This window comes from Falco cherrug, chromosome 5, assembly GCF_023634085.1.
Source record: "Falco cherrug isolate bFalChe1 chromosome 5, bFalChe1.pri, whole genome shotgun sequence".
Taxonomy (NCBI): Eukaryota; Metazoa; Chordata; class Aves; order Falconiformes; family Falconidae; genus Falco; species Falco cherrug.
The window spans coordinates 73,953,356-74,021,436 of NC_073701.1; the positions used below are offsets into that span (position 1 = coordinate 73,953,356).

General features: G+C 40.1%; 1 protein-coding gene across 1 annotated transcript; it reads left to right on the forward strand.

Moving 5' to 3' along the window:
• Nucleotides 1–1,216: 1,216 nt before the first annotated feature.
• Nucleotides 1,217–27,949, forward strand: GNAT3 (G protein subunit alpha transducin 3). The gene is made up of 8 exons (XM_005443451.3): nucleotides 1,217–2,519; nucleotides 9,232–9,274; nucleotides 14,057–14,198; nucleotides 17,582–17,739; nucleotides 21,600–21,728; nucleotides 25,906–26,035; nucleotides 26,241–26,394; nucleotides 27,759–27,949. The coding sequence occupies exons 1-8, from the start codon at nucleotides 2,402–2,404 to the stop codon at nucleotides 27,947–27,949; spliced, it is 1,065 nt and encodes a 354-aa protein (XP_005443508.1). The 5' UTR covers nucleotides 1,217–2,401.
• The last annotated feature ends 40,132 nt before the right edge of the window (nucleotides 27,950–68,081 follow it).

A 68,081-nucleotide genomic window follows, 5' to 3' on the forward strand; every position in this document is an offset into this window, starting at 1 on the left:
GAGTTTGGAGGTAGAAGTGAGAAATAAAATAGATATTGTTAAGAGACATTGCATATTTAGAAAGTAATTGGTTTTACCTTTATTTCTATACACATTCTGTTTACAGCCTGCTTGTTTCAGACACCTACTTATTTAAAGCCAATTCCTGTATGTAGTCGTAATAGCAACAGAGAATGTTACAGGATGCACACTTGATTTTCTCCTGCTTTCACTCTAGGTAAAAATTATGTAAAGCCTTCATCTTGATTTCTTTACACATTTTCTTCCAGTATAACTGAATAGGACCTTGTTTACCATTACACTAAAAATTAAATGCAAAATTAATAAACTAGTATAAGCCTGGAACAACTCAGTAGTGAATTGGGCCCTTAACCTGGAGCTGATGTTCATTGCCATGATTTGTGATTTTATCAGTTAACTTGTAAATTCTGTTAGTGTTCGGAAATGCTGACTTACTTTTCAAATCCACTGAAATTCATAGGAGGACTGTACTTGCCTCGGGTTCTGATAAACAGACCCTTGGCACTGATACCACACCTCTGAAGCTGCTTATTTTCATTTGAAAAAAAAAAAACCCAACAGTTGTTTATGGTTGCATAACGATCTTATTACAGCCTATTTTAAAGAATAAACAAAGTAGGAATATAGGCTTAACAAAACAGAGCATTTTCTTGCAATGTAAACGTATATGCAAACATTCAGCTGTTAGTTACCAAGCACTGATTATTTATTCATTTCTGCCAAAGCAGTGCAGAGACTGAAAACATGGTTTCCTGCTCTGCCGACTGAGAAGCATATACTGAGAAAGCACGACTCCAGAGCTTTATTTCAGTTTCTGGTCTTAGTTTTCAATCTGAGAATACACTCCCTATTGAATGGGACGAGCAAAGCAAACAACATGTCTTTTCTCAGAAGGCAGCTTGCTCTGCCTCTAACGGCACAGAACTCCTTAGTACCACTGGTGACCATTATTCCTCTCGCTCCCACCTTCCCCATCCAGTACCAGTTGCCTTCCTGTTACACCTGGGGCCCACCTACTTCTGCTGTGGGAAAGCTTCTTTTCAGAAGGCTGGATGAGTTAAATGCTTTGCCTCTGGCCCTCTTCCTCACTTATCTTCTGACCTAAAAATACACCTAAGGTCACTTAAACTGATCTGTATGCTTATATTTATCTTAAACATTATTTTCAGGCTAAAAACTATGAGCTTACATACTGCAAATTCAGAGTGTTATTGACTATTACTAGTCAACAATTGTAAGATTGTAATATAATCCCATGTTTGTATGTATTATATAATTATAATACTTTATAAAGTAAGTATAATGTTAAAATGAATTATAGTCTTGCACACCAGTGAGATTTATTTTATTGAAATTCTTAATCAGAAGAGAAGGAACCAAAAAGAAAGTATTTTTGATCTTTTAGTCCTGACAGTCCTCTTACCCACTACCACAATATTACAGGGGAGTATATTTCCTCAAGATACTGCCGACACCACATGCCAAGTAATATTTCCACCCTGTTGCATAAAACACTTCTGTATTACTATTGCTATGTATGTTGTATTACTATGAAGAAACTAAAATGAAATTATTACGTTACAGAGAATCTGACCTGTGTCCTTTGTTACACGAAGAAGGCGTGGTACTTTCAGTCAAAACTGATAACTGCTAACAAAATCGTAGAAAAATGGAAGACTATCACGTTCATCAAGGAATGGCTGAGAAGAGTATCCCAAAGATGTTACAAATTGCAGTACAAAGTACCCATTACCATGAGAGGAAAATAAATGTACTTGCCATAATAGGAAAATGCAGCAAACATATGTATGTTAATTAATAATTCAACCCAAAATATGTCTTAACTATATGAATCCAAGTTCTGTCATATTTTAATAAAGAATATTTATATTTAGAGCTATAACCATGGAGAAAGATGAAAAATAAATTATGCAAATACTTCAAAGACATATAAACCTTTTTTTGTTCCAGGGCAGAAACATTGACTGACAAGCTGAAATTTTTTTCTTTGAGCACAGTTATTCCCAATTTTATTGTTTCAAGGCATTCTGCACATTTCTTTGAAGCATATGACAGCGAAACCTGTCCAAACAAGGACTGAGGTCTATCCGCACTGTGGTTTTGCTCTTGGATGGATCATTTTAATTCTATGACATCACAACAGTACGTTTTTATCTCCTGTATAAATCCTTGACTATAGCATCTCCAGACCATGTGACAGGTGAAAAGGAACTGTTTGATTTGAAGGCTGAACACAGAGGCTGAATGGGATTTTTAAATTTTCTTTAAGCACAGGCTGTTGTTCTCCTTCTGAATTAGATCAACCAGTCTGGCAAGAAGCAAATCAGTTGGACAAACAGAGGATTTTAAACATCTTGAGATGGGCAATGGATCCAGTTCTGAGAGCAAGGAGTCGGCCAGGAGATCCAGAGAACTGGAAAAGAAGCTCCAGGCAGATGCAGAGAGGGAAGCCAGGACAGTCAAACTACTACTTTTGGGTAAATACAATAGAAATTGCTCATAACGCTTCTCCATTGAAGGGTTATTTTGCTTTGGAATTACATTTCAGTACAGTGAATTTCCCACCTTTCACTGTTTTATTTGAAGACAATCCTGTAATACACGCACAAGTTATTTTCTGGTTGTAAATAATCACAAAGTCACAAGAAACAGGCTGGAAATAGCCATGTCACTGCATGTATTCAATTTTAAATATTACAAATACTTGCCTTTGAAAGGATTTGATAAATGAGAAACTACTGTTAGAATAAATGTTATGATGCTTACATACACAGAACGTAGCACAAACTTACCTTTTGTATTTCAAGGATCTATATGCATTTGTTTGCAGCAGGATTAAGTAAGATAACGGGTTACACAGAAAATCCGCAGTTGTCACAAGGTATTGATACTGTTTGTTTTCTAAAGTCTTGCACTTAATTTTTTACAGAAGCAGAAAGTGACTTAGGAGGACTTTTTTCAATGTATAAAAAATATATTATGGAGCGTAGAATGGAAGATAATGAAATGAGATGAACACAGATGAGTGTTCTCACAGACAACTGCTTCTAATGCACACTATGATGAATTTATTAACAGCCAGCATATTTTCTTGATATAGCTTTATTCTTCTCTCTTTTTTTCCATGGTACTGCATAGCCTACAAGAAATAATCAAGAGCACAATAACACTGCCACTGTCTTAATATTTTTATGCTGACAGTATGATGCCTATTATTGAAGTTTATATAGATTGATTACAAATGAACAGAAAAATAGTCTTTGATCATTGAAATGTTTCTATTTTTTCCTTCATTGTAACCACAATGCTTACAAATGCTTTTAAACTGCCATTTATTCAGACTTAGCTAGATCCCTTAGATAAAGTAAATCGGCTTAACTCTCTTGTTTTGTATTTTATGCAAAAAGTCTATTTATACCTGTTGAGAATCTATTACAATTAATAAAGAAATAAGAGAAAACCCACAACCATGCAGGTTCCTCAAATAATAATAGGAAAGTAGCTGTTTGATACAGTTTATGTACCATCAGTATTCAGATGGTTTACAAAGCTTTTCAGTCCAGCGGAGAATATGAGGATTTTCTGTGCCACCTTAATACAAAATATTGGCCCCACTGAGGCAAGCTTGAACCGGTCAGAAAACAGAATAACATTTTCATTTAAACTTCCACAAAGTTTCAATACTTTTTATACATTCTTACAAAAATGAATTGTTACACTGAGTTAGAACCAGGGTCCATCTACTCCAGCATCTTGTCTCTGATCTTACCCAACACTGATCCATAAGGATAATGTAAGAAATCCTTTCAGAGGAATTTATAGGATAAAGAGCAATATATAAGATAAAGAGGAATTTATAAGATAAACAGTTTAATGATATATTTTGATCTTCAAGTTTTCATGACTTTGCAGTAGTATTGGAGGCTGTCTTACACCAGGACACAAACTAAATTACCCCTCCAGGAACATAGGTATGTATTTAGTATTAGCAACTTCAGTTTTAAATGTTTCCTAATGTATATAATCAGTGTTCTTCTGACACTATTAATATCAGTCTCAAGATGCCTTTAGTAAAATACTTTGAGATTAATTGCAAGCCATGTGGAAAAGATTTCTATTTCATTCATTTCAAACCTGAACATATTTTGGATTCATCAACTACACAAGCAAACTTTACCTGAGACAAGATGATCATTAGAATCTGAAATACTTTCGCTTAAGTCTTCTTTATAGAATAAATTTCTACATTATCTTCCTTTACTCATGTCACACATGATAAAGATTCAAATTTGTCAGCAGATAACATTTCCTAAGTTTTTTTTTCTCTGGGGAACTATTACAACATATCACAAGGACTTGGTAAAACACATGTTGAGTGAGTAAAGAAAAGATTATAGACCTAACAGCTTGAATTTTCTTGTTCTTAAGAAAAAAAAAGGGGGGGGGGAATAAAACATGTGTCTGTTTTGAGCCTATTGCACAGCTAAAGTGAAAGTGTCTCTTGGACACCTGGAATCACAGCTGCTTAAGCAATGTGTATACAGGGCACCATATAGCACCCTCCATAGTCAACAGTGAAATGGACAGATAGAATATTAAATCTACTATGTTCAGATCTGTATCTGTTGTCTTTCCATACCTCTGGGTGATCTCTGAAATACTCAGATCTTACACTTCATAAGTCAAAGGCAGCTCGATTCAAGCGAACCAGCCTAGCCCTACCTTAGTCCTAGGTTTCTGTTCATTCAGACCATGTGTTGCCTTTGTATTACAGACCAGATATCACCATTGTCTCTTTTGTAGTAGGCTGATGGGCAGAAAATACTCAGGAAAAAATGGATATGTACATCATAAGTTTTTCATTATGCTCTTATTCTTAAAATGTAAAAAAAAAAAAAAAAAAAAAATCTGACCATTTCTTGAGATTATTTAATATCTCGTCTGGTCTCTCTGCATCCTCCAACTGGTGCCTTTACAAAACAGAAATTATATCCAGAAAACAAAGACACCACATTTATTTATGTTGAGTTCCATGATCTGGGCAAACACATTATCTGTGTTGAGGTGATAATTTAGAGTTTATATGACATGCACATAAAACCTGCACATATAAACTGGGGGAGGGGAAAAATTATGCCATTTTCTGATGTTCCTCACTAGTTGTCCAGGAGCCACCTGAGGGTTAAGTCTTCCGTGTTAGGTATTCCTATGTTTTCAAGGCCATCCACCCCTTCACCTTGTCCACAAATCTAGCCTATACATATTTATACTTCAAAAAAACCCAGATAGTTTCATGAGTCTGGAACAAACTCCAAGGTGAAAGTTTTATTTCCTTACTATCAGGGTCATATCTTGCCTACCACACCACATGCGGTTTATACACTTTGTAGGAAGACAGCTTGCAATTTATTTGTGTGCAAAGTACAGCACACATTTCAAACATGGCCAAAACAGCTGATGTTCACAGTGAACCTTTCCCAGAAACAAGAACTTCACTTCTGTTGAAATGATCATTAAAACTTTGAACTTATTAGTTTTCATTGTATTAATCCATAGCCTCATTGTCTACGGTTTTCAGTGGCAGGACAAATTCTGCCTTACTTGAGCTGATCATCCTCAAGTCACTTTACCAAGAAATACTCACTTTTAGGGCACAGGTCACTGAATTTAATATAAATATATGCTTCAGGGTGTCAAAAATTGAAGCTGTTTGTTCGTTTGTTTGTTTGTTTTAGGTTTAGTAGTAAATATTTTTATTCACTGACTATAAGAGGTCTCTGACAAGTAGTGTGAATATAAAAGTTTATAGTATACACACTTAAAACCAGTTCAATGAATCAGTACTGTTGTGCTGAAGTCAGGCTTGAGTTCCTGTTACTAACACCTCCACTGGAAGTAAAGACTTTGAGCACAAAGTCAGCCCAACAAACCTATCGATTGGAATACACAGACTTTCTTTTTTTTGGGGGGGGCCGGGGGGGGTGAGAATTTAATGAGGGTTAGATTATCAAGCATTGGAACAGGCTTCCCAGGGAAGTAGTTAAGTCACCATTCCTGGAGCTGTTTAAAAGACATGTAGATGTGGTGCTTAGGGACATGGTTTGGTGGTGGACTTGGCAGTGGTAGTTTAATAGTTGGACTCGATGATCTTAAAGGTCTTTTCCAGTCTAAACGACTATGATTCTATGATCTTAGATCTTTTCTCTACTTTCTTTCTCTCATTGAGAAAGTTTGTTGAGTTTGGTAAGAGGACCAGGAAGATACAATTTCCAGTCTAGTTCACAGTTTCTAGGGCTCTGAATGGCAGGCAGAGTTGTAAACCTTTTCTGATTTTAATTTGAAGATTTTATTTTCCTGCTTTTTGCAGGAAAATGCTTTTATGTCATGGTCACTGGCATTTGTGACAGGTTTCAAACAAAATATTTAGACAGTGTTGTGGGGGTTTTTTTTAATTTTTATTTTCTTACCTTTATTGCTAGAAACTTTCCTAAACCAAACCTTTACTTTCACATAAATAATAACAGTAAAGAGATATTAACTCTGAATCTGAGACACAAAAGCAGCTTAAAATATAAAAAAGAGACTTCTTCAATGGCTCAGCAGATGTTAATCTTGAAAGGGGCTTGTATTCTGTCCAGTTTCCACAACTATTCAAACAAATTCTACTTAGAAAAACAGTAACATCAAGTTACAGCTGAGGTCCTAGGTTCTGTTCTCCTTTGAATTTGAGAGATTCTCACCACCTTTCAAGGCACCTCCAGTTTTTTCTCTCTTTGGTCTCTGTGCCTTGGTGGCCTGCAGGGAAGGAGTAAGGTAGTCCCTGAGCACTGGAGCAATTCGTGTCAGGCTGCTGGGGGATGGCTCCTGTGCAGCTCGGTGCCTGCAACTGTGCCACATGGCACTTCGTTTTGCGTCCCCTCTGCAGCCCCAGTCTGGCCAGAAACAAAATGGACTTGGGACATGGCCAGGTGCAGTTTTAGATATCCAAAGCAAGAAGAAGGCAGGTTACAGTCTGCCAGAGTGCTGCGGGTACAGCACCTCGCTGAAGGTAGATGTGATATGCCCTGCAGCAGGATGAATGTGACCTCTGGGAAAAGCTGTGGGAGCAACCATCCATTGACCTTACCAGCACCGAGGACATCTTTCAGCTCCCAGGAGAAGGGCCAGAGCTTCAGGCACTGACCAAGATTTCTGTGCCTTTATCCATCTCAAGGAAACTCAGCATCCAAATAGAAACAGCAATCACAGGTAAATTTGAAAAAGCTATAGGATCTTAAATATGTGAAATTCAAAATACAGGCTATGGCATATTATCAGTGGTCTCTACCAGGCTGAGCTATAAATCTTCACAGTGAGAGAGTTTTTCAAAAGTCAGTTAAACTTTCCAAGCTTCAGGACAGGACCAAAGCTTGACCTAAGTTCTCACCTTTTATTCATAAATTCTGGGCTTCATTATAATTGCCCTTTTCACCGCCTCCTAAAGAGAAGCTACCTTCAGCTTCCCACGCAGGCATGTAAGGGTTATCATCATGCACTTTTGCCACTGTTTCTGCAAGTTGAAGGCTATTGTGGTGGGTGGAAACTCAGCCCTGTCCCTGCACTCCCGCCCTGGGGCCGGGCCCAAAGGAGCAGGCTGTACAAGAGGTGGAAGGAAGAAAGGAAGCAGGTGCAAGGTAAATTGTTTGTGACCCATTTCCTGGGGTGCAAATTCTGCTACAACTAACGTGATACTCCAGAGCGAACCCAAAGTCTGAAAGTCATCTGTTGTTTAGATAAAGGCATTAACTGGATCACAAATTAAAAATGAGCAGAGGTAGAAAAATGCACCCAAAAGATATAAATTACGCCTCCCACTCTATTTCAACTTTGCTTTTCAGATCTGGAACTGCGGTTCATTTCTATATTATATTTCCTGGCATTTTTCCATGTGGTGAATGTATGCCCTCTCAGCACAGACTGCTCTCTTCCCTACAAAAAGTGTGTAGCAAACACTACCTTGCCAACAGGACTTTACCAAGTTCTTCAGAAGGGCACTGGAGGGATAATAAATGATCTACAGCAAATTTGCATTTATTCCAAACTGTGGCAGATGGCAGCATCAGACCATTTTACATAGGCTCATTTTTTTCTTGCACTTTCCGCCGTTCACATAATGGATTTTAGAAAATGCTTTGCGTATGGCTTGCTGTCTGTTGTGATTCATTCAAGTAAATTAATCCCTGTCATTTAAATGTTATTAGCTTTACAAAATCTGTTTGGAAAGTCTGTAATTAGTTTGTTCCTCAGTTAAAATAGCTATGCCCCAGATTTTCTCTTTTGTCAAAAGTACTTGACATCGTCCAGTAAGGCAAATGATAAGCTGCAAAGAGAAAAGCAGTGATGAATCCTGTCCCATGGATTCACAGTCAAAGTTGAATCCTCTCTTCAGGTGCTTTCAAAATCCAGCTCATTTAGCAGTTCTTGCCAAGACTCATCACTCTGACAGAAGATGATAGTCACGCTGATTTCCAGTGGAGAAGGTCCCTCCCTGCCAGCTCTGAGGATTTCCTGCAGAATTGTTCCCAAGCTGGATCTGCTGCTTTGCTCTGCAGGCTCCCCACTTCCAGCCGCATTACTTCATAGGAGAAGACCACGGAGCAAAGGAACTAACAAAACACCAGTGTCAAGACATTCGCTCATGTGCTGCCTCTGCATCATGAGCTAGACCACATGCAAGTCTCCACATTGTTTTTCCAGTTGCTCACAGAGCTGGCTAAAGGGCATGGAACTGGCTGGTTTGGCTCACAAAAGGTCACAATACACATTAAATGAGCAGCTACAAATCATGTAATGAGTGAGACACTGTGAAGCTGTAGTTTGTTCATGTTTTTCTGCCCATCTGCCAGACATGAAATCAATATGACCCATATTTTATTTCCTTGCTAAATTAAGGAGTCTATATTTTTCTCTTAATTGACCAAATGTTCTTCTCAAATGTCCTTTTCCTTTCCAGAACTCATATTTTTACCAGGATTTAATCCTTGTTAGGTCTGAAGGGACACTAGGGAGGGTTATAGTTAGTACAATGGGGATCTAAAACCTCTGCATGTCTCTTCATAGATACAAAAATCTGTGTTCCATAGAGTTATTTTTAATACTTGCTGCTTATTCATCTATCAATCACATCATTTTAACATTCCCCTTCTGCAGGTGCTGGAGAGTCAGGAAAGAGCACTATCGTAAAGCAAATGAAGTAAGTATATGAATATTCATATCAGTTGTTGAATTTGGTATTTGCAGTATAAGCTATCTAGCTAATGTCTTATTACAATATTTATGCTTATTTGAATAAAATGCAAAGAAACATCATTCAAATCAAGTTCTTATTCAACCACATGAAGGAAAACACAAAGTGACTAACACACACAGCTGGACTGGTAATCAAATCTGTCTGATCAAATCATGCACTGGTCCGACTCCTTACTGAAGACCAGGGAAGTTTCTTCATTGGCTTTGGCAGGAGTCACAGTCCTGTAGTGAGAACATGGATGTATGAGACAACCAGCCATGGCGGATCCACCCAGCCTAGCATCCTGTCTCCTGCAGTAGCTAATGAAGGATGGCTGCACAAGATTGTCAGACCAGGCAAGCAAACACACAGTAACACTTGTGCTGGACAGTATTTGATGATCTGTGATTTAGGCACCATCCTGAACTGGAGATGGCACCTCTGTGTTCGGTAGCCCTCATTTAATTCATGACTATGTTTCTCTGGAATCTTTTTTGAACCAGTGTAAAATAATAACATCCACAATATTCTACAACATGTAGTTCCACAGTTCAATTGCATATGATGTGAATCATCTCCCTTTGTTCAATTTTATTTGGTTCTATTAATTTCATTCTATTTCACTGTACTGCAAGAGAAAATACTGAAGTACTCCCTCTGTAGGTCATTCTCGGTCTCCACAGACTTACTCCAGCTCCTGCCAGAGGCCAGAAAATTGTTCTCAGGTCTCCCGCAGGCCAGGTGAGAACATACTTAGCCACCAGCCTACGCAGTGGGCAGCTGCTACCTACCATCTAGCATGGGTAGGGACACTCATGACTTTTGCAAGGGAAGTATCACCCTAAAAAGCTTTCATACAATAATGAATCTGGGGAAAAAACAGGCTGTACAAGCTCAAATGCAGAAATCCCTGTTCAAATTTAGACTATCTGGATAGGAAGATCTTGTGTCTGCACCACAAATCTACTGCAAGAATAATTGCAGATATTTGTTCAAAGTACGCATGATGCCCCACAGATTGAACTCAGTAGCTCTATTTTGCCTGGCTACAGAGGACGGTCCAATTTGTGTGGTGTCCGTTTACAATTTACTATCACAATATTTTCACATATAGTAAAGCAGGCTAATGCTACATTCATTCAAGTTATTCTTTTAAGGGTAGCCAAAATACTAGTCATGTATCTGGCTTAAACAGATAATCCACCTGAGTTCAAGAGATTGTTCTTACACAGGCAGCAAAAGCCTTCCTTCACTGTGTAACCTGCTAAAATATTGCTGTTATATCTAGCCTTATTTTCATAGACAGTGTTCAGGTCGGCTCCCTAGACCTGTCCAAACACAGAAAAAAAATTACACAGGCACTGCAACTGTTTAGACGTGACTCCACTTTCTAAGCACCGATCTCTTGCCGTGTAAAAATCAAGCAGTTTTATGAAATCAGTAATACTATTCCAAATTTAAATTCTCCTATTTCATATCTTCACCAATGCATTTAAAAGTTATTTATTTATCTATATTTATTATATAATATATTAATTAATATTTATATTAATATATAAACATATAAATCTATATAATGCATATAAATTAAATATTATCTATTTAATTTAAAGAGTTAATTAAAAATATTACGTCCTAAAAGCAATTTTCTACTATTTAATCTGCTCATTTTGTAATAAGACAGATGCAGAACCATCCATAAATACTTTGCTAACTTTTTTGTTCCATTTAAATGATGGACAACTATTTCTGTTTTGAGTTCCAATCAGGAGGCCCACCCTATTCAGCAAACCATTGAAATGTATTGTGCTCAGAGCTTCCCCAGGTAGGAGCGGATTAAAGATGTTCCTCGGAGTTGAACACTTTAACAAGGCTGGTAACTTTTAACAGCAATGAGGAGGGGGCAGAAAGCTGCAAAGCTGAGAGCTATCTTTAAAGCCCTGTGCATTTATGAGCTATCAACCTGATCACAAATATTAATTATTTGACAGGAAAACTGTTCATGAAAATTACAATTTTTCATATAAAATGTCATCTTTCTGTCACAACCAAGGACTTTTTTAAAAGAGGTTTTTTAGTAAAAAAAAAAAAAACAGTTATTAATTTTTTCAATTAAGCATAGCATTTTCTAGAAAAGACTGATAGTTGCTTACAAAAGAAATAATTTTGCTGAAAATACAATTTTCCACTAAAATCAGGGTAATTTTACTCCTATTAATACAATTTGCTAATTCATAAACCTCATTCTTTCAAGAGTGAAGGTTTCAGTCGAAGATAAATCCTTCCACTGAGCTTTGCACAATATCATCCGGTGATCAAAATATAAATATGCTGCAAGGCCCTAAAAAGGCTACGATGGTTATGAGGCAGAACTAAAAAGGAAAACTAAATAAGCTTCTCTGGAGCTCTGTGCTTCTGACTAGATCATTTCCAATGTGTGATCTAAGCTTTTTAAAACCAGGTTGAATATTTCTATGCAGTGCTCTAAGTTAGCAGTACAAACATACCACAAATAATTCAGTGAATGAACAGCAGGAAACTATTTGGTAACCCATCATGCCTTCTGAGACTGAATCTGGTGAGAAGCCCTCCTTTCATGAAAAAAAAAAACCAAAACAAAAAACAAACAAAACCCAGGAGATTAACTTTTTTTGTCCAATAGAAATATAATTTAGATACGACTGGTAGCCTAACACCTCATGCCTTCAGCATCCTGCATTTATTTTTTAAAGGTTGTTTATTTTTTCAAGGAGGATCAGGGAACAAAATTTTCCAGTTGCTAACATTCTCCTTCTGGCCACACAAGATGTCAGCCTGTTCTACAATCCTTCCTTAAAAATTACAGATCTTCAATAAAAGCAGCAAAATTCACCACCGATTTAACAGGTTGGCAAACATGCCTTCTGCCAGACGATGTAATTATAATAATTAAGAAAAAATAATAATAAAAAACCCATTAAAAGCCTCAGACAAAACCAAGTTTTCTGCCTGTAATTACAGAATCTAGTCGTATTTCAGAATCTTATATTTTCTTCCTTCCTCTGTTCTTCAAAGGTAAAAAAATAATAATAAAAAAAATTACATTAAAATGTAAAATAGCTATTTGTGGACTGTGTTAGGGCCTTTCCTTCTTTCTCATCACAGATTTTTGCAGCCACAGGCAAAACACCCACCCTCCCCAGAAATCCAGTTATGGCCACCGCTGTGAGACACACAAAGTAGTTAAACCAAGTTCATGTGCTTCATGGGATTTGCATTTCTAGCTACTTCATTCCATGATTTATAGATAATCTGCTGCTTTCACAGGTAGTGAGGGTAAGAGTGAGAAGAATATGCCTCAGTACCGGTGTAAGGGTACCAGATGGCATAACACAGCTCCCCTTTGTCTTTCTCCCAATTTCAACAGGATTCCTGTAATTTGAATCTTGGATTCATGCTGAACACAGCATTAAAAACCCCAAAGCTTCAAAACAGAGTTTATGGATTTGCCCAGTCGAGAAGTGATTGGGGAAGCATTTAGAGAACCTTTTTTTCCTACAGATGCTACTCCTACAGACACAAGAATGCAACTTTCGAATTTTCTGACACCCATCAGTCAGAGAGATGTTAAGACACATTCAGTTGTGATACGGGCTTTGTGCATGTGTGTGTGAGAGTGAATTATTTTCTGAAAGGGCTGGCTTCTCTCCTTGAAGTGAAAGTCTCCCCAGGACACACACCTATGTGCATTCTGGGCTAACCTGTCAGGTCCTTTCATGTCATCCCTTTCTGCCTGTGTAGCCCTGTCCAGACTGTAACTATGGCAAGAGACATGGGGAAAAAAAAAAAAAAAACACCAACCTCAAACCCCAGAAACGATTTATTTAATAACCTGGCTTTCATCAATGAATGACTGAGATGGGGAAGAACAGAGTTTGGTGTCTCTTAATTGAGAATACGCTACACCAAAACAGGTGGCGTTTTTCACAGCTCATGGACAAAGGTGTCTCTAAGTCATAATACAATCTGCAAAGTGATCTTGGAGAACTTTAACCGCATGCCATTCCCTATCAAGGAGAATTATGAAATTATAATCCTTCTGTCAGGGTTAGGTTAATTGAATTTGACTGTTAAGGTTCATTGTCCTTTGGAATACAGGCCAAATCCTCTGGAGTAATATCTATGTCCCCAAAGCCTGTAGATAACAACAGTAACACCTTTCAATAACTAGAAATTGTAACTGATGTACAAAGAAGTATTAAAGATTTTTTTTGTTTTCTTGAGGCAGGATGTCACAGTGTAGAAATATTTCTGGAATAATTATTCCACTCTAGGTAAGATTCCAAATAAAAATGAGAATGATTACATGAGCAATGTGACAGCCCATGACTAATATTGTGCAGATGCCAACAATAAAATATTTGGGATCTAAGCAGCTATGCATACACAGGAATGGGCCTGGGTCTCGTTCTGGATTCATACATTATCTTATACTGATCCACAAGCCAAAAAACCAACATGTATTCACCAGACTGGGAAGCCAAAACCCAGCCTCATAAATTTTAACCTCACATAGTTGCAGGAACTGCTTTTTACCTGTTCCAGCAGAATAGGCAGATCAACCATTGATAAATGCTTTTCCATGGGCCAGATGGATTCAGTTCTTTCTCATGCTGACCACAAAAACATCTGATCCAACTTTTCATTGCTCTTTTTTTTTTTTTTAAATGCATCTCATAAACTTTTTGTTTTCTATTTTTGCACCAGGATTATCCATAAAGATGGTTTCACCTACCAGGAACGCATGGAGTACAGATCCATCATTTACAGTAATGCAGTGCAGTCTATCCTGTCTATCATGAAAGCAATGACTAAGTTAGGAATCAGTTATGAAAACCCAGCTAGAATTGTGAGTATGACACCCTTTCTCTTGAAATAAGCATCAGAATACATTTTTTTGTAGAGGCTGGTAGAACAAAGAGGGTTCAGTATTTGTTTTATGACAGTGAAAACTAAGCACTGCTTGACTTACATGTGACAAGATGTCCTTACTTATTTTTGTTTTCTCATGACTGATGCCTGAGGTCTAACCTTTGCATAAATAGTCATTTTGTTTGTTACAAAAGAAATGTTCAACTTGCAAAGACATAAAAAAAACCCCAACAACCTTTTCTTAGCTGCTTAGTCACTTACTTATTACTATTGAGAAATTAATAGATATTGCCCTTTTATGAACAAACCTTGGGGCTCAGCCATGTAAGGAAGGATTATCTAGAGATGCTGGGAATATTTCAGTTTGGTATTGCTCCTGGAGCAGAGCCCTCCCCGTTGCATGGATGCAGCACTGGTGTACTGGCACTGCCGAGAGCCTGACCTTCCTGGCATAGTTAGCAATCCTGTGCACAAGCACATACAGCAAAAGCCACAGTAAGATCTGCTATCTTCTGGCTACCACCCTGAATTTTCAGGGACAGAAGGAAAAACAACTTTTCTTCTCAGTGCAATGATTTAGTCTATTGCCTATAATTCAGACCTTGACGAGAATTTCTCAAATGCCTGTCAGAATATCAGCTGGTTGCAGTTTTAGCGAATTCTGCCTATCCCCTAGAGGTTTGCCTTAGAGGGAAATGCATTCACTTATCTGAAAGAGCTTTTCTTTTTCCAGAAGTCTACATTTCATTAAAATGACATGTGCTACTTTGACCCAAAAAACGATAAAACTTCAGACATTACTAAAGCTCATACAGTCCTTTGACGAAATATAAACTAAATGTTTTCTTCCTGTATACTTTTAAGAGTCCATGAATGCAAGTCATCCAAACAAACGTAACGGTGTCCAAATGCAGCACACAGCCAACAGGCCCCGTGTGAACGTGCTGTGACTTGGCCTGTCTCTCAATTGTAATAGACATGTGCACTGTGTGAGGACCCATCCACCAATCTACATGGCCCAAGACGGCCAAACCTGGCAGCACCTACCCACAGGCCCTGTGGCTGAGGCTCAGCCTCTGATATCCACTACGTGGGTCAGGCTCTGCCACCTGTAATTAAGTTATGTTCTGCCTGTGCCCCGGGACTTCAGTCTCTTTTCTCAGCCCTGCCAAACTTTAAACCTTCTGAGAGGTTTACACGTGTTCACTCATTGTCTGTCATCTATGCCACTTCTTTCATTACTTTCAAGGGATTTCACAGCCTGGGGAACTGGGAAGTGAAAACTTTTGTTAAATAGCTCAGTTAATTTCTTAGCATTACATATAACCAAATGCTGAAACTACAGGTTCTGTAAGTTTATCATTTCCAGCACAGTAAGCCTACTTTTATTGTCACTGGCAGAACAGGCCTCTAGGAATACAGTTGAATACACCTGTACAAACTATTTGCAGTGCCTGCCTTCTTTTCGCCCAGAAGCACATAAGACTAACCTGGTTCTGAGTTTTTAAAGAAAACAGAAATTTTGGTCACATTTATTTTCATCGGCAGTAAACATTGCCCTTTATTCCAAAAACAAACTTAGCTTACCTTTTCTGTAAAATCGTATGTCATTTAAAAACTTGAGTTGTTTTGATGTAAGCTTTGATTTCAGCTGGACTTTGTTCTTGCTGTGTTCTGGTCCCAATTTATCTGCTTAAAGTCACCCAAAAGCAACGGATTTACCCATATTTCAGGACTGCCTGCAAATACCTCATAGTGGTCCTGAAAGTGCCTCAGCACATAATTTTGAACATCTGTTCTGGGGAGAGAGGTATTTTTTTCTTCCTAAAGTGCCATTGCAATTTATTTTTAATATGAAAATCATCTGAAGTCTGTCTAAATGCCAGAGAGAAACAAAACATTATATAAATCAAGGTTATGATTAACTCAGTCTGCCGCTATCTTCCTTTTTTACGTAAGAATCAAAATCCATAGTTGCCACCTTTTGCATAATAATCTGTGAATGTTTACCATATACCTGGATGGGCTGAGCTCAAGGCTTCTCGTTATAGGCTATTCAACCAGCAAACCCAACAGTGCAGGAGGATAGCTATAATCATTAAATGATATGTGGCAGCTTGAAGGAAGGAACATTCCAACTCATATCTTGAAGCTGAACAAGTGTGTGCCCTGGAGAGCAGCCATGAAGACAAGGTGCACATGAGAAAGTGTGACTCAGTTCTGCTGATCCTGGCTCTGAGCAAGGATGAGGGTGTAGATGGAGCAAATTTAATGTAGAAGGGTAATTGCATGGCTGTCCTCCTTCGTCTTTCAAATTAAGGCCGTCCTTTAGTGGTTATTCCTTCCTTTTTCTTCTTTTTTTTTTTCATGCTAACTCAATTTCTCCAATAGTTTAGAAAACCTGCAGTGTTTTATTTTTGATCATTCTCGCACTTTTACAAAGTCTCCATAAATTGCAATTTCTATTGAAACATATAGTACATGCTTAAAACAAGTATTACAAATTACTGTGAAGATGTTTCATATTTTGGAATAAAAGATACTCCCTGCCAGAAGAGTGTCTGTCAGAATCCATTTATACTTTTGCAACTATTGACTGCAAGTCACTTCAGTTGTCTACTTATACAGCTAGGAAGGAATTATGTTCTATAATTATCCACTGCTCCAACAGTGTATCAAATGACCCTATTTTAATCATGCTCTTTATTTACATTACATTCCTGAGCTGTTAACCACTGAGAAGAAATATTTTTAATGCAATAGATTACTTGAAGTATTTTTGGATTGACAGCAAAAGGAAGAAATTACTGAATAATACTTTTAAAGTACTTAGGATTTATTACTCAGTTGGAGGTTTCTTTTTCCAAATAAAAGAACATATGGGAAATAGTTATATTCACTTTGCCACATTTCTCACTGTGGCCTACAGCTAGAAATTTTTTCTTCCAAATACATTCAAAAATATATTTAGCTATATATTTCTGCTTTGATGTAGTTATATTTAAGCTTTAAATATTCTTTTGAATTTAGTTTTTGGTACCCCACTACTCTGTCTTACAATAAAAGCCTTCCTACAAGTCAAAGCTTTTGTGAATACCTATGGTAAGATGAAACTGAGCACCTGAATGAACAATAAAAAGAGGAAAACTGTATCATGTTTTAAGTCTAACCTTGGCACTGACTAAAGGGAAGTGAGCCTGTAGATGGATGCTAACATGCAAAGGCGAGTACAGCTACCTGGAAAAATCAGTGAAAATGAGAAAATTTGCCCCTGCAACTCCTTGTAAACTAATCATGTCTTCAAGGAGGTGGAGGGGCACAGTGTGCTTGCACAATATTTACTGTAGATTTTCTCTTTAGGAAGACGAAAGGAAGCTGTGTGCCATGGCAACAGCTCTGGAGGATGGCGACATGTCTTCTGAATTGGTTGAACTCATCAAACAACTGTGGAGCGATGGTGGGACTCAGGCCTGCTTCGCAAGGGCAGCGGAGTACCAGCTCAACGACTCGGCAGCCTAGTAGGTGACCCCAGCTGCAGGCGCTGAGCAGCTGGCCATTACCGTTATGGACAGTGTAAGAGGGCTTGTGACAAGACATCTTCCTCACATGCAGAATAAATGGCCTACAAAAGTTATTACTCATTAGCCTGAAAAAGAATGAGGTGGTTTGTTAATGTTTATAATACATTAGAAATGTTTAACTGAAGGAAACAAGAGGAAACAAGGAACAAATTGTTCCTGTGAGCTTGTTTAAACTCTAAAAAAAAAGAGCCTATTCTTTTCATATTCTATTCATATTTCTATTCTTTTTTAATTCAAAGATTGGCATAATGAGAGAAAGGGTGAACTGAAACAGCTTAGGTTTTACCTAGAGTTCTACTTTGAATGTATACATTTCAAGCTGCTAAACGTAAGCCTGGAGAAAACTGTAAACACTTGCCTATAAACTAACCTGGCTGCACAGGTGGTGTCACCGCCCCAGCATCCAGCCGCTCTTGGCCGGTGGTGCCACAGCCGCCCCCCAGCCCCACGGCCCCCGCTCCCCTGCTGCGGCCCGGGAGCTGGCAGGCAGAGAAGCACAGGACCAGGGCTGTTCAGCTCCAGCTCCACAAAGGGTCACCATTCGGCCAGGGTACATCTCCTCAATTAGATGTAGTCAAGCTTAGGCTTTTCAGGAGTCCCTGGTTTGGTTGCTCCACTGGCTACACTGGTCCTGCTTTGCTGCTTTCTCCCTAAGCTCACACCAGGCCAGCAAGGGAGGCTCAGAGTTCTCCCAGCCTGCTTAAGTCTGACTCTAGACCTAGGGCAGAGGGTTGTCCCAGGTGAGGTCCACCTTCCGAGAGGCTGGAGGCTTCTCTGCTCCTGCAGCTTCTCCTGCAGGCTGAGGGCACCTGCAGGGTGATCCCCCCGGGCTGTGGGGTGTCCCTTGTCCCTCCCAGGCCAGGAGCTGGGCGAACTGCAGGCAGCAACAGCTCACTACCTGCAGAAAGCAGAAAGGATATACCCTGAAAATATTCAAAATTCTTCAGCTCTTTATATCTTCAAAACAAGAATGAAGACCTTCCTGCAAGATACTTAAAGGAAATATTGCCTTGCTGATCTGTGCCTGATAGGGAGGTGTTTTACGGCAGCCTTGTATTTCTATAGCAATGCTACAGAGCGGCGTGTGTTTTCCCAACACAGCCTCTCTGACCCAGCGCCACAAGCCTGTAACAAGTCAGTCATTATGATTAAAAAAAAACACTTCTTGAAATTAAAACAAACAAGCAAAAACCCCCAACAACAACAAGAAAAAAAAACCAAAACAGGGGAAAATACCTGCTTACCCGCTAACATTCTAAAGCATGTACACTATTCCTGGCAGCTTGGGTTTCATAGCCTAAATAGATGATAGTCTAAAGTAATTCCCTCTGAGTGTTATGGGTTGTGTCATGTTTCCACCTGCAAAAGTTTTCAGTATTTAAGGCAGCTAGTACATACTGTAAAAGAGCCAATAATCTATTTATTGCTACAGTTACATGAAAAACAACAGTGGTATGTTTTTCATCTGCTTGAACACTTCCGAAAATCCCACTAACGTTCTGTCTTCATCTGCTGGTACCTGATGCTTCTTGAAAATCTAGCCTTTCGCTCTGAACCATTAAAATCAACCTAATTTTTGCCCTTGATGCTGGGCTTCTAATGATCCCTTCAAAACTAGCTAGAGTCAATCAGCCATCTAATGCTATACTTCAATTTCTTTTAAAACCAAACCCCTGTTTCTCAGCTTCTGTGAATCAGTGTGGACAGAGTATTGATTTATACTGTGTAAACTCTGACTTTCTGAGTTACCTTCTCTTAGTCTTTTCATTATTAATTCATGCTAATGAAATTTGATCATTGCCTTTCCTCTGTGTGTTTTAATTGAGAAAAAAGAGATCTTTTGAATAATAGAAAATCCCCTGCATGACAAACTTCTTTTTTAGACTCACCTGGAATTAATCCTGTTTCAAGATGGAGTGATGGGTAAGGCAGGGGCAAAATCAGGGTTATAAATCATGATCTTAAAAGTCATTGTATAGTTACCAGTAGTTCATGGTGCTTCTTGCTTTCTCAGCCATTTGCCTCTCAGGCAATTGTCACCTAATTCAAGTTAAAGAAAGATCAAACATTTAGACTAACCTACTAGTTTGCATCCTCTCTTTTGCCAGTGGAGAGTCGGCCTGTAGTGTCCCCTTGGAGCTGCCTAAGACTCTAGGAAGAATCTGAAGGTGCCTCTCTTGCTGCATTAACTAGACAATTAACTTCATCTAAGTTTTTATACAATTACAATTGGCTGTGTTGAAATAGATTCAGGTATTTGTGACTAAGAAGTATCAGATATTTATAACGAATTTTATATACTAGTGTTTATTCTAGAGCTTACATGTTTTATGAATTGCAAAATGTCTTGTTTCTGCCTTCCACTAAGGTGAGCTGAGATGAGTTTGCCTCAGGTTCTACTCAGAGAACCAGAGATATATTGCATTTTTTTAAAAAAACAGGCTGTTTCCTAGACTCAAATGATGGGCAAACATTTAAATAATCAGATCAACTCCAGTGCTCCTTGTTATTTTAAAATAAGAAAATCTCATTTTCAAGCATTACTTACTAATCTCCATTTGGAAGATTCTAACCTTTTAAAAATCTTTTTAATTTAATTTTTTTTTTTTTATGGAAGTATTAAATATTGCAGACAAGGATGGTGAGCTGTGAGGTTTGTTTGGGTAGTTGTCTGGATAAAATGAACAGCAGAACTTCATGCTGGGCAGACTTTGTGTTAGAGAAGAACAAAAAAAAAAAAAAAAGCATGAAGCCTAATAAATATTAGAGAGACTGTGCTCTGTTTGTCAGAGACAAGAAGCTACAAATGGAAAGGTTCCAACTGGGATACCAAAAGCTTGAAAATTCTTCAATGACTTTATGTGGTTCCTTGCTTTTGGCTTTGTTCTTTATTTGAATATTAGTAGTTAAAAGGTAGGAATCTACCCAGACATCACCACTTCTTTTCCTTTTGTCAGTTCATAACCTCTTTACACAGACTCCTAGACCAGACAGTAAGATTCATAGGCTCTATCCAGCCATTTCAAGAAAGTTGCGTGCCCCTGGAAGAGACAGGAGAAGGGCTGGTGGTAGGACAAGAACAGGCTTCAAGGTCAGAGTTGGATTCCCATTTCATGCAGGTTTTATCTCTGTATGCCAGATGTAAAACCAGATAGCCTACTCTTTTCCAGGGGGTTGTGAGAGCACTAACCTAGGGGGTCCTCAGCTTCATTGAAGCTTCTGGTTTTGATTACAAAATCATTTTTTTGAAAAAAATTACCATGTACTTTCCTCTTGTAAACTGATAGGTCTACAGAGAAACAGCCCCTAAATGTGAATTCCTCCAAAATGTTATGTCTCCCCTTTCACGTAGGAAGGAAGATACTGTTACAACAGGTCTGATAGTATGTGATAACTTCTGGTCAATCTGCTTCTGAAAGACGCTTGCTTTCAGGACAGGTTCGTCCCCTGTGGTGGCAATTCCCACTTGCTGACAGCAAATGGACAAAACCCCTTTCCTGACAAGGTGGGCTTTTACCATCCCTGAGGAAAACGAGGATTTTCCTGAACTGAAAATTCTCAGAAAGATGTTTATTATATACACCTAAATTACACTTCTATATATAAGAAGAAAAAAAGAAAAAAAGAGAAAAAGAAAGCTTCTGGATTGTGGATCTAGGTTGTATAAAATCCAAGACTATGGTATTTAAATGTGTAATTTACATAAAATACTTAAAAGCAGCTCAATAGGAAGCGATTACATAATATTTGTTTTACCTGTTGAATTCACCAGTCACCATTTCCTTTACTCTCCTTAGTTACCTCAACGATTTGGATAGGTTATCAATGCCGGACTACGTGCCTAGTGAGCAAGACGTTTTGCACTCCCGAGTGAAAACAACTGGGATTATAGAGACTCAGTTTTCTTTCAAGGATTTGAATTTCAGGTACAAACCCCATATCTGACAGTTTTCTGTGGTTTTATCTTAAGGATTTTCTTTGAAAAGTAGTGACCTATTATATTATTGGTAATCCCGCTGTAATATACTTGAATTCACTCTTATTAAATATTTGAAAGAGCTGAAAAAGCAAGATACTTTAGTACCAGTGCTCCAGTTTTAAGCATATAATGGATCATTATTAAGTGATCTCAGAATATCAGGTTCTAAAAGGTCATTTTTACATATGTGTCTAAAAAGCATTATTTGTATCCTGCCATTTGAATAATCGTTTGAGACATTTATGAAATTTGCCTACTTTAATGTCCTTAACAGCATGCAAAACATTTGATGACTACTAATTTGAATGCACTCTCAACCTTTCACTCTCTTCTTTTGAGAACGGAAATAACTGCTCTTAACAATGGAATGCATTACAGTTGGCAAAAAAATAGTGATTTCTGTCCCATGGGAAATTTCAGTATTAGCATGCATGCTTTCATGCTCATTTAAGATAAAAAGCAAAATGTTAAAAAAAATCTTGAATATAATGTGTCTTGAGAAATTTGACTGAAAATAATTGACACTTCTAGATACTCAAGATTTTGTTATGCTTGGTGAACCAATTAAAAACATCTAATTCCACATGAAAATTTATTTGAACAAATTATGACAGTTTCAGTGTTCTATAATGCTTTTCTCTATGGATTGGATTCTATTTCATTCTTAATTTAAATGTTGAGGTGTATATTGAGGAATGTAGTCTATAGAAGAAATTGTCTGTACAGTTAGACAAGTGTATCCTCTAAAAGTGTAAAAGCACCAGGATTATAAATTTTACGTTTTTCATTGGCTTATTTTTTTTTTCTAATGTGGCAATTAACAGCCCCAAAACCACCTATGCTACCACACAGATGCTTTGACATAATAGAAATTACATATACAACATAAGACTCAGAAGTAGATGCCCTGCGAATAATTTATTATCTCCTATTAATACACTGGTCACACATTAAAATTAATCACTTATCCACAAACACTACAATGCGATGTCATAGACATCATCTTCTTTTTCTCTGATTAATGTATTTGCAGACAGCTTTGTACGTTGGAAATCTCAGCACCTTCAGTTACAGTCATAGTTTATGTAAGAAAATCAGGATGAAGAAAGAAAATCATCAGAGTGCAAACCCTCTTTGACATGAATGTTACCAGTCCTGATATTAGAATATCAGGATTAGCACCTAGGTCCAACTGAAATGCAGCACAACTGAGAATTGTTACCTAAGTGTCTGTAAACAAGAGGAAGGCTCCTAATGCCACCACAAACACAAAACCCACTGTGTTTAGCCTCTCTGCTACACATCACAGTAATGGTATGTGAGTAAATTCATTGGTGGTTTTAAGCACTTGAGTAACACCAGTTAAAATCACTACAAAATAGTCTTGAGGGTTTTGAGCTGCCATACGGATGCAAAGCAGCTATAAATCCCTCTTAACCAGTCAGTTACTGCTACTTTGTATTGCCAGAGCAACGCAAAACAGCTGGGGGATCCTGATGACTCTGCATTTTGATAAGTACCATAGAAACAACTATAAAGAGAGGAACACTTCCACATTCAGTGTGAGTTTTGGTTGAAATATACTTCAAAGAGGCTTCGGGTCACAAGCCATACATAGATTAAAAAAAACATGAGCAGATGCCTCAATCACTAAACACTTGTCCCTCTTCTGAACTGAATGAGGCAGAAAACATTTTGTATCTGTGCAGTAAAAGTCTAAATCCCAGTACTGCTCCAGGGAACTGAATTACAGTTGCACAGACAACAGTTCCTGTTATTTGCTGTCTTCTCAGTGGTTTCTTTGCTGGTTTAGTATAATTTAGCTTTCTTGAGCTCTTCAGTTTATTTCACTAACATTGGTTTTGATTTCCAGAGCTCACAACATAACTAAAATATTTTTAAAAGAAGGTCTGATCCTCATAGGTCCTCTCCTGCTGTTGTTTCCATTGATGTGCTAGTCGGAGTTTTACTAAAATCAGGCAAGCTTCAGTCTTCAGGTCTCACTATATATATCATTAGGACAAATATACAGCTAGCACCATATCTCTACCTAAGTTTTCCAAGAGCAGTGCTGGAAAAATATAAAGCTTTCAAGGCTAACTCTGACTGTCTTGGTAAACGAAAAAGATCATCTCAGAAATACATTTTCTACCAGTCACAGAGGGACTTCATTTCTACATGTGCTTATGTTAAGTTTTGGGCTGACATGAGAAGAGCTAAGTAAACTAAGGTTAGTACAACAAAAACTGCTCATAAGCATTGCCTCTGGCCTTGATCTTGCTCTATTTTAACTGACTTCTCATAAATATTCACAAGGACATGCTAAAAGTTTGCAGGCAGTGAATACAGATTTGTATGATGACGTATGCTTGCAAAACTTCACTGCAGATTAAATTTTGAAGCTTTTCCCCACCCCATAACCCTGATTTCAGTTACATACCACAAATCAAGGAAGACATATAATGGCAGGTGACTTTTGGGTGCTAATCACAACCAAAAGTCAAGGCCCTTTATTCATACTGACATCATTCTTCAGTAGGCATACTGAACCCAGTGAAGATATGCTTGGAAGAATGCCATTACTATTAAAACCTTGCTCCACAACAGCTTTCTGATTTCCTAATAATTCACATTTATGGACACCCAATGATCAGATAAAGAGACAAAATGTACTAGAATTTTTTTTTTCTCTAATTACTCCTCAGCTGCAGAAACAGTTCCAGCATTGGGAAGGGTTTCATTTCTTCTAAGCAGGATGAAAAATGATAAACAATAACTTTTGTTTCCACCAGCTGCAGTGCTGATGGTGAAGAAAACAGAGGATCAATATACTGCAAAAAATGCTGTTTCAGTAACGAATTATTCTTGCTCTGTTTATTACTGACATGATTTTTTTCATTCTGAATCCCAATATTTTCATTGCTATAAAAACTGAGTTGTGTTTCATTTTCAGATACTGAAGGAGATACATCCAGAGAGTAAGATCTAATGCATTTTCTTGAGGGAAGAGATAATGCAACAGGGGATTAGGTTTTACAGTTATAAGTTCAACAACAGGCAGCACAGGGAAAAGTTATTGTGCACACAAGTGAAAACAGAAAAATTAAGGGTAGGATAAATTTGATTTTTCACATGTTTTTCCTCTTTTCTAATGCACTTGAAAAATGTTCAAGTTTGGCACCTTTTATTTCAGAAAACTAGTGAAAAGAAAGCACTATCTATCCCTTGTCACTGAAGAACTGCAAATCTAAATGGAATTTTGAAAGCTAGTGCTAAGCAGAACAATGGCAGCTTTGACAACAGCTCCATCTCAGCTGGGCCCTAACTAGGGTCCTAACCAGATCCCAGCTCGGTATGCTCAGCTGGCTTTGGACTGCAATATAAAGTCCATAAAAATTCTGTATGATTCTACCCAAAGTAGTGATTTCTGGCAAAGACTGAAGGAAATTAATGCAGAGGAGGACAGCCCTACATTTTTTTCCTCTCGGCAAATAAAGGGATTCTTGCTCTCCATGAATTCCTTCTTAAACAGCAACTAATGAGATTGATAGGGCAAAGACCACATACACACAAACATGTGCTGCAAGTCCTTTAGCTAGCAAAGTGATCGCACCAGGGCAATGAATAGATGACTGTTTTATTCAATTAAACACAGCCAGTGGGTCAGCCTGTGACTGGGTTCCAGTCGCATGCCTTACGGATCAATGTGTCAGTTCACTACAAGCAAAACTATGAAGTAAAAAATGACTCTGGATTTGAGGGTCTTTTGTCGCTGTTTCGCGTACGAACTCTGTCCTGAACAAATCCTTGCCTGCAGAGCTTACTTCTGCACTGAGCTTTTACGTAAAGCCCCATTTCCTCAACGCAGAGTGCCACCTGAAAGTACTGAATCTATTTCCTATATGCAGGTATTTAAGCCTTTATGTTTCATTTTATGCCCACTACAAAGCCACAAATTATAAATAGTATGCTTTGACCTGCTGGGAATAGAAACAGACCAATATTTGGAAAAGCTAGATATTTGACTGTCATTCATCTCCAGTTGCACTCTGCACATTAACAGCACAACTATGTCTTTATTAGACAGTGCTTTACATTGTACTTATATTCTTTTTTCTCCAAAGGATGTTTGATGTGGGTGGACAGCGATCAGAGAGAAAAAAGTGGATTCATTGCTTTGAGGGAGTTACTTGCATCATATTCTGTGCTGCACTCAGTGCCTATGACATGGTTCTGGTGGAAGATAAAGAAGTGGTGAGTCAGAAGAGCCAAAAAACCCTTTTGCTGCTAAGTTTTAATGTACTCTCTGATGGCGTATCAGAACTATTCCTGTTCCCTGATAACCATTTAAAGGCTATTATGCTGTATTGGTTCTTGCCAGTAAAGAACATTACAGTAAAAACGACATATAGGGATGAGATTTGTCAGTCTCTCATGTTTACCTTTTGCATGTCAACAGAACAGAATGCATGAAAGCCTTCAGTTGTTCAACAGCATCTGCAACCACAAGTGCTTTGCAGCCACTTCCATTGTGCTGTTTCTAAATAAAAAAGACCTCTTTCAAGAGAAAATAAAAAAAGTTCATCTGAATATCTGCTTTCCTGAGTATAATGGTAAGTCTGGGGTTTTCAGAAGAAAATACATTTGGATGACTGGTGTAGGAAGTGCATTCAAGACTGAGACTTTGACTCAGGTCACCTATATATAAGCATTTAAAACCTAAACATCTTATCTAAGCTACTAGCCTTTCTCTCAAAAGAATGGTGGGGGACAGACATGGCCAGAACCCAATCAGTCCCACCTACTCATCATGCTTATCCTAGGGTGGGGTTATCTCTGGAGATGCTTATTTTTCTCCACTGGTGGTAGAGGAAGCTGAGAGAACTAAAAGTTTCAGATGGTTGAACGGTGGTGTCATGAACCCAGCCAGTATTTCAGTAAAAGTCAGTGGCTTATCACTCACACACACCATAATTGAATCCAAGTTTTCTGACATTATTTTGGAAACCCATTCCATAAAAGGAAGTTTGCCTCTTTCTGTATGCCACGGTGGTGTCTATGGGAAATAAGAAACAGCAGCTGTTCCCAGCTGATGCAAAAGAATATATGAGGCTATATCAGAAAGTGCCAGAAAACAAAACAAAATCTGTTGGTATTTTAGTATTGACCTAATGTATTTGGGGTAGGGAGTGTCCAGAATTAAACATATTTAAAGCAATATTATAATTATTATTATTATTAGAAAATGGGTTCTGTGCACTTCCTGAAAACCAGCTCTTTTGCTCTGTTGCTGAGGATGCATCAATACTGCAACCCAAAATTGCTCAGTGCTTCACTGGGATAATCAAACATTATGTGCCAGACTCAGTGGAGCTATGCCACTTTACACTGCCTGAGGCTTCAGACAGGATGGGAGCCAGCGAGGGCTCTCAGCAGCAGCCTGCCTCCAGGAGCCTCATCCTGCTTCAGACCCATAGCAAGTCCACCATGCCAGTGTCCACGCCTGCTGTTGTTCTAAGGGACTACTACTGAAAGGCAGAAAAGCTGTGTGAAGAAATTATGACTGAACATTCAAGCATCTAATTTTTTCCCTTTTTCTTTCTTCATTTCTTTACCGCTTCATTTTTTGTACGTCCCACCAGTTTCATCACCTGATTCCCTTTGAATTTAAGCTCCTTCCTTTTTTTCTTTTGTTTTTTGCACTTTCTGCTCTCTCGCTAAGGTCTTTAACTGTTTCATCCTGACTTACTCAGGAGCATTTCAATTCAGAAATATAGACTTCTGGTTAGACATTAAAATTTCAATTTAGGTGGGCAATTTAGATACAAAATTTTCATACTTAATGCATGAAGTTCATTCCCTTCAGACAAAAAGAAAGAAAAAAAGAAAGGAAAAAAAAAGAATTCTTGTTTCTTAGCAGCTGTGAGGAACCACCAGTTGAAGTGTCTTCTCTTCCTTTTACTGTTTTCTCCACCAGGATTAAATACATTTGAAGATGCTGGAAATTATATCAAGAAACAATTCCTAGACTTAAACATAAGGAAAGAAGATAAAGAGATATATTCTCACTTGACATGTGCCACAGACACCCAGAATGTCAAGTTTGTATTTGATGCAGTCACAGACATAATAATCAAAGAAAATCTGAAAGACTGTGGGCTTTTCTAGCAATTCAGCCCCTTGCTCATGGCCTGACTTCATCTCTCGTCACTTTCTTCATCCTGTGTGCTGACTGAAATAAGAACTCTAGGGAAGAAACAATATCAATTAGACCAGGGGTCCTCAAACTACGGCCCGCGGGCCGGAAACGGCCCCCCAGGGTCCTCAATCTGGCCCCCGATATTTACAGATCCCCCCGCCAGGGGCTGGAGGGGAAAAACCAAGCAGCCGCAGATGGCTGCCTGCCACTTCATCCCCACGCCGGCCCCCTGGTTAAAAAGTTTGAGGACACCTGAATTAAGCTTTTATTAGCTCTCAGTTGAAGCCTTGGGTATAGCCTGAGCATTGCAGACCAACACTGACTTTCTGCATGTCCTAAGAAGATTGAAAAAAATGTTCCTGCTCCACAGAGATGCCAGCTGCTGATAAATCCTACTGGAATAAAAAAGAAACTCCTATTTAATCAATATGAGTTGAAGAAAATCAGCACTTCTCAGGGGACTGGGGACGCCTCACTATCCTGTGTTTTCGAGTGATGGGAGAAAAGAAAGATAATATGTAACAAATAACTGACTTCTATTTATATTTCAAGCCTTAAGAAAGCTAAAGCGTTAAACAGCATCAATATATCACTTCAATTCAGTACTCTCTTGTTTTAATGTTACACACTAAAACTGACATACCATTAATTCAACAAAGGTAAACCCCCTGCACTTAACTGGTGTATCACAAAGAGCATTGCAAACCTAAATGTTTGATTATACTGTTTTGCTAGAAGAGCTGAGGAATACATACATAAAAACTGCACATGTATAAAATTGACAAATGCTGCTATCCAGTTTGGAAAAAGTAAAACACAGTAAGATGGAGGCAAGGTTTTTGAATTTTTAAGGGAGAAAAAAATGTTAGAGTAGCTGTCAGTTCCTGCTATAAAGGCAAGTTGAAACATTTGGGGTTTTTTAACAAATAAAGATAAGCCTTTTTTTTTTTTTAATAATAAGAATTAATAGTTCTGCTGTTGGACAGCTTCTCCAGTGCCCTGTGACTGCAACAGTCACTTCTACCAATGCAAAGCAGCTGTAAAACCACCAGTGCCTTTGGCAAAAACACATCCTTGGGACTTTGGCGCAGAGATCCATTCTCTGTGCAGAGAACTTGCTCATGAAGAGCCACTCCCCTTCAACTCCTCCTGATTTGCTATGACTGTAACTACACAAAACATTTAACCACGTTAAACAGATTGGGACTTCTAAATCTATCCAACTGAATTTTGAAATTTTGATCTTAGAAACACCGGTCACTTCTGAAATCTGACCACTGACAAAATGCTCCCTCCTCTTTTTTTTTCTTTTGTTTTTTTGTTTGTTTTTTTTTTTTTAAGACACTTCAATCTAACATTCACCATAGACTCGTCATGTTCTGGTTAATCTAGTTACTGAAAACACTAGAATCAGCATGGTCACTGCCCAACAGAGGCCTCCAAGTGGCCCGCACCAGCAAGGCCATCGGTGTGTTTAGGTCTGCCAGCATTAGTGGGAATGGAGAGCTAAAACACATTTTGCATTGTCTGGATTTCTGTTGCTGCTTGATCTGTAATGCTTCTCTTCATTAATTCCTCGTTTCTATTGAAAATAATGGATTTACAGTGGTAAGGTTTCTGGATTTGTTTCCAGCAATAAATCTTGATTTAAAATGATTATAATTTGAACTATGGTGACATCAACATTAATCTCTGGGTGCCTTGACGGCCCATATATAATAAACATATTAATAAAATAATATAAAATATAATATTATTAAAAGCCCAGGTCTTCAAGAAACGAATCCATGAACACAGAGATCTCTTGAATGAATTCTTCAAGCAAACGCCCAAGAAACCGGACAGAGTCCCCGCCGCAGCCGCCGAGCCAGTGAGCAGCTGTGCCGGCCAAGCCTGCCCGCGGCTCTGGCGGAGCAGAGGCAGGCGGGAGCTCTGGGCTCTGCGATCCCCCCGAAGAACGGGCCGCGGGGGCGCCCCGGGCCGCAGGGCCCCGCTGGGGGGTGGCCGGCAGCCCCCCGGGCCCGTCCGGCCGCTCCGGCTCCCGGGGAAACCGGGCGGGGCGCCTGTACCGGCGCTGCACGCAGGTGCGCTGCCGCCGTCTGCTGGGGACACACAGGGCAACCCCGGCGGCTGCGCCCCAGATAATCCGGTCCCGCTGGGCGCGGGGCGCCGGGCCTGGGGCCGCCCGCCGGCTCCCGCCTCCCCGGCGGCCCTGAGCGGCGCCAGGCGAGGCCGCCAGGGGCCGCAGTGGCACCGCGGTGCCCAACGGCCGCCGCCGCCGCTGGGCGGCCGGGAACGGGACCGGGCGGGCCGGGGGGCCGGGGCCAAGTGGGGCCGGGGCCAGGGGGTCGCAGCGGGTCGGGCAGCGCCGGGAGTGCCGCCGTGTCACCCCCTCCGATTTCCTCCTGCAGACGGACCCAGAGCTCCGCTGGCAGAGGGAGGCAGGGACAGGCGGGGAGGGGGAGCCCGCAGTGCTGACAGTGTTCACCTTTCCTTTTCCGGAATTTTATTTTGGGGGGGACACCTGGCATGGCCAGGTAGCTCGGGCTACGTGGGGTGTAACCCAGGTGACCTGCATCCCACCGGCGCTGGATCGCCCCAGGTGGCGAGCCGCTCTCTTCTCTAGGCTGCCTGATCAATGAAGACCGTGAAGTATCTCCGCGTTTACCGTGTGGAGTTACTGAGCTCCTAAAGCGGGCGCGGACCCACGGTTAGCGGTGCCAGACCTGCCGCTGGCACCCACGCCTCAGCCCAGCCTGGCCTCCACCTCAGCTCCCAGGGAGGGCTGAAGATCCTGGCGGGAGGAGGATGACAGTCAGCAGGCTCTGCCGGGCTGGAGGAGGAAGAGGGAAGGCCCTGATACCCACCCATGTGTTTTTCATACGTGGTAGACTTCTTATACTTTTCTGTCCATGTAGAGACAGAAAAAGCACCTTCCCGTTTTTGTTGAAAACAGGTTATTATTCACAAGGGAAATAAATCTTTTAGACCAGGTGGAAACATGAAGCATGACTTCCAGAGCAAAGATAGCCGGAGGTTTCTGAAAATCCTCCCAGGAATGTGTCTGCACTTTCCATAGAAAAGGCACTAAACAGAACACAACTTTCCCAATCCCTAACTCTAACTGCAATTTATGCCTTAGCTAGAAATGAAGTTGATCCCATGAGCAGAGAATGGTGAAGAAAAGGCATCTTCAGTAGTTTGAAACCTATTCTATATACTCAGGGACCTCCAAGTTGCAGGAGGAACCTGGGCTCATAGGCCTACTCTCCAAAACCCTCATTGTAACCCTGATCTTGGTCCTGCCTTGTTCCAAAATGTAAAGGTAGGCATGAGACAGGAGCCAACAAGGGCTTAAGGAAAAGTAGTTTTGAGGAAAATGGCATGAGTCCTCTTGCCAGCTCCAGGGGACTTACAATACCAGCAGGAATCTGAGCTTCTCAGCCTGCATGTTCCCGAATCCTAGCCCTACTCCTGGTTTTAAATCTACCTTAGGCTGGAAATTGGGTAGAGTCCTTGACAAGTGAATGACAGAAGGTAAAGTAGCGCTTTAAACCAAGAGTAGCCCTTTTCATTTTTTCTCAATGATACCTTGAGAAATCAGATTTCTAAAAACGGTTCTTGTCCAAATCCTAATCCTGTCATCAGCTGTCACCCTGACTTTCACTCCAAGTGCTATACATTACAGAGATGTAAAATTAATCATTAAATAGTAAAAAAAGGACTGGATCCCTTGGAATTTCTTACCAGATCCAGTGGAGTCTCTTATCCTTCTTAGATAAGAATACCCTGTGTAGCTCTATGCTTTAGTAAATACAGTATTGCTGTTTCTGGTAACAAGCCTCAGGCTTGGTGTTAAGATAACACAGGCCTGAGACCTTGTCAGGTTTTGCCTGGACTAGTCTCAACTAGTTTGGAGCTTTGTTTCAACTTGTTTATCTGGATCAGCAATTATCTGATGATAATTATCTTAATATTATAGTATTATCTTGGTAATTATAATGATAATAATCTAATTAACTTACCCTTTTTTATTTTAGTTTTGCTTAGTATTGTGTAATTGGTGTAATTTCTATTAAAAGGTTATTTTAGTAAATACTAATAAGTAATTTGGCAGTGTAGAATGAACTGTGACCCTAGACTACTGATGAAGTATAAAGAAGTACAGTTGTGACAGTGGTGGCTGTAAAGGTTTGAGCACAGCATACTACCAGAAGCCCCAGGGCTATCAGTAACACACCTGTGAGGGCGCTGCAAACCTAGGAGCTGGGTAAAACCAGTTCTCTGCATAACAAAAAAAGAAGTGCCTTATGTGTATAATCCCTACCTTAAACCATAAAGTTAGGTGCAACATAAGGGAAAAAAAAGCAGTGTAGAGCATGTTAACAAATATATAAAGATGGACCCAAGTGGCCCCTAGAGCAAGGAGGAAGCAGCCATGGAAGTGGAAGACCACTTCAGCAGCTACATATCTCTGCATGCATTCTGGATTTCGTTTTCCTAGGTTTCAGCCAGTCATCTTTCTCTTTTATCTTTTAACTAAATATTTCCTTTTACCGAATCCCCATTCATTCTTCTTTTTTCCTCCATCTAGTCCCAGGAAGCATCCAGAGGCATTAAGGATCATAGGATCATAGAATGGTTTGGGTTGGAAGGGATCTTTAAAGATCAGCTAGTTCAACCTCCCTGTCATGGGCAGGGACATCTTTCACTAGACCAGGTTGCTCAAAGCCCCGTCCAGCCTGGCCTTGAACACTTCCAGGGATTCGGTGTCCACAGCTTCGCTGGGCAACCTGCTCCAATGTTTGACTCCTTTGATCGTAACAGAGGGGAAAAAAAAATCTTAACTCTTCCTTTAAGAACTAGAAATAAGCAAAGTCTTAGAGAAGGAATCAAGTCATCCTGTGATGTACTGCTTTACCTTTGAAGATGAAACACTTCCCAAGGCCCTGCTTTAACAAAAATGTCAGTCACTGAGAACGTGAAAAGAACTGTTTAAGCAAGTGAAACTGCTGTACTGTAGAGCTGCTGGACTGGGGCCAAAATGGCCAGAAAAAACACTCAAGAAACACCCAGAGAATGTTTTTCTCCCTGGTGACTACAAGGAGGTTTTCTACATTGGCCCTAGGAGCAAATGACTGATGTGGAAAGGTCATGCTCCTTCTCAACTCTGAGTCAGCCACTCATTCTAATAAATTGAATTAAAGACTCTGCAGTCCATTCTTTCATCCACTGGGACATGTAAATCTTATTAGTGGCAATGAAGGTTGCACGCTCAGAAAAGATAATATACCCTCCTTATAATGTGTATCTATAAGATACATTACATGTCCTAAAACTACTTCCTATAACATTGTAGAAAACCTGCCATAAATACAACCCTTTTCTACAACATTTTAGAAGTGTAGGAATGGCATATAAATCACAGGTCAGTGAGACTCTGATGAGCATTGTGAAAGCTCCTTATCCTTGGTACACTGCATTAAAAACTTGCGAATTCTGAAGAAGCACATAGGAGGATCATGTGAGACCTAAGACCCAAGGGCACTTACATGCTGAACATGCATTGATCAAAACCGCTGTGTTTACCCAGTGTAAATCCACCCAGTGTGGGTGCAAATCCTGGCCACAGAGGAGCAAGAAGGTGTAAAATGAAATTACACAGCTGGGAGATGCCATTCATATGGCATTTACTCAAAAGATACAAAATTTCAATTTGCTACCTAGCATCCCTGTTCAGTGGCTGTGTTTGTGATAGCAGGATGTGTAGGGAGGAATGAGATGGACTGATACACTATTTGGTTTATCAGGGGAAAGAACATAGTAGAGCTGAGGATATTTTTACAAGTTGCACGTGTTGATTGAAGCTGTGCTAAAGAGCTGCAGCTTAAGGGGACATCATGTTCATTCCTATTACAAATAGAGATTTATAAAAAGGAAACCTTAATGTCTCTCGTAAGTGTATTTTTGTCCTGTAAAGCAGGCAGTTAGTTGATTTGTGAGTTACAGCTGCTGTAGCTATAGATGGATTACATCATGCCACTGAGTTTTGATCTGAGCTCACCATGGATTAAAAATTAGTGGATTATTCTGCTTAACAGGACATACTATTGGGGATATTTCTTCCTTGTGCTTAGTTTGAGCCCGTAAGTTTTTTCTCCCATATTGTGCTATTATTGGAAAGCCAATACAAACCTTGTTCAGGAGTTCTGCTTTATACTGATGTTCACCATATATTGTATTAGTAATAGAACAGCAATTAGCCGTTAGTTTGTATGTTGGCTCTTTGAGAATTTCCACTGGGTTTGTGTGTGTGTGTGTGTGTGTGTGTGAATGTCTAAGTTTATTTTCTTCTCCCTTTCCAAATCAATAAGAACCCTGCTGAATAATGTGTCTTGTTGTTTAATCTAATGTACTTCAATTTTCAATTCAGTGTTTAGAGTAGAGAACAGGTAGAAAAAACAGTGACTCTTCCATTGAAAAAAAAAAAAAAGAAAACATGAGTTAAATGGAGACTGAGTAGAACTTAAAGTAAAATGACAGCTAGCTCTTACTAAAGTACATTATACCTCTTTTTTGGAATACATAAGCTATCATTTTCTTTAAAGCTCATTTACAACCAGTGTTTTTCATACTATAAGTAATCAGAAATTTTAAATAAATCTCTCTCTGAAAAGCCACATGAGGCTGAGAAAATACTTGTATAACAATTTGGGGGCTTCAGAGAACAGGAACTAGAGAAACAAGGTGAAAGCAGCCAGGCTCAAAGGAAAGGGAATTAAATGAAGGACAGGTACATTTTCAGACTAAATAGCACTCATTTTCTCCCTTTCAAAACTTTTTTTTTTTAATTTTGTGTATGATAAACGAAAAGTTTCAAAGCTCAGACAAAACAGTTTGTTTTTCTGAAATACAGTATTTTGATAGGTCCCAACTATTTTCCTTTTCGTGTGTGAAGAACTACCAGCATCTGTTAAAAACAGAAATAACACAATCCCAGGATCTTCCCTGAAGGGGAATGCCCGTTCTCTGCATAGCTCTAGGTAGCAGCATTCATTTCCTCGGTCGGTTTGCATTCAGCAAGGTTTCGCTAAGTCTGTCTTTGCACCAGCAGAGAGCAGCAGCACCCCCACCATTAAGGGCTAAACCTTGCAAGATCTCAGAGGCTTTTGTTTGGTTTAGGCACACAACGGGGCCTGTGGGCACTTACAGGTGGCACCTGGAAAGCTCTCCCAAAGGCAGGTGTGCTTGCTATGCCTTAGTCCTCCCAGCTCAGGGTCCACACGGGTGATAGCGCTCAGGACTTTGCTTTTCTCATTCATATTCTTCTTCAGGTTGACAGGAACAGCAAGGAATTCAGCCCACAATATTTGCTTAAACTTAGCATCTCTAAGCTCACGAGTATGAAGGAGCTGCTGGTTTCCCCTTTCAATATTTAATATAGAGCTGCTTTTAAGTCCAGTGTACTGAATTTAGGTTTATTAAATTTTCTTCCATAAAACAATGTTTATAAACATATACTTTGGTGTTTATATTATAAAAAGATTTCTACCTTTTAAAAAGGCTGTTCATGCAAACAGAAACCTTCCGGTTCCACCAGGCCCCGATAAATGCCTGTTTACATTATATCTGTGATCTGTAATAACTGGGCACCCAACTGAGCCCCTACAGATTTACAAGTCCAATGAATCCTTGAGTTTAAGATATCAAACACCCACTTGCTAATTGTGACATTAATCTCACACTGTTTGCTGCTGAGATGTTAATGCTGTACTAGTACCACGTTGCCATTTAAAGCCATTTCGTCCTGTGGTGCTAGTCATGTGGTCTTGGCTGCTGGTACCGATCCAACAGATGGATTGTGAGGGAGTAGGAGGCAGAAAGCAAAATGCAAACAGACTCGCTGATTTTAAAGAACAGCATATTCAAAGGCTAGCTTTGCTTTTAGCTTTCTTGGTTCATAAGCACCCAAAACAAGGTGGTGGCTCTCATTGCAGCATAGCCAGGTAGCTCAGACAGACATCCGGACCTGTGTGCCGGGAAGTGCTTCTGCTCTGTAGTTTACACAGGTCAAGGCGATTTAGACACAGCCAAGTAGCTCTGGCAGCAAAATTCACTCCCCTGAGTACAGTGGTGAAGTTCCCTACAAAGTGAGACAAAGGGTTCAGCAAGTCAGGGTGAGGTAGCAAGAGCCAGCATGCTGCAGAAGGAGCTCAGTGCAGTCAATAGGAAATCTTGTAGGGAAGGTTTTGCTGCAGGGAGATTGACTTCTCTAAACAGAAGTGGGAACACGGACACCTCTTTGAAGGAGAATCTAATACCTAAAAAGACCTTGCTACCTAGGTCCCTTTGTGAAGGAAATGAGCACTTTGCTGGCAGTATTCAGCATGTGGTAGAATTGTGCCCTGAAACATTCGTAAATGGGTTCTGCAGCAAGAACAGTGAATGTTCTTGGATTTGTGAGAATAAGCAAAAGTGCCAAAAGTCTGAATGTGCCTCAACATTTCCGTTTTCTTACTATTAATTAATAATAAAATAACATCCACCTGATGACAGAGAACAGCAAGGTATCGTAGAACTTACATATACAATCAAAATAAGTAAAAATAAGTTTAAAAGCTGCACAATGAATTGTTATAAAGAAAATATTGAAAAAACATATTTACAGAGAACACATTTCTGAGGCAATGGAACATATGGTAGCTTTAAAGATTATTGCAAGAATATTTTAATAACAAAAATTAAAAGGCTGACATATGCTTTTTAGTGAAAGTTTGTATATTACTTTCCAAGGCCAAGAGAGAGTAGTCAGGAAAGCTGCAGCCCATTCTAGGGAAGCAGCTGCTTTCATCTGGAATTGACTGAGAGCTATCATGACTGAAAAAATGTTAACCAAGAAAAAATTTGCACTTAGCATCTTGTCAAAGGTTCAGCCTGTTCCCTTGCTCTTTCTCCCTCTCTCTGAATAGTTTATTAGGAAGTGGCTCCTTCCTGCTCAAGTTGCAGCAGCCACAGGTCAGATTTTTTTAGCTTGTGGAGTAACGGATTCTTCTTGTCAGCCTCACTGTTTAGCTTCTATCTCCTCGATGTTTCAGTGTTATATAGTATTGTACAATACAAAAGAAAAAATGTTAATATAATCAGTGTTGTGAAATGAAATTAATAATGACTGTTTAATCTGGCAGGCTGAAACAGGGGTTTCCTCATGAATAGGAGAGAGTCGGCATTGCTGACACTGAGTTCTCCTTTCCCAGGTTCATTAGCTTTGCTTTCTTCCTCTGAGGAAGGTGATTTGCCCAGCACTTTGGCAATTTTGTTTGATGAAAGGAAAAACATGCAATGTAATAAGGACAGATCTCGCCTTCAGTTTCCCCCAGACAAGCCTACAGCCCTCAGCGGGACCGCATCAAATCTCCATTTCATGTTTCCAAAGCACTGTACTAACATTTGCCAGGTGCTGGCCAAGGAGGGGTCCAGGTCAGCAACACCTGGTGACCATCAACAAAAAGAAGCTCAAGCAGAGCATTAGGATGGTGTTTTCCCACACACCTTGTGACAAGCAATCCAAATGCTTTTGAACCTTCTGGAAAGGCAAGATGGCTTGGATAATTTTGCTCAAGGTGACTATACCTTGGCACTGGTTATACAGAGAGACTCTGGAAACTATACTTCTAACTTTGACCTCTCAGCAGGCTAGCTGAATACAAGTGAGGTGAAGATGTCAGGCCAGCTCTGTCTAGAAAAGAAATGGCTAAAGCAAACTTGGCCCACAAGATGAAGTGCTGGACGTAAGTCAGAACAAAGCAATATGCCAAAATGTGCAAGTGTGCATACTTGCAAGCACCTTTATATGAGAATATGAAAAGTTTATGGGTTGCTTTTGATACACTCCATTTCATAAAGTCCTCCTGAGGGTAAAAAAATCCCAACACCTCCATCTGTATGCAATAGATACTTTCTCCCAAACAGTTCTGGTCTGCAACATACCATTTTCTGCAGATACAAAAATTACAGCATAGTTAGGAGGCTGCTAACCCAGCAGCATGAACAACATGAAGCTTTAAACTCTTAATGATTTAAAGGCTTTTCTTAGCTGTAGAGAAGTGTTTCTTGTGCTTCTAGTAACCTATAATAAAGACTCAAACTTTATCTCCCAAAATTGCAGGGCAGGCATTTAAAGAAACAAAGCTGTCATTTGCTGCACAACTTCTATTTAAGGCTGCTCTTCAGCATTTGCAAAGAGCAGTGCCGATTCATGTTTATCCTCCAGCCCTCTGAGGACTAGGATTTCATATGAACTTGGGCTGTTACGAGAGGTATTGTTTAGGATTTGGCTAGCTGGCATTATAACCACAGGCCTGCCTTTGTGTGCATCAGGTCTTTATGTAAAGACCGTGAAGAATGCAGAGTTCTCCTTCACAGAGCAGTACAGGCCAGGGCTTTGTGGGAGATGGGTCTGGGGAGCTGGGACCTGATGGCTGGGTTGTCAAAAGGGTAAGGGGGATCAAGATGACGCGGTCCTCCCTCCTTCCTCCCTTCCAAGCTTTTTCAAAGGTTCCCTGTCATTACACCAGGTGCCCACAGAAAAGTTCACCGTGGTGCAGACTTGATGGCTGAACACACATCATCTGATAAATTCACCCTCCTTTTGGCTACAAAGAAACAGCTCATGGCACAGGAGCATGGGGCAGTTGTAAAGGTGGTGACTGAAGAAATAGCTCCCTTCAAAAGAGAGGGCAAAATGCTAGGAAGGACATTTCTCCTTCCTCCCCAGTTCTCCTGAGCGCACACAGGTGCTATAAGAGGCAGTAGAAGCAGCACAATGCCTTGGGGACAACGTTACACACCATCTCTTGCAAACCCCATCAGAGGAGGGATGTTGGGGCTGGGAATTGAGCCTGTGGGGGACACAGTGGCCATCTGAGGGTGGCCACTTGCAGCAGCCTCTGTGTTGCAGAGCAGTCCCTTAGCTGATCCTTGCAGCCTGATGCAGGAGAAGGCTTCCTGCAGAATGGCTCCTCCAGCGCAGCCTCTGGCTGCTGACTTTAATGACTGATGCAGCTATGTTTATTCTGATCAGGGTTACATAAAATAGTAGCCAAATGTCTTCACCAGGGCTCCCATCAGGTCTAGCCCTGGGATAAGGTTGGCTGTGCTGGGAAATCCTTAGAAAAACGTCCGACATAGACTGCTGGTAGAAGGAAGAGAGGTGTCTCCTGATCGCTCTCCCTCTGTGTCAGTGAAGCACTGTAACTTTTATCATTGCTACTTTAAAAAACAGGAGGGTCCCTATACGTTTACTGAGCTGTCTTCCCTTTAGTGATTGATTTTAGCCTGCAATGCTGGACTCGGTGCCTCACTGATGCAGGATTTTATTTTAGGCTTCAGGAACTACATAAAAGCAATGTCTTGGGTAACTTCTGTTCAGCTAGGTGGTGTGATCCCATATCACAAAGCACTGGCCAGTGCCTGTCCTTATGCTGCAATACCCACCGCTTCTGAAAGTGATCTTTTCAATCCAAGCAGAATTAACAATGCACAAGTGATTTCGTAGGAAGTACAGCTCCTTTCATCTTCCCTGGTTGCTTCCAAAAAGATTTGGTATTACGTGTGTGAGTCCAGATGAACAAGAATTGCAGCACTACATCAATAGCACTGGTCTGTTATTCTGTGGAGCTGAGAGAAAAGTGTTTTTACAGCAAAAGATTGGTTATATCATTTTTTCAAAGGCAAGATGAAGTAATTACGTGCATTCACTGGAGCCTGGGGTGAGGAGGGTTAGGATGCAGTGGAACAGGTTTTAAAAGCCCACGCTCATTCTGCCTGCTCCTGGAAGGAGGGTGATCAACACTTCCTCCTGAAAAACTTTCCCTGAGCCTACTTGGAATTCCCTTTAACATCAGCCTCAGGTGTGAGGAAGCAGTGGTAGTCCAGGTTAGTACACACTCTAGTAACCACAAACCCTGGTACAGGTCCCAGCAGTTCTGGAGGCACTACATAAAACATTAAGGGTATGGAAGCTGGCTCTAAATGATAGACAGACAGTCTGAGCTGGAAGTGCTTTTGACCAATACCAGTAATCAGTGCTATTCCTGCCAGTGATTACACCCAGTTCTGCCATTACCAAAGCAGCATCTATCAAAAGTGTTTTTAAATTCCTGATTTAGACTATTGCAGCTGGAAACATTTTAAGCAACCAATGCATTTCCCTCTACAGATGAGCTGTGAGAATGGAAGTTGCATTTCAAAAGAATTTCAGGATTTCAATGTTTGACTTCATTCTGATAGGAATCAGTGTTCCAGATTTTTCCTTGAAGATAAGTCTCAAAAGCACACAAACAAAAAAGCTGGAGCCATTCTCAATGTTTACTTTTGGCAAAATTGAAATATTTTCACACTGACTTTTTAAGTTATGATATTTGGGTAGTTAAAAGAACAAAAAGAAAAGCCTTAGGAACTAAACAGAAATTAAAATGTCTTTCTCTGAATCTGTCCAAATAAAATGTCTAAACATTACCGGAATCTTTTTCATTGGAGAAACTCTGGAGAGATTAATCTGATTTTACAATGTGTTTTAGATCCAATTGAAAGCATATTCAAATGCAAAATCAGTCCATCAAAATTGCTCTCAGCAGTTCTACTTGGGATACAAAAGTTCATCTAATTGGCATCCACCAGGATCCTTATTTGTTCATTCAAGATGAGAGACCAATTTACAAAGCAAAATTACATCCTCTGAGTAGAACAGGAACCCTGACATGAGACTCAGCTTTTCAATAAGTATTTTCAATGCAAATAAGGTTTCAAAGCACTGTTCTGAGGAAAAAAAAAGCCCAACGCACAAAGAAGTAAACAAGCTCCTTCCTGTCTCATTCTTGAAGTATACTGTATGACAGTTAGAATCCTTAATGTGAAGTATGACGGTAAAATAAATGTTTTGAAAATTATAAGGACCTTTACACACTACCTCTCTGGCTCTCCTATTCAGTGAAGATGCAAACAGAGCAGTGTCAGCAGGTTCGTGTATTTTTAAATGCGAATGGAGATGAGAGGGCTCTGCTCTTCTTCGCTGGTCAGCAGCAGAACCGAGGCTGAGCTGAAACTTTAATTAAAGCCCTGTCAAGCATAACTTACTGTGAGTGTCTCTATTTTTACATCATATAAACCACAACTAAATCATCTGTTACACAGTCATTTGTGATTACACTGCAGCTTATGGTAGGTCTCTGTCTTTCTACTGAGACTGTACGACAAAACCATATAGAAGACAGACCTGGTACTGCAAGTAGAATCTTCCATTTAAGTGCCTTTGCAATGTACATAAAGCAGATGATGCTCTTCTGGGAGGAGTTACCTAGTTTATCAAAAATACTTATGGAGTTGCTATATCACACTTAATCTTGTGGCTATACTTAAAGAATTATTCCTTATATAAATGCCACCATCATCAGCTTGCTCTCATTGTCACAGAGAGACCCAATGCAATGCATAAACAGAACAGAAAACAGACTGAAGAATGAGGTGTTGTATCTATGATAAATCTCCATGCTCTCCTCAGCACACTGACATTTTCAGAAAACTCCATGCTAGCTGAGAGAAAGTCCATATTTTGTTTATGAAGGGAAAAAAAGAGGTAGCGTTTCTTCTTGCTTGGAAGGTGTTCAGATATTGTGCTGACAAACATAATAGAAATGCCCACATAGATTGGAGCAAAAGAACAAGAGGAAGACTGCAGAGACAGAGCTCTGTAGATAATCACAACATAATGGGAATATTAGATCACTGCAAATTTCTTTCTCTGTTACCGTCTGCTGGACTCTTTCTCATGGCAGAAGTTTTTAGGATGAGATCCTTTTTTCTTCTCAATTGCAGAATGTAATCTGAATCACTGGGAAGGTGCTCTAGACAGATAGCCACCCGTCACACCCTGGGGATTTTGTCTGTATCACACAAACTATACTCCTTAGGGGACTGTTCTGGGTATGGTGACAAATGTCCAGCTATGAAGTCTGAGCAGGTTGCTGATGACATTTGACAGCCAGACTGTAGAAAGGAGAATGTGAAACCAACCTTGCATAAAAATATTTCAAGTCTGCTCACGGGTTTATTTTCATGCAGTTTAGCAGGGGAGTTTGCTGTTGTGCCATTTTCCTTAAGAGGAAGATGCTGTGTGGAGAGTCTGCTGCCTTATCTCATTATGAGAAGCCCCCGGAGTCGTGCTGGAGGCACAGACCAGATCCAAGGGACCTGCCACCCTGGTGACTGCCCACGTTTGCTCCTGTCTTTTTCCCAGGTGCTCTTCGCAGTGCTGCTTGTGGGATCCTCCTGCTATGGGCCTTAGTGAAGCGCTGCCATTCCCTGTACACTCTGGTGTAAATCCCAGATGATTTCAGTGGAGTTAGGAGATTTATCTTCCATTTATGCTAAATTTGCTGATAGCAGGGTGCTCTCCTTAGCCTCTAGCATAAAAAAGTGGTAAAGCAAATAGATTTCTGAAGAAAGTTCAAACAGGTGGCAAACTTTGCATATCCAGGAACTTTCTTATTGATTTTCATGGGATGACCCACATGTACAAACATGGATGAATAGGCATTTGCAAGCATAATCTTTGATGTGTTAATAACGTAGTAGCATAGAGGTTAAACTGCATAACTTCATTTGCAGGACGGAAAGCAACTGACATTATTTAAAATCAATAAAAGCAAGGTAAATTAAGAAAGTGTTTTATATGAAATTCTTCAAAATCCTTTCAAAAGATCTTTATATAGTAACTTTAAAAATATATGACTTCCTAGCAATTGAATTCCTTCCAAGCTTCTACAGATCTCAAGGTCTGACCTCTGTGTTTCCATTTCAGTTATCAGAATTTCAGTATATATGTTTTTGTAGGCATCAAGGACTTTCTATAAATTATATCCTGTTTTCCTCAAGAAATTTGAAAGCTTTTTTATGAGTGAAGGAACTTTTTGTGTAGTTGTCTGTTTTGTTGAAATGTATATGAAACTTGAGAAAATACAGTGGAAACAGAAAAAGTCATCCAACCTTGCTTTAGTTCAGTGCACTTAAAAAGGTAAATCTCCTGTTACGTGATTACTGTTATCCTTAACACATAAGAATGTCAGAATTCTGTGTCAGTACTCTGGGAAAGTATTATTTCCAAAATAACTTGTGTATGAAGAGTGGGATAATGGCTATTGAAGGAACAGAATGAATAAGAGAAACTACTTCATAATAGATTTTTTCACATTCATATTTTCCATGACCTCCAAACTGTACATGCAAACACATGCAGGCAGAAAAGTATGCGTTATAGACAGCAAAGTAAAAACTTCTGCTCTGCCTGTTTTGTAAGAAGGGGAAAACGATCAGTCCTCAGAAGGACTGTCAAAACTAGCAAGGTATTACTCAAAAATAAAAGATAGAACATTCATATAATGTAAAAGAATCAAAGAAAGACAGGGTGTTTCAGAGATCAGAAGTCACCTAACAGACATCGCTGTGGTTGGGTGGGAACTGGAGCAAATGAGAACTGGGTCATCTGTGTTCTGGACTGTCATAGTAAACACCAGCTAGGAAAATTCCCCTTTAGCATGGCTAATTAGGTCAGACTCTTTGGCAAATGACCTGTATTCACACAGCTTCCAGATCTCAGATTGGCTTTTGCATGTGTATGGATGGGAGGAGCACGGCCAACTGCAACCGCATATAAAAATATACTTTGCAAGTCAAAACATTGATATAGTTTTGTGAAAAACAATATTCTCAGGTATGATTTTAAAAAAACAGCCCCAAAATAAATCAGAGTCTGAGAAAGTATCCAGTCTATTAGGTGATCTGATTTGTTAGGAGAGCACTCCACCTCCATGTATGAGAGACAGGAAGGAAGCATGCTGTGGGCAATGTTAATCCTGCTGTTGTCATCCTTTGTAGCTCTTCTTATCTTCTTAGCTTATCTCAAGGTTAAAATCACAGTACTGGAGTCAAGCTTCTAGTTTAGCTAGAGGCTGGTGTGACCCAGAATAGCCGTTCTGCCTCCGGGCATGAAGCCTGGTACAGTGACTGGGACTTTGTTAAATTCAGCCCTTCTCGGAGCAGAGACCCCACAGGAACCGGCGGTTCTGCTGTCCTTTCTAACAGGCCAAAAATCAATGAACGAGACTTTGGCTTTTAATTCCAGGCTCTAAAAAGTTGCATGCCTGAGGCTCTTCTGCTGTGCTGGTGAAACCTCTGCTGCTTGATGTTGATGCTGTTCCATCATGCCATTCCCCTGTTTACCAATACGAGACACGATGTTTCTGGACACGGAATTGATCCAATGGTGAGTCAAAAAAGCACTAGGAGCAAAGTCTAATGTGAAGTGATACCTGCCATATTTGCCCAGTTGGTCATGACTATCATGCTTTTCACTAACTTTTGTACATATATATGCACATTAAACTTTTCATATGTATAAATGTCTATACATTAAAGAGTAATTATTTTATCTGAGAACGTAGAAAATATATTTTCATATGCAGGTATATCTACTTGTTACGTAGTTTTGTAAGGTAAACAACAGCCTTATGGGATTTGTTTTCTGTTGTGGTGCATTCTCCAGAATCTAGTGCTCTTTTTTGACTCTATTGTAGAGTATATCATAATGGAATTTTTCCATATTCATATTTTCCACGACATCCAAACTGTAAAAATAAAAATAGCAGAAATAAAAAACCTAAGAAGAGCTAGTGTGAGTATTCAGGTAAGATCAAAACTCGCTTCTGCTGGCAAAAAAAACCAGAAAAGCTTTCTCTCTTTTATGATCAGTTTCATTTGGAAAGTCCTGTTTTAACTCTTCACAGAGTGATTAGTAGACTCAAACTGAAAACAGTACTACTATTGCATACTAAAATAGTATGAGCTCAATTTGAATTTAAATTGGATTTCCAAAGGTGAATTAACTTCACAGTCTGATACATTTGGATCTCAGAGTACAAGGGCCTACATACTATATTCCTCATGGACAGAGCTGAGATTTTTAGTCAGTGCTTTTTTCCCTTTGTAGATGAAAAGAAAGGAAAAACGAAGCAAAGCATACACTTCACTTGAATACCTACAATGACATGAATGATGCCACAGGACACAGAGATCACAGTTCTAGTAACATTTCACTTAGGTTCTGCATCTATATTATGTTCTTCAATTGAAAAAAAGCTTTCATGAGTGTGACTTACTGATGCCATTCCACCAGATGTGCCTTTACCCAATGTGTTTAACATTTGCTCCTAATCATTGAAGAGCTACTGCCATTAAATACTTCCTGGCATGTTATTTTGGCTCTTTGGTATTTCAATAGCTGGACCTGAGTGAGAATTTTTATCAAAGGCTCATTAACATTAGTCTTCAGTCTCTTCCAGAACTTCAAGCTGTGGTAAATGCACTGTTAGAAGCAAGGTATACAGAAACATTATGTAAAAGGCCATTTGAAGAGCTGAATTCCCCTTTCAGTGCAGGAGTACAGCTGCTTTATCATTCTTTATCTGTTTCAGCTAGGGGATAAGACGACATGAGATGCTGATTATCCCATTTTGCTCTAGTCCAGACACAAAGTGGCCCACTAGAGATAAGGTGAATAAGATTCTCACTCTCTTCCCTTTCTATTGGCAAGAGCAGCGTTTAAATTTGTTTTTTACTTCCCATCTCCCTACAAAGGTATGGGGAGCTTTTACTCTTATCAGAAGGCTAAAATGATAAAAAAGACCAACAAATACTAGAGAGGGGAAAGGTCACAGTCTAAATGTTGTCATTGCCTAAGCAATATCATCTGGAGCAAAGCAAGATGAAATCAGCAGATATCCTGTTAACATTTTCTGGATTTGAAAGATAACCCAATTCAGCACAATTCCTTATTGAAAAGGGCAAATCTTTTCAGGCACAACAGGGTCTTTCACTCTGACAGGAGACATCAGTGTAGCCACAGTTGCAAGGCAGCCGCCCTGAAGATCCCTAAACAAAACAAGTAAATGAAGATGGAAGGCAGCAATGTGATATACATCACAGAATTTCATTTTTTGTGCTAGTGGAAAAAAATACCTCCACATTCCACTGCAATTCTGAACAATATCATGTACTCCATAGACAAATATACCAATTCTCAATTCCCCCTCAGAGGTCCCTTTCTGTGTTAAGATACAAAGAGACATCCCACTAAAAATTAAAGAAGTTATCTCTTCGTGTGAGTTACACTTGACACCTTCTTAGGCCTAAAAGGGAGAGAGATGAGCAAGATAAGCATATCAGATCTGAGACAAGCAAGCTAATCAGTTCTCAGTTTTCAAGTGCTCAGCTATCCTGGCTAACACAATGGAGGAATCCAGACCAATTAGCTCTCATCTGACAACTTTCTAGCAGTAACTCTGTAAGTAGGTCCCTGCTTAATGCAATCCTAAGTGAGTAGTTTTTGCATATACGTGCTCCAAGGTTACAATTCTGGGGAGGAAGGTACTTACTTCCTAACAAGATCTCTAGTGTGGTCTGATTTTAGCAGACAGACACCCAGATTCTACCTACACCTCCACCAGCCAACTATCATGGAAAAGCCTTGTGCTGGAGGAACCGTTTGTCCTTACCATCAGACTGCAGTGAGCAGTAAATAAGATATAGAAGCTTCCAGCTTTCTGCATGTCTTGCTTACCTTGCTGACCATCCATTCAATTACTGAATACCTTCTGTGGCTCTCTACTCCTGTTATCTTTTATCAAGTATCATTCAAAACAAAACCAATTTCCTAATCATCTTAATAATAGAGGATGTCGCTCTGGTTACGCCATTAAGCCATAAAGGAATAGCTACTAGCAGCTAGTACCGTGTCCACTTCGTCCATCAAATGCATTGATCCAACTAAAGAGATTAAGGTTCTTCATCATATTGGGATAGCTGCATGTTCTGAGGCTTACCCCTAGACTTCACATCTCCCAAATACCTTCCACAGCACCATCTCCCAGGTGTGTTTATTGGGAGGCAGCTTCAGTGCCAACGTATTAGTGAACTAGACATGGCAATAGGACTAATTCTGTGGTTTCTGAAGGTGAATGGAGTACAAAAGGCAGTATTATCATCCAGGGTAAATGCAGCAGGTAAATGGGAAATACTTCCTTCTAATTTTTGCAATGTAGAAGTTAAGCACTTCTCATAGAAACTAATAGTGATTTTAGGTGCTTTTAATTTACTAACAAGAAGAAAGCACTTCCATGGCTGGGAATGAGCATGTGCAAAGCACTCATTTTCATGTAGCTTTTCCTGCTGGTGTACGAGGAGGGCAATGGCATAGGGTGTAGGATTGCACTGAAGAGATTAGAGATCAGGGCAGGTGGAGCTAGTGGACTCTGACAGAAATCTTCAAGTTCATTCAGGTTAGCTAGTCAAACACTCTTGAAACTCCTGGAGGAATCTTGTCTGCCTACCTACCCTGAAGTCTTTTTATTTTGAATTGGAAAGGATTGGGTCACAGCATATGGAACATGCATACACATCCTAGTGGTGCTTGGAAGGGAAGTAACAGCTTTCCTGAAGGGGGCTGGCGGTGTTGCATGCAGGGTGCAGGCAGGGAATGGGAAGAGGTGACTGGGAACACAGGGAGGCTGCGCCTGATGAGGAGGTGAATCACTGCATGCAGATAAAGAGAACCACATAGAGAGTAGCTCTTCCCTTGGAGCAGCTCATTGAAGTAAAGTATGCTGCTTTTATTACCTTCATTATCAAAACAATTTATCTTGAAAGCTGTACAGAAATGGATGAAACACTGATCTTAGAAATTAAATCCCCTTTGATTTTTACTCCATTTCTTTTATTTCTATATGGGAACTTGACAGCAGCACGGAGGGAAAATAGACTCTTAAAAGAACCTTTGTTTGTAGGCCTGCTAATCAGCACACTCATCCACCAACCCCCGCAGCTAATCTTACTCCTTGATGGTTAGCATGTTTACATTGCAGACTAGCATCCCATTTTAATGGGATGGGTAGTGCTTAATTACATTTCCTGACAATGGTAATAACAGGCTTCTCTCCTCAATCTCCAGGATCGCCCTTGATTGCTGCTAGGCTTCCACTTTGCTTTCAAGGAGGGATGTTCACACCTATAGGTCAACACAGACTTGAAGATTTTTAACTGAGGACAGGATGTTTCACTTCACAGCTTTCCCACAGTCACCGATCTTTCCTCCTTAGCCAAACAGTTATATGCAATTCTTTCTGCACCATGTTGTATGAAATTACATATCTGCAGGCAGATCTACCACAGAACCTGGGTTTTTTAGTATATCAGAAAACTAGAGAGGAGTAATCTATTTTCCGTCACTAGCTTAAACATATCTTAAATTCCTTTAGGTGCACAGAGAGTCTGGGAGGAATTTCAGATTTAGTCTTCCTGAGTAGAAAGTATCCATTTAATTCAGACATTTGTCAAACAGTATGCATGCTCCATATAAAGCTCTTTCTCCTTTCACCCCCTTTTATTCGTTATAGCCAATATTGTATAAGTTTTCAGAAAGGAAGAAGCATGGCATGAAAGCACCTCTTCACAAGACCCACTTATAGTAACTGTATTGTTGATGGAAACATGGATTAGAATACGATGCTGTGTAGAGCACATGCTCACAGAAGCCTCTCAGCCTTTCAAAGCTGAGAGCTGAGAGGTTGTCTGATTCGGCAAAAAGTATAGAAGTAGGAGACAATGCTGGCCTTCATTCAGGTGCATTTCAGGCCTCCAAAATTAAGGAGATAAAACTGAATGTTCCAGTTCACTGCTGGTATTGAACAGTCTGGTTGGTACCTACTTCGCAAGATGGGGAAGGCACATAAAGCTTTCCCTGTTATCTACAGAATCAGACTCCTAATTATTTATGCTACAAAACCGTCAATGTCTCTGAATCAATAAAACAGACTATAAAAAAGACTGAATCTCTTACCCTAAGGAGCTTACAGGTAAGCCAGTAATATACAGTTTCACTTAAGCATATAACAGGTTAAGCTAATTTTCACCCCTGCCTCCTACCTCCTCTAATGGCAGGGTCGCTGTCAGGCACAAGGAGGGGCAGAGAGGAAACGTGGTTAGAAAACTGTGCGCTTAGCTAACCCACAGCTCTAAATTTTCCACTGGGGACTCTGGCCAGCAGATGCACTTACGAGCAGTGCCTAGGGTGCCCTAACCAGCTCACGAGCCAGCGCTGGGCAAAGGACCAGGAAACCATAACTTGCTCCTTACAGCTCTTGCTGCTGAAGTAGAAGTTTGGCCCATTATATTAAAAGATGAACCATGTATATATTCAGTATCATTATTAGTTGGAAAAGTTACTGATGAAGCATGTTTAATTCAGTTAAACAAGTCTTGAACATCACCCTCCATCTCACTTATCTGTGCTGTTTTCCTGTGGGTTTTTTCTATGAAATAGTCTCTGGATTACTAATAGTTTTTTTCCTGAATTAGTATAAGTAACATGCTTATGTGCTTATCCAAGGTACATGCCCTTGCCTGTAATTCAGATAGACAGGAGAAGGATATGGTAAGGCTGATTATAGGCTTTACAGTGCACCCTAACGTTCGCACACCCAGATTAGCTCTTGAACTTCCATACTCTTCACACCTTCCCACATACACAGAGATGGTGGCAAATGGTGATCGGGTTAAATCTCCCTTCATGTTGCCCCCATGGGCTTTAGCTTTCAGCTGGGTTAAGGTGGCATTTTGGGTTCCCTTTGTGCTTTGGCCCAAAGAAGTGTGCCATGACCTGGTCCTTAAATTAGAGGCAGCTGCTACGCAGCTAGCAGCAATGATGTAGTCACCTTACTTTCACAAAACAGTGTTCTAAATATAGCTGTCAAGGTCTTGGACTGTGCAGAATCATTCCATTAACATGTAGAATACATCTTCATACTGTTTTGAAAGCTTTTTCATTGTGACAGTGGCATTTCTAGAGGCTATTTTGGGCTTGCTGGAGACACTAATGGTAGTGTTTCGTTTAGATATCTGGCTTTCTTCCAGTTAGTTATGGCTCTTTATGATTAATTTTGTTTGGAAATCTCTGATGGAGATTATGTGAATATGACAGAAGGTCTTCAGACAGAACATAGAATTATAAATTGCCAAATACTATTAGAATGAATTGTCAGCATCCTTGCTCCAAACAGATATGGTCTTTTAAATGCATCTCAGCAAGGAAACAGTCTGGTGTCCACCAGTCCACCTAGTGTGATCTTAGCCTTAGTGAGAAAGCATTAGGATTTTAAATTAATGTAATATAAAATGCTGTAATTCTTGCTAGTATCTGATTCAGGCATTGCTGAATGGATTGTTTATGGCAGATGATTTCCTCATGTAAACAGTAGTTGCTGTAGGAACTGTTATTTGTATTTTGGTACTGTATTGTAGTCTGAAGCATGTTCAATCTACAGGTAGTTTTGGGAATCAGTTCAAATCCCTTGTGCAGCATATTCCATGTTAATGGATATTTGAACAAGGAGAAGGAAGGTTACTTGATCACAGCTTGAATGTTACTGCTAGGTAAAAACAGAGAGGAAATTAATAGCTCTTTCATATCAGAAGTGTGGTATTCATGAACTGCAAAGAAATACAAATTGTGATAGATCTCAACTGCATGTTGCCTGACAATTGTTTTTTATTTATCTTGTAGATCATTTCATGTAGGCCATCAATATCTACCTTCCTATCCATTTTGAAATTCAGAAATCCAAAAATATCAGAATCTCAAAAAGGATTATCATTACAATCACTAAATTTGACTTCTTTTGGTGAGAATAATTAGAAACATAATAAGGGTTATGAAAAAGCTTAAAGCAAGGCTTGTTGGCTATGTTACTAAGGGGATATTGGAAAGAAGACTGACATAACAGCTTATTAGGTGCTCCCTCGCTTACCCCAAATCACACCAGAATTGGTGGGTTTCAGAGTCACCTGCTATGTAGAGAATGTGTTGTGATTCCAAGCTGGGTAGAAGACAGCTACCTAAGCTGTACCTACATTTCCCTTCAACTGAGTAACTATTGTTTTGAGCAGTGTGAGCTTCTTGTGGCAGACAGGGATACCTGTGAATGTTTTCATCAGCCTCCTCATCAGGGCACTGCTCTAAAAGGCAGCAAGTGTAGGTTCAACCCCCTCAAATAATAATGTCTCCCAGGCAGCTACAGGAATGAGAGCAGGGTGCAGACAGAATTTTTTAACAGCCAGCTCTCCCCATTGCACATCTGCTTTCAGAAGTCTGCTGGCTGGATGTGACATCTAAAGTTTCACATGGGTTCACTACATCCTCAGTGAAATGGGTACATAATATAGGTGAATCAGGTCTCCCTCTGGACATCTGCCGAGGAACAAACTTCTTCCTGTGAGAACACGTGGAAATTAAATGCTTATACCAGGACTGAAGTCGCTGCTTCCCACCCTCTGCTGTGGCCGCGGCTGTGAGAAGACAAATTTAAGACTTAAAGCTTGAATTTGGTTCCTGTGTTAGGCTCACTGTGTCCTTTGCCATCCCTCAACTTCTCTGTTTCCCAGGCTATTTTACTACTGCTTTATGTACGCTGGGGAAAAGCTTTAATGCATTAAAGGGACACTGAAAAAACTAGCCAGTGGGCATACTTCTGACAGTGAGTCCCAGGGAATTGCCTAGAGGAGGGAGAGGATGCTGGTTTGCTTGGGATCCCTAATGATAAAGCTTTCCAGCTCTGTTCTCCTCCACAGGTTATGCTGAGATTTAAGGGAAATACAAGTAGGGATTTGCCTGAAATCACAACATCCTTTTTAAACTTTCATGTACAACTACATAAATAATCTCTACAGATCTTTTAATCCAATATTTTGAGTCCCTTATTAGCCACTTGAATTCCCTGAACAAAGCACTAGGATTAGCACTCTTATATCCTAAGACACAACACAGCCAGTGACTCTTGCGCTAAAAGCTTAATCCAAATACCACAAGAGTTGATCACAACATTAACATAAATTTTAGGGGCTTTATTTTCAGCCACCAGTGCCCTGCCAAGCCCCGCATCATCTCACTTTGCTCTTCTGGTTTGGGGAAGTTCATCTTGCCAGTTCCTTGAGGACTGCACAAGACTTCAGCTGAATAAGGTGAGGTTTTATTCCCTTTTGGTGCATCAGGGAAGCTGAAGTACCAGAGCCAAACAGCTTCTCTAAGTGGGGGACCACGTCTGAGATTCAGAGATTCCAGCTAGTCTACATAGAGAATTACTTGAAAATAACTATCTTGCTTTGGTTCATGTTTTCCTGTGATGAAGAGAAGTAGACACTGCTCCAGCTAAATTTGCTTTTAGTCACCTGGTTCATCTGATCTGAGAAACGTTTTGACTCGGCTAGCTCATCCTGGCTGCCTTTGCTGCTGAGCACATCAGGGGGTTGGGTGCCTGAACTCTAGTGAAGCTCTTGCCTTCACCCATTAGCCACCCCAGCCCAGAGCGAGAGGTGCCATCAGAGCAGAGCTCAGCATCTCTGAGGAGGAGTGCAGGATTCTCCCCTTTTGCATTTACATGTTGAGGGAATCAAGAATAACAAAATACAACCACTTCCTTTTTTGGCTGCTTCTCCCTGAATATTTATTCTTCCTTTGGTAGCAGGCCAGGAATTCCTACATGTGAAACAAAACAATAACCCTGCTGTCACTAATTTACTGTCACAACTTGTATTAAATTAAGCTCTGTGCTTCCAGTCTTGGCATGTGGGTGTTCAATGCAGACTGAGTTTTCCATGCTGTCTGCTCCATATAAGCACTGTTATCTGCATAAAAGAGATGCACTGCACCGATGTTCCAATATGACATCCGATTTTCTGTCTGTAGGCAATTACAGCAAGTACAAGACAGAGAACAAATTTAAACTAGATCATTTTGATGTGAGTAACATTTGAAGATTCATCCATCCAATTTATTTCCTGGAAACTTTCACGGTGTTTAAGAGCTCCCTGAAGAATCTGTCTGGATGAATTAACTTAGGAAAAAGCTGTCTTCAGGCTATCGATCAATCAGCCAGTCATGTATTTCTTCAGCAAGTTAGGCTTTGGCTACAATGTTCAGGATGCTAAGGAGAAAGGTCATTGCAGAGCATCATCTTTTTCAAGCTGTTATTTCACTTCCTTATGTTTGAATCGCTCATTTGAAACCCAGGAGACATTCTCCACTGAATGAAAAATACCCTTGAGCCACAATGGCCCATTAGTGGAACCAAAATGTGGGGCTGGTTGAAAAGTTTTGGTAAAAAAAAATTCACTGAAAATTGGAATTTTATTAAAACATACTGATTTCAGTATGCTAAGAGCATTCCTGTTGGCTGTGGCAACCTAGGGTCAGAGGCTCCTGGGGATCAAGAGCACCAGCATTAGGGGCTTGTCCCTGCAAGCAAACTATGGGAGTGATTCTTTCCTAATCTTCCATGAGAAATACTCCACTTAATATTAATTATTAAATATTAATTACATAATGCAGCAGTACTCTGCAGTCTCTAGGGCACTTTTTACACTGGGCAAAACAAAACCTAGAAGTACTTTTTAACAGGTTACCTGAACCCCAGGAATATCTCTGCCTACACAGAGGTGGCAGGGTCTTTCATATCTGGCTCGCAAAACAAATTACAAAGCCTCCCACAAAAAGCCATGGATGGGTTGTGCCCAGCCAGGAAGTAATGATTCACATGCAGCTGGAACCAGCTTGTGAGCCGCATAACAAAAACTCGAGGAAACCTTTTTTTTTTTTTTCCCTGTTTCTTACATCAGAAGCTGGATTTTGCGGATGGTTATCTAGCAAATATGAAAGAAAACCTAGTGAGAAACAGTATACTTGGGTACTTCAGAGAAAAGCATCAGTTAGAGATAAGAATAGGTAACAACAGGCATCTTAGCTCTGGAAACCATGTTTCTGACAAACTCTCACAACCGTTCAATTTATTTTCATGCAGTGTTTTAAATTTTCTATGCTTTTTGACTTCCCTGCAAGTGTGTTTTTTCTGGTGAACACAGGAGAAGGTGAGAGATGTCAGACTGATGCTGACAGGGATACAAATCCTTTGTTTATCCATAACTGGCTGGCTCTCCCCTCTCCCTACATCCTTACTCAGATAAAAATCCCACTGCCATTTTCCAAGTAAGGCATGCATTTTGGTGCCAGAAATAGCATCGGGAGCGATCAGTTCCTTCCACTGCCCCCTCACAATGCTTCACAGCAGTGAGTGACGAACAGGTACTGGTGTCTGCTCCATCAGGAGACTCTTCATTATGTGTCGAAAAAATGTCAGAAGCGGTGGAATTCATCTCATTTAATGCAGGCATCCCCAGCACAGAGCTAGTCATTTAGGCTGTCTAGGTCACGGGGAGAACGAGGCACTTTTGGAGCAGCCTAATAAAGATAAAATAGGCCAGGTGACTTGCTATAAAGGTGCCTATTTTTCTCCTTTGCTTTTAAGTGGAGCTCCAAGGATGACCAGCTCTGATGGAAGTAGCTATAGTGAAGACAACTAGAGTAAGGGGATACTAATCACATTTTTCTTCATAATAAACTGAGATGAGATGTCTTATTATTTTCTCTTCTCCCATCAAATACTTATAACTTGCCTGAGCTCGGTTTGAACAGTAGCTCAGGAAAGGACTGGTATTTAAACTTAAGCCACCTTTGTTGTGGGAACATTTTGAGGAAAGGATGTGGAAAAAAATGTGGAAGTTTTCCGCTCTCTTCATTCCTTGGTACTGAATGTTTCATCCCTCAAATAGGGGAGTAAAAGCCACCGTGGAGCTGTGTAAAAGCTGGAGTACCAGCAGTTATCAATAGAGAACTGCACTGGGCATCCCAAGTCAGGCAGCTCCCTGGAAAAGGCTTTGGGAGTAAAAGAAGAACCTGGCAGGAGCACAGATGGTTCTGCTATGTCTGGCTGCTGGCACATGGCCCTTTGCAGACCTCTAACAACAGCTGAAGGTGGAGAGCAGCAAGTCTGGACTTCAGTGGTACCAGCAAGCCAGGACTGTTGTTACTCTGAAACTATTGCTCTTGTTCTGTCACAAAATCATAGCACGTCAGAGAGAAGCTGAGATTTGATTCTTAACCCATCATGGTGTCTTAGAAATCAGTATCAGTCCAAACGAAATGGGAAAGGAAGCATTATTGACAGAAATGAAAGATTTGGGCAGGTCTCTATACAGCTGGCACTCTGCAGGTTCTTTTAATTTCCACAGTCTTTTAGGAGCAGTAAGTTTTAAGATGCAAATTTGGATTTGAAATCAGGGTCCAGCATATTACTAAAGCAGATTTTCTCCCTTCTGACAGTTAATCTTATTTATGTCAAAAGGCTTGGAGGTTTGTTCTACTTCCATTTTGTGGATCTGCTGCTAAACTGCTGCCATAGTTGGTCTAGCTGTTTACATCAAAGCATTCCAGTCCTTTCTCAAAGCATGCCCATTAATCCCATTTTTATCTCTAAAAATGATTTAATAATCAAAATAAGTCTGTGTAGCCCTGCCAATATCTCAAAGTCTGAAAACAACATTTCCATAGCAAAGGTCCCCAGTTTCCCCAGTAACAAAACCATGAGGTGCAAACAGTAACAACTGAATTTTGGCTAACTTTCTGAGCCATTGCACAATACAACATAATTTGCAAGTGAGACTGAAAAGGCATGTGAAGAATCAGATATTTGGTGTGTACAGCCATCTGTATTTGTACAGGTACATTGCAACAGGCTCAGCATCACTCACAGGCATTAGTAAATGAAACCCTGAATCCCAAGTAAGCCACTAGTCTACTGTTGATGTCAATAACAAAGATTTTACCCTTCACTGGTGCATATAAATGCATAACGGAAAGCTTCAGCAGAGGAACATGTACCACATCTATTATTATGAACACCACAGCTACATTGCAAGTGAGGTCCAAAAGTGGCTTCTTCCGTAAGAGGCCAGGTGTGTGTGCATGAAGTACGTGTTATCCATACTTTTTACAAATCAGGATAAGACTTAATCTTTAAACTCAGTCTGGAAAATACTAAAGAATGGCTTAATCTTTAAGAATCTGGACTCCATTAAATTTGAAAATGCCAATAGGTGCCTTTGAAATACTGAAGTGCTATAAGCATTGATTAACCTGGTTCCTTGGATCATGGATCTCTCTGCATCCACAAACACCAGCCCAATATATGCGAGTCCTTTCCAAAACCTGGAGTCTTTCCACTGACTTTGTCAGGGGTTTGAAAAGCCTTAGTAGTTTTAATGGCTAATATTACATGTCTGTGAGTAAAATAATCCTCTCTATCTTTTTCTTCCCAGCCTGATTTCAATTGGTGCAGGCCAGAGCAACCACAGTTTAGGATCATGCTGGGGACAGAGCAGATCCCTGTGTTGTGGCTGTCTTCATACAACGCTTTGAAACAAATCCTGCTTCCCTGAGTCTTGATACAGCAGTTTTCATCTCAGTGTGCTGTACAGAAGAGGTCAAAGCAATTGTGGCAACCCACTCCACAGGTCTGCCACCATGCATGTTGTCTCATCATCTTCCCCGGAGTGCCACTGCTGTCTTGTCTCAGTACTGAATTGGTCACTAGCTGCCATTTGCTTAGAAAACTAAAAAAATCAAAGCTGTAAGATCTTGCTGATGTGTTTGCCTGTTTGGGAAGTGTCTTTCTGTAAAAGACAGGAGCCCACTCTCATGCTGACTCATGCCCACCTTCACATTTGTGTTTACGTTTCTGAGGCAATCATCAGAAGACTTGACGAAAAATGGACACCATGGAAAAGGACAAAGATCTCTCTGTAAAATTATCTGGGTTCAAATTATCAGCCTCAAAACTCCATGTTTTCTTTCTAACCTACAGTGCCAGCTCACAGCCTGAAGACATTTATACTTTTAATTGAATCATTTCCCATGCACTGCATTGACATAATATTCCATCTCTTTGTAGGCTCAGTATTAGCAACATCAGCAGAATCATTAATTAATACTTCCAAATAAGATTTAATTTATACTTTTGTGCCTTTGGAATATACAAATAATAGCTTCTCATTATTATTGTCTTATTATTATTAATCTTGTTTCAATGTAATTTACTACATAATTAACAATGTCATATCTTCTTAAAAGCACTGATCTATTAAAATAACCATCTGTGGGTCAAATCTCTGAAAAAAAATATGAAAAGAGCTATTGGGGCACAAATAAAAATCATATAAGGAGCAATGAGCTTTTCAGCTTCTGGAAATGCGCTTGAAACGCAGCAAAATCATTCTGTCATTAGCAAGTTCACAACTGGTGGTCCCTGAAAGTGGACATCTTGGGAACTATAAGACCAACAGAATGAAATTATGATGAAATATCTGTACAAATAGGAAACATTCTGGGTCCCCTTCTGATTATTTTTTAACCTCAAAGCAATAATGACATCCCCAGAGTTTTTCACCTAAATGCTCTCATACAGACAGTCTCATCACTTTGCCTTTACCAGAAGTAGTGGCTAGCAGAAATGCAAAAGGCAATAAAGCTGAGCTTCAGTAAAAGACGCTGTGTTGTACTGAGCTTAATGTGAAAGAATCTCAAAGACGGATCATCAATGCAGCAGTAAGCATGCATCCATTTCTTCATTGTTCCATTGTGTAAAAGTGGATGCTGGTTCATGGAGAGCTTGTGTTTTAGCTTGTAAAACTGACTTACATAATGGATGGGCATTAGGAGACCACAAATAAAGGATCAGTCAGTGAAAATAGAAAATTCACTGCCCTGGAAGCAAGTTTTAAGCAGAAACGACTTCCATAAGTGGCTGCAGAATGGGTTGCTGCAAAAGAAAGTATGTAGGCAATACTCCATGAATCACACACTATTTTTATGAAAACAGGGCATGGAAAAACCGAATTAAATTTGAGGGCATGTCTTTCATTCTTCGCCCCGAATCTGTGAATTAGTCTGCGCTAGGTTAGGGTGAGAAATTCCAGAGTGTATAGTGAGCATTTTGTGCTAGAATCTTTGTGGGGTTTAAGGATACAGCACACCTAGAGAAATCCAAAGTTGACTAGTGGGATTTGTACAGAGCCTACCTTTTCACTTTGCCCAGCCCCAGTAATTTCTAAAAGAAGGGTGTCCTGGCATGAGGAGACCCAGGGAGTAAAGAAAGGCCACCATGGAGAGGACCTGCCACGGATGGGCTGGGAGAGTTGTGTCTTACGTGTGCCCTGCTGAGGGGCCACAGCATGTACGACAAGCATGCACCTCCGCCGGAGGGACTAAGGTTCAGTGACTTCTACCACCATCTTTCTCAGAATAATTTTTTGTTCACCAACAGCCATAGAAAGCAATCCTGAGCATTAGTTCACAACAGTCTGGATGTTTCTGGGGGCAGGAGAGTAAAACTTAGCGGCTGAAGTCAGAGAGGAGGCTGTTTCTGTGGTTCTGTGTGTAGACGGTAGTGGTCAGCAAGGCAGGTGCTTTTAGGGCCTGGCAAAGTGTGTGTGCATGGAACAGAAACACTGCTAAAGGGACACAGCTGTGACGGTGAAAATGTGAAGGCTTAGGAGTTAATGATGGCAAACGCTCTGTAAATGCTGGCTGTGGCCAAAGCCACTCCATCCTCCCCTCTGTGCCTAAAGCCAGGCTGCTTTCACAAACAAGTGGCCTGTACATATCTAATAATGACCAGATTTCCAAAAGTTTCCCTGAAGCGCCCTTTAGTGAACTCCATCCCTGAGGTTTTGGCAGGATGCTGAACCTATACACTTATCCCTCACTGACAGAGCCTGCTGTTTCCCATAATTTCTGCTTAGTCCCTGAAACTTTGCTTTCAGGTTATTCCCATAGCCATCTAATGGGTATGGAGGTGGTCAAGGTGTATTTTGTTATAGGAGTGTGTCACCAGCTCATAGTTAGCCTAAACTCCTTCAAACTACAACCGAACGACGTGCAGAGTGAGTAGAAATACAAAAGCCTCGAGTTAGTGTTTCTCACAATTTTTGATTACGGGCAAGCAGTGAAAAACTGTAAGATTTAAACCACAAAAATGTGTCAAAGCATTAGACACTGAGCGCCAGAAATAGCAACAGCAATAAACTGAAATCATGAATGTGGGGTAGTAATTCAAATGTATTAATACTTCAGAGAAGTAAAAAAAAGTAAGTAAAGTTATAATTAAGAGTAAGTGACTTTACATGTCTGCCAGAAGGGAGTTGTTTTGCAGTGTATGATTTCTCTGAGTAAATCCTGGTCTTTTTCTGTGCCCTCAAGGACCTTTGTTCAAAATGCCACACAATTTCATTCTGATTCCACAACTAATGGCAGCCACATGTATAAACTGGAGTCACTGGGAAGTCACACTGATTTGCAGTTCTGGATTTGTCCCTTAAATTGGACAAACCATTTCACTAGCTTTCTAGCCCCAGTTCCTCAGACTGTTCTGCAGGGTATGTGACTTCATTTTTCCTTTTTTAATAATGAAAATGCCCTGGCTTTCACAAACATAGAGAATGGCCTAGAAACTCAGAAAGGCAAAACAAAATGTGTGGTGGTAGGGGAGAAAGGGGAAGTGAGGGAGAGAGGAGAAATAGAGAAAGAAAGGAGAGAAGGAATTAGAGAGAAAGAGCGAAAAAGAAGACAGAAGAGAAAGAAAAAAAAGGAAAAAAAAAAGAGAGAGAAAGATTAGTTTACATTATTATACAAACATTTAATAAGCAGTTCTTGGAGGAGGGTCAGACCTATCTCAGTCTCCCCTGAGCTGAGGAGCAGTGCTGGTATCACACGGAGTCAGCAACATGTGTTTTCATATAAATAAGCTTGGTCTGTAGGCACCATCTTTTCTGTACCTGTTCTTTATACACAGATCCATCCCTCTGGACTGATGAAATCCTACTGATGGAACTACTGAAGAAATCCTACTGAAGAAGCCTTGAGTCCTCCAGCTGCTGCAGAGACCGAAGTAATATTTTGAGAGAGGGCAGTAAGCTGTATGTTATCTGAGCTATTTTGAAGTATGCAATTTCTTTTGCATTTATACCTTCATCTGGGTGCTCCCTACCCACCTATCCATTTGTATAGGTCCCCTTTCAACCAGCCACACTGTTGAGTGCCTTGTCCATTTAACCAACCTCTCCCTGACCAAATGGGTTCAATGCATTTCTTCAAGGAATTTGCAAGTCCCATAGTAGACCTCCTGCACTTCAGGGGGTAACAGACGCCTGCCAGAGCCCCCATCTTTATTTAGACTCACAGCCTGCAGGAAACCATCCTGTCTGTGCCATTCCTGCACATTTGCTGCTTTAAAACCTTATTTTTTTTCTTTCTGATAGATGAAACAAAAGATTAAGAATATGAATGGTTGTAGCTAACGTACCTGTTTCTTTTCATGCATTTGTCAAAAGTTGCCGGTTTGCAGTTCCAGTACGGTGTAACACTTGCTGGTACTATCTACATACCAAACAATAGCTGCAGGAACACAAGCTCTTTGTAAAAAAGGACGTATTTATTCAATAGCTTTAAACATACAAAGCAAAACCAACTGCTTTAAAACTAAATCTCTTTTGCTTCAGGCATTGGATTCCCGAGAGGTAAATGAGGTCAAGAAGATGATGTGATGTGTGTGAATCTAACCAGGCAGAACCCGGCAGAATAACTCATAAGCCTGACTCACTGAGTGCTGCCATATCTTTGGCCTGGTTGCAAGCTTTACATGAAAAAAAAAAATATTCAAGGGATTTGTCAAATGAAAAATAAATAGACTGTATATAAAAATGGGTCAGCATGCTGTGTGCAATTCATAGTGCATATTACCTTAGGTATTCCTCAGGGATTGACCCTTGAATGTTAAAGGAAGACTAAAACTGTATCAGGAAAGCAATAAACCTATACCTGCTGCATTTTCCTAGGATAAAGCCCTTCAGCCTTATCCCTGTGTTAGGTTAGTGCATAACGATAAAAACACAGGGATCTATTGAAAGGCCAGAAGCCTTAGAAATGGCCTATCAAATAATTATTTTTTTTTAAAAGAGTGATTTTTAAATGTGATGAACACATAAAAATATCTGGTTTGTCTTTTATCAGTGTTGTGAAAACAAGGGAACTGTGCTTTCTCTGAATTAATAGATATTTGTATGGGCCTGAGGTTCACAAATAAAGTTGTAGATGGAATGAATGAGCTGATGAAAGGTGAGATAAAGTGTAATTTCTCCATTTCGTACCATCGCAGTTCCTTTCCTGTGAGTACTCAGATGACTGTGATTTTCGTACGTACTGATGTTTGAGAAGGGGGTTTTGCTCATACAACTATGAATAATCATGTTTTAAAAATCTGTTCATTCAGAGAGCATATGCTGCCCAGATACTTTACATATGACTCGTGAAGAATACTAAGGACACAAGTGAAGATGCCAAGTTAAATACAAAAAAATTAGGAAGCGATAGAAATAAGGTAAAGACCCAAAGAGTCTTAGTTCAGCTTCTTTATGTGTATGCAATATTAGATAATCGTACTGATATAATCCTATGCCATTTTTTTTCCTCGGATGTTCCAGATATGCCTGTTACAAGAGCTCGGAATTCCCTTATTTTGTGTTATCATAAACTCATTTCTGCTTAGAGGCAAGTTTTTGTTTTGCAGGTCAGATTCTTGGTATTTCTGAAATCCATCGGCAGGAAGGAGGTTACAGCTTTTGCCTGCAATACCGAGCAATCCAGAATAATCTGCTGAAGAATGTGCATCCTTATTTTATAATAGAAGTGCCGTTTTGACACAACTGTCCCGCAGCTAACCTCGTATCCCACGTGTTTGCAGAGGAGGACCCAGGTATCTGCACAGCGTTGAGGAGTGAGGGTACCAAACCTTCTCCCCAACCACAGCAGGACAGGGACAGGCCAAAGCTCAGCTCCTCAGGAGCCCTTGGGAGCCAGCCTGGAGCACAAGATCTCGCCTGCTTTCTGTAAAGGATGGCCAAGCTGTTCCTTTTGAGCTTTGCTCACAGGAAGGAGTGTTTCAAACATTTATTCATGATATGTAAACAGCAGAACAGAAGCAGTTCTCCACGGCAGAACATGTGATTTCAGTTCAGCATGAACCTAAATAACTGATTTCCAAAACACACTCACTAAGGCTTTTTGATACCAACTAGGGTAATTTTTTACTTGCATGCAGTTAGGATATAAATCCTAGGCTATATAAATGTTTAAAAGCACTGTCAGCCCAAGGGAGGGCTAGTAAAAGTCTACTTGGTGACAAGAGGTATACCTTAATCTTCTCAATTTGTTTTATAGCTGCTGTTGAAATGTGTAAGACTTTGTTCAGATCCAATAAATGGAAAACTACAACGCAGAATTCTGCCATAGTTTCTGAAGATTTAAAAAAACTCTAGCAGTTTATTGGAGAAAGAAAAAAATGAGTGGGATGCTTATTTTTTATGCTTCAAGAGGTCAAATGTCTCCTGTCATTTGCATGCATGGTTTGGGGGGCATATAGGCAGTTAGTTTTCAGTACATCTTATTTTATTCAGATATGAGATATATAACAAAAAGAGGGAAATTTTGAGCACTGTGTATTGTATGACTAGTTCAGGAGGAACATGTATTAGAAATTATTTTCTTAAAAGAAACTTATTCATATTTCCATTGTCCACATGGGATGATCTCTGTGCTGAAATAAGTTAAGTGGTTTGCCTAAGGTCACATGAAAAAGCTGGTAGCGGAATAAAAAATTAAATCTACATTAACCGATTCCCTGAGAGCTTTAGGTACAAATGTGTCCATTTTCCCTATATTTTACATTTTCGTCTTCTTTTGTGTTTGACATTTGAGGCAGCATATTTCTATGGCCTTTCTTTGTTAATCCTCAGAAGCTTTAGAGAGTCACAAACCATATCAAATATCTGCCATGTGCGAAATAATAGCTGTGCTCACACAGAGCCCAGAGTTAGGCAAGAATAAATGAGCACCATGCCCAATGATTAGCTAGTTTCTTCTATTTAATGTAATATATAGTTCAGATGTATGGCTGATGGCTAATGACTAATCAAGCCTCAAAACTTTAAATACAAAAAACGACAACACAACTTCCCCTCCCTCAAAAAAACCCCAAACAACTTCAGTATTTATTAGGGTGTTTTTTTCCCCTCTCGTGGCTTTTTAGCAGATGATCAGCTAACTGGATTTGTTAGAAGCAGCCAGTCTCAAACAGCCCACAAACTGCTGAGTACAAAGAAACTGGAACACAGCTACACGAGATGAGAAAAAAGGGTCTCATTTTCAGTCTGCTCTTTCTAACCCAACATGACAGGCATCGTGTCAGTCTCATTGACCTAGGTGTACAAATGCATGAGACAGCAGAACTCACTTGTAATTCAGCATGGTAATTAAGGATGCACTTGGCAGCTTTGCTGAACTGGGAATGTTTAACGCCAGTATTCAAAGTCTTTTGCAGCTGGACTGCCCAGATTGTCCTGCCTGTTGTCAGTGAAAACAGTGAACTGGAAAGGACGAGGTGCATTGCACACTCTGGCAGGCAGATGTCCCATGTTTTCCAGTCCAGCATGGGATGGTCTTCAGTGTGAGACCCCATCTGAGGACTTGCTGCACACAGTGAAGAGCATCTGGCCTCCCAAACTCGGTGACACATAGCGGGAGTTAAGAGCCTGATCAGAAGCTCAGCCAAAGCAGAACTCCTGCCAGCCCTCATAGGATTCAAAAACTCCATAGCTTTCCTCAGCCAAAGAGGATCTGGGCACCATAAGTTTAGTAGGTCTAGTCTAGAAATACAAAGCAACAGCCTCAAAAGCGGCATTGAAAAGTTGTGTGGTATAGGACCGATTCTGGAATTATCTTCTGTGCTTTTGATTTGCTCCTTAAAATTAAAAATTCACAATACCAACCCAAAGAACTATTATTTCAGACATTTGCAGGTATATCACTTTCAACATGCTTAATAAAATAAAGCCTGCTGTGCAGACCAAGCGTTTTTATGGTTGTTTCAGCATATTATGTTCCACCTTGGCATAGCAGATTTCCCTTAAAATAGAGACTGGTTTCAGTGCTTCGTCTCCACGGGGCAGGGCTACTTCAACTTGTTATTTATGTATAATTCCAGTTTGCCTAAATTAGACTGTAATTACAGCCTAGAACCAAGAACTCTGCATCTACTTCAACTTTCAGGGATTTCTTTTTTTTTTTTTTTTAGTTTTATTTCCTAAGTTTTCAGGTTCTTTTGCTCTGATTAGACAGCCAGATGAAGCTTTCTGAAGCTATGTATGTGTGTGATTTACATTGCAATGGAAAAGTGTCAGCTTTATCAGAAATTTTTCTCAGATCTCACATCAAAACACGGCAAGCTGATTTCTTTGCTGAATCCTTTCCCATTTTTTTAAAAACATAAATTGTCTTGGTTTATTTTAATACAGACAGACAAAGACCTTGTACATTTTATAGAGTGCTTCATCCTTGCAATCTCAGAGCACTTTATAAATAGATAGGAGGCATCAAAGGAGAAGAGTGCTCAAGGGCAGAAGCATCACACTATGTCTCTTATTAAGGTAGTAAGCCATCCTTTACTTAAAGGGACCATCCCCTATATCTTTTATTTGTTAATAGGGTTATTGACTCCAATTTGCTTCATATGTCATGGGCGTTAAGAGGAGGGCTGAATCAATCAGTACATCCTTTGCACAGCAGAAGAAAATGATTTGACTTGATTAATCTGCTTTTCTCTGCAGAATTCCACCTTGAGAGTCTTTTAACAAAAAAATAGCCAGAAACTTTGCTTTCCCCACTAAAAAAGCCCACCATCCCTCAGTCAAAGTCTACCCTGAAATACAGCTTCATGGCTTAGGCTTTGCAAAGCTCAAAGGTCCGAACAGGATTTGGTACCTGATACTTCCTCTATGTTTAGCTATCAGGTTAAATGGAATTCATACATCTAGATTGATAACTTTATCCCAGTTCAAGAAAAATCTAGTATTCCACAATAATAAAGTGAAATCTAATTATTATGTGTTTAACATTCAAAACATCCTTTACTGAACAACTCCTGTGCCAAAAACCAAACTTCTTTTGCTAAGAGGCATGGTACTATGCTGTTCACCAGCACACACCCATGAAAACAGCTGCAAAGAAATTCTGCAAAGATAAGATAGCAGAGGAGCGTTGATATGCACTTTGCTATTACCCTCATTGAAATGTGATCTAAATTGCAGCTTCAGCACCTTCACCTCTGCAAAACTTCATTGGTTTTTCAGTATCCACAGGTAACTAAGGCTGTTGCCCATCAAAAATCTACCTATCAAAGTCAATATAAAATCTGCTCTAATAAACCCAGTTCTTTCTATTTAAAAAGTGTCTGCTTTCCATAAAACTTAAAATCAAATAATAGGCTGTACTCTTATAATTCAGAAATGTGTGTGCCTTGTGGGGATGGCAGTTTGGACCACTCGTGCTTCTGGTGCCAGACCTCTCCTGCTGCAGAAAAGCAGGATGCCAGGAGCTGGAAGAACAGTGGGGAGGGTTTCATCCCTTATACAAAGCATGGTCATGGGCTGCCTCTAACTCTCAGAGTACCACGTGGCATTTTCTAACCAAAATTTTCCACTTTGTGATCATAATGTGTTGTTACGGCTGCAAGGTCGCTGTTCTGTGGAGTTTCCTTTCCATTCACACTTTTAAAAGTCAAAGGCAATGGTAGATGGAATGCTTATCTTCTGCTCTGAATAATTTTATCAGGATCATCAAATTTCCATGAAACCTGTGTTTATGCTTGCTGTGCTGCTATTAACAAAAACACCATCCCACAAACGGATGTGTGGGTAAAGAGGCTCCTGACCTGCATGCAGGAATGGCTTAGCACAGAGCGGTGACTTATTGATGTTCTTACTGAGAGCCGACCTCCAGATTTACCAGATGTGCCATGTATGAGGAGGCCTTTCACGGCTTCCTCTGGGGTGCTCTGGAAGATGAATGCTGTGGCAGAAGAGAGATTTCCACCTCCATTTCGGGGAGCTCCATGCTCAGCAGCTGCTTTCCATAGCAGGGGTTGTGGAGTGCCTGCATGTCTTGGGATGGTCACTATTACTCTGACAGATTTATTGTACTTGCTTGGCCATGGGAGGCTTCAAGCCTCTTTTATTTTTCTTTTAAAAAAAAAAAATTCCTTGAAAATCATCTAACCGCAAAAGTTAAGAAAAGAGGTTCTTAAGAAGTCTGAGCAAATTTACCCTCAAGCCATTGCCCTAGCAAGAAAATAAATATTTGTGGCCACATCTGAAAAAAAATGTATGATTTTTTTCAGTCCCACAATCTGGTTGCCAAGCCTAAAAAGCAGCTTTTCAGTGTCTGGGCCCTTTGCTGCCTGTGCTAGCAGCTGACCAGGGCTTTCTCAGAGCAAATATTTGAGGCTTGGCAAGAATAGGCTGCTCTCCCTTCACTTTCCAGACAACATGTTTGCTCTGAACGAGCTCTTGGAGCATCAGGGTAGTATGCAAAGATCTTGGGATAAGATCTCATCCAGGATCTATGCAGGATCCAGCGTCTATTTCCCTGGATAATTAAGAAAGTGGGAGGGTTTTTTTTCTGCTGCACTAGTTTATCTAGCTGATATATCTGGTTACTATTACTACACTGCAGGCCATTCTTTTAACTATTAGAAGTGAAAAACGCAGAAATACAAGATAAAAGAATGACGTGAAGGAAAGACAAGGTAATATATTATAGCAAGAACACAACACTGGGTTTTATTAACAGTGATCTCAATTTAAAAAAAACAAAAACAAAACCCACAAAACAAAACCAAACAAGCAAACCATGTGTGGTCTGGGACTCTAAACAGAGGCACTTATCGAAGGCTATGCAAGGAATCTCAAGTTTCTGTCAGAGCATTTCAGCAACAGTCATCAGTGAAGCTTAATCAATAGCTGCCTTCTGAGCAAGGCAGGTTAATGACCGGGTCCATCAGCAATGTCAGGTCTCACACAGTAGCACTGTATGGGTTGGCAAGGGCTGTTGTTGTGTTTGATGGGGTTTTTTTAATAACTGCTATAACTTATAATTATTTACTCTATTGCATCAAAAGATGTGTCATGATTTATATGGACAGATTCAATGTAATGAGATTTGCCAATGGAAACCGTGAACCATCTTTTTGGTTCAGTAGAATGCATGACTGTATTTTGAGAATGAAGCTTGTTAAAGATGGTTTGTTCACATGCACTTCAGCAATATTAGTGCTAAAAAATCAATAGGCAGAATCAGAAGATTTGTAAAGAAAATTTGAAAAGTAATTAAAAAACCCAGGTGGAGGCACTGTCTTGAAAACATCGCATTTACTTTCAGGCCATTTTACAGACCTTACCCATGGGTGGCACAGAGCAGCTTAGACCCGCTAACAGAAACAGAGCTGCACAAATGGATTTAGAAGTGAGAAGTATGGTTCTTTTACTAATATGAAAAAATCCTGACTAAACCCGCCAACTCAAGCTTTTGAATTCCACCAGAGTTTTAAGTCTGGGCCTATTTGTTCTGTCTGGGCAGCCTGGGCTAGCCTCAGCAGGCGCGGGGGGTCCATGCGGCACGGTGCTGCAGAGCCCACAAAAGCAGCTCAGTTGTGTCCATGAAGAGGCGCACCGGAGCCATTCAGCCCAGTCTTGCAGCAGGGCTAAGAGGACTAACAAGGCTGATGTTTAGCTTCAGAGGCAGCTGAGATGTAGGGATGTTTTCAGAAATCACCGCATGATATAGACTGAACCTCAGTGCTAAAATTGCTGCTGTCTTGGCTAACCCATCCTTATGAGGCTGTGACATGCATTAGTAACTTTACCAAATATTATCCAAACTATCAAAAGCATCATGAATCTCTTACTGTGATGTTGGTCCTTTTTCTCATTTCAGGAGATAATTTATTTAGCACATGAGACTTCATTGGCACAATTCAACATCTTCAATCTAAATGAGAACAAGTACCAATGAAACTGTTGGGTTGGTTAAGACGAGGCTGAAAGCATCAGCCTTCAGCTCTGTCCTGCTCACCTAATCAAGCAATAACTCCACTCAAATCAGTGGTTCAGATCAGAAGGAGAAAAAGGAGCAGTGTCTCAGACCCTACAGGGATGGAGGAGTGTAGG

Bases quoted from the DNA above. Each gene is read 5' to 3' on its own strand.
- GNAT3 (XM_005443451.3), top strand. From the start codon at position 2,402: ATGGGCAATGGATCCAGTTCTGAGAGCAAGGAGTCGGCCAGGAGATCC. The intron at 14,199-17,581 runs GTGAGTATGACA...TTTTCTCTTTAG, and splicing joins ATGAAAACCCAGCTAGAATT to GAAGACGAAAGGAAGCTGTG. The intron at 17,740-21,599 runs GTAGGTGACCCC...TACTCTCCTTAG, and splicing joins CTCAACGACTCGGCAGCCTA to TTACCTCAACGATTTGGATA.